This window comes from Pipistrellus kuhlii, unplaced genomic scaffold (assembly GCF_014108245.1).
Source record: "Pipistrellus kuhlii isolate mPipKuh1 unplaced genomic scaffold, mPipKuh1.p scaffold_m20_p_21, whole genome shotgun sequence".
Classification (NCBI taxonomy): Eukaryota; Metazoa; Chordata; class Mammalia; order Chiroptera; family Vespertilionidae; genus Pipistrellus; species Pipistrellus kuhlii.
The window spans coordinates 1,786,332-1,858,420 of record NW_023425520.1 but is presented as its reverse complement, the minus strand read 5'-3'; the positions used below and the strand labels follow the sequence as shown (position 1 = coordinate 1,858,420).

The 72,089-nt window shown below is 41.3% G+C and overlaps 1 long non-coding RNA gene and 2 other non-coding genes across 3 annotated transcripts; 1 reads left to right on the top strand and 2 right to left on the bottom strand.

Annotated features, from left to right (window-relative positions):
• The first annotated feature begins 28,415 nt into the window (after positions 1 to 28,415).
• On the top strand, positions 28,416 to 28,520 carry LOC118726189. Its single transcript, XR_004990223.1, has one exon. It is a non-coding gene; the product is annotated as a U6 spliceosomal RNA (small nuclear RNA).
• Positions 28,521 to 32,227: 3,707 nt separating this feature from the next.
• On the bottom strand, positions 32,228 to 54,022 carry LOC118726105. The gene is made up of 3 exons (XR_004990213.1): positions 53,769 to 54,022; positions 36,278 to 36,286; positions 32,228 to 32,259 (listed from the first exon to the last, which is right to left on the bottom strand). It is a non-coding gene; the product is annotated as an uncharacterized LOC118726105 (long non-coding RNA).
• A 12-nt stretch (positions 54,023 to 54,034) lies between these two features.
• LOC118726201 lies at positions 54,035 to 54,165 on the bottom strand. The gene has a single exon (XR_004990232.1). It is a non-coding gene; the product is annotated as a small nucleolar RNA SNORA70 (small nucleolar RNA).
• Positions 54,166 to 72,089: the final 17,924 nt, after the last annotated feature.

The window sequence follows — 72,089 nt, the reverse complement described above, 5'->3', positions numbered from 1 at the left end:
GTTCAAAAAGAACATCAGGATCACTATGTAAAAGAAGTAAAGCTGTTATTTAAACATTATCCTCATCCTTACTTTCATCTCCTACCAATCAACCCTTTTTGTCTTATAGCACTCGAATGAATTACGAGTATGTGATGAATGCACTAAACTGTATTATGTGCAGAGGTGTCTACCGAAGTGGATTTCTGAGGTGACGTGAGAGTCTGATTAGAAACCCTTCACTCAGGGTCCCCCTTTGTCCCTCTGTACCCAGATGTGTGTTTGGTCTGCCCTGCGAGGAATGTTGTAATCCGGGCACCTTGCAATCAACCAAGAGTCAGAGTGCTTCCTGACATCTTGATGAGAACGAATTTCCAGACTTACTGGTGGTAGCTTGAAGGCTAATCTTGTCACCCCTGAGTGCTCTGTGGCAGTCCAGCCAGCAGGGGGAGGTCTAACCCTCCCCACAGCTCAGAAGAGCCTGGGGCCCAGGCAATCCCTGACTCAGCTCAGAACTGGAGAGGCAGGCTCCTCTCCCCTCCCTGGGTCTGCATTCTTCCACTTTTCTGGATCTCCAATAAGGGGAATTTTCCTAATCTCCACCCGAGGAATCAGAGGGGCAAGCCTGTCACCACGGCGCACTTAGCAATGTCTGGAATTACGATGTTGGCGTCTTTTCAGCGTAATTACACATTCCTCTGGCCCAGCCCCTGAACCGTACCCGGCCTCAGTGTGAGGCCATATTAAGGTGACCACCACAGGAGGAGCAGCCACTCGGGGCCCTGGGTAACATCTGTGGTTGCTCTAGATCAGAGTTTCACACCTGGGCCTCCCAGAGCTCTATAGGATCCATGGAGATCACCCACAAAAATATGGATTAAACAAAGGATTATGCTGCTTGGGGAGCAAAGACGTGAGGTTGGGACTACTGCTCTGGAGGTCTCTGAGCTCTGCTGTGAGCCTCTTAGTCCCATTTCCCCCTCCTCCCCTCCCCCATCCCCACCATAGCCTACTGCCCTCAGGCTGGTGGGGTGAAGCAGTAGGGACGGTCTCATAAATATTCACACTGAGATGCAAGGGTCAGCCAATACCTGCAGGCCTCCTGTGACAAGGCCCCTCACATTTCGATGCCAGAAATTTAGCTTCCTCTTGGATTTCTTGGCAAATTGGCAAGGGAAGTATTGGGAGGGAAAGGGGTACTGAGCAGTGGGGAGCAGGCATTCCTTCCACGAACACCTGTGGGCATCTGCTATGTGCCTGGCATTGTGCCAAGGGCTGGTGCTAACCAGAGAGATTGCTCTGGCCCTTGAGATCTTTTTTTTTTTTTTTTTTTTTTTTTTTTTTTTTTTTTTTTTAAAAGAGAGAGGCTCAAACCTAATCCCAAGAACCTGTGAATGTTCACCTCACGTGGCAAAAGGCACTTGGCAGATGTGATTAAGGTGAAGAACCCTAAAATGGAGAGATTATCCTGGATTTTCTGGGTGGGCCTAACCTAATCGAATAAATCCTTGAAAGAGAACTTATCCAGCTGAAGTCACTGTCAGACTGAAACGTGACAACCGGAGGGTCAGAGAGATTCCATGTTGTTGGCTTAGATGATGGGGGAAAGGGCCACAGGCCAAGGATCGTGGGAGACCCTAGAAGCCAGAAGAGCAAGGAGATGCATCTCTTCTATCCCCACCCAGGAGCCTCCAGCCTCTGAAAGGAACAGAGCCCTGCCAACTCCTTGATTTTAGCCCAGGAAATTCTTTGTTTTTTAACTTCTAACCTGTAAAACTATCCTACATAATAAAAGGCTAATATGCAAATCGACCAAATGGTGGAATGACCAATCACTATGATGTGCACTGACCACCAGGGGGCAGATGCTCAATGCTGGAGCTTGAGTGGACCTAAGCCAGCAGGAAGACATCCTCTTGAAGGGTCCTGGACTGTGAGAGGGCAAAGGCCAGGCTGAGAGGACCCCCTCCTCCAAATGCACGAATGTTGTGCACCAGGCTTCTAGTACATTAATAAGTACATATTAAGCCACTAAATTGTATCAATATAAAACCAATACTGATACAAAAATTGGTGGAAAGTTGAATGATGGGTAAGAGCAGTAGTTGGCAAACTCATTAGTCAACAGAGCCAAATATCAACAGTACAATGATTGAAATTTCTTTTGAGAGCCGAATTTTTTAAATTTCTTAAATTTAAAATTTTTTAAATTTAAACTTCTTCTAATGCCACTTCTTCAAAATAGACTCACCCAGGCCATGGTATTTTGTGGAAGAGCCACACTCAAGGGGCCAAAGAGCCACATGTGGCTTGCGAGCCGCAGTTTGCTGACCACAGGGTAGGAGGGAGAGAATTAGGAAAGGTTTTCCACTCGTCTTATGTAGATCCACCAGGAGGAGCCCTGAGCACACTGTTCAAACCTCATATTCTCCTTTGAAGCACCCAGCTTTTCCATTTTCAGGGAGTTTCCTCCAGGCATAGAAAGCTGTCACTCTACAAACAGGCCGAGGGAGAACTGTGAAGTGGTTGTCCTGCTCAGAATGCACAGAGGCCGGTACTGCTAAGTCTACCTCCAAGGGCCAGGGTCTGCTCACTGCCGTTTCTCCCCTGGCCTGGGGCTCCCAGGCAGCGCCCCACTGCCCAGCTGCCAGCCAGCTTCCTGCCAAATACAACCTACCTGGCCCTTTTGCTTAAACAGCAGGTGATCCAATAAGCTGATTGATGCCACCTTTTCTTTTTCTTTTTTCTTTTTTTAATATATTTTATTGATTTTGTACAGAGAGGAAGGGAGAGAGATAGAGGGCTAGAAACATCAATGAGAGAGAGTCATCGATCAGCTGCCTCTTGCACACCCCCTACTGGGGATATGCCCGCAACCAAGGTACATGCCCTTGACCAGAATCGAACCCGGGTCCCTTCAGTCCCCAAGCCGATGCTCTATCCATTGAGCCAAACCGGTCTCAGCTGATGCCACCTTTTCATTGCCTCTGCTTCCCCTTGGTCTGCTCCATCCCTCTCCTTCCCTGCTCCCTGAAACCCTTGAAGAATAATTTAAATGTGCTAGTTCATTCATTCACTCATATATTTTTCATGATCATCATTACCATTTAAGCTTCTGTGGTGTATCATTAACTGTACTAGAAAAAAACATAGTTAGATAAAACCTGGCTCCTACCTGTCCAGAGACTCAGTGTTAAAGTGGGGTCTGGGGCTGGGATTCTGTTAGCTGAGGATAAACTGCTGTGGGCACAGAAGATACTTAGGTTCAACCATCCTGGAGGGAGGAGTTGGGGGAGAGAGACTTGCCGGAGGAGGCGATGTTGGAGTTGGACCTTGAGGATGGCTGAGTGTTCTTGTCCTGAAGGGGAGGTGAGCAGCAGAGATTGGCCTGTCTGTTCAGGAGCAGCAGGTCCTCCTGTGGCCTGGAGAGCTGGGTGAATGGTGGGCATGGCTAAGGTCACCTGGCAAAGGACAGCAGGGAATCTTCAGAGAGAGGCTTCAAGGCCAAGCCAAGGATTCTGACATTAACTTAGAGTCAGTCAGGATTATTCAGTCAGGTTCTATTCATGTCCTGACATGGCCATGTTTGTACTTTTAAAAGATCTCTTTGACAGCCACGTGGAGGTTCCTCTGAAGTGGGCAGCTGCTATGAGCAGGAACGTGAGCTAGGAGTCTCTTCAGGATAAGTGAGAAAAGAGAAGGATCGGGAAGGGGGCTGCAGCAGAGGTCATGGAGGAGCAGGAGGAGCCCCCAAAAGTAGGATTTATAGGACTTTGGAAAGGTAAAGAGTGGGAAGAGGACTTACTAAAAAATATGGCCTAGTGCTTTGAGTTAGGGAGATGTTTTCTATGATGAAGCCTTTGGCCGAGATTAGGCATAAAGAAGGAGGAGCAAGTAGGGGCCAGCTCTAGACGGTTTTGCTTAGTGTGTAGAGCGTTGGTCCTGGGTTTGATTCTGGCTAAAGGCATGTACCATGGTTGCAGGTTCCCTACCCTGGTTGGGGGCACACAGGAGCAAACAGCCGATGTGTCTCTCTCACATAGATGTTTCTCTCTGTCTCTCCATCTCCCTTCCACTCTCTCTAAAAATCAATGGAAAAACTATCCTCAGGTGAGAATTAAAAATAATAAATATAAGGGGACAGACTTCAATTAGAGGCCTGTAGGATGTATAGATATGGCTGGGGGGAAGAAGCCAGCAAAAAGTAAGCGAGTGACTATAGGTAAACATTTACAATTTAAACAACAAAAGGAAGAACTATAGTGTGAGTTCTCAGTACAGCTGACATCAACTTCACAGAATTCCAAATGCCTGTGCCCCTTAACACCATGCAAGAAAGTGGATTTTAGAAGATTGAAAAAGTCATTTCCTAGAAAGACTTCTCACAGGGCTTGTCTTCGGCTGGGAGAGGCCAAGTAACGGAATTATTCTAGAAAAACTACCCAGCTGGCTTTCTAACCTTGGGGCGGGGAATGAGAGCATCCTGGTGATGTTCTCTGGGCATCCCTTGAATTGGCTATTGCAAAGGTTGAATAGAACACGTATCATGATAACTCAGGTTTTCATGGGGTTGTGGTTTGTTTCTCTTGAGCTCAGCTCAGTGTTGGGCTGCATGTTGGGTGGTAGAATCAGTGGTGGCAACAGAAAAGCTGTGTCATGAAGACAAGAGCATCTGCAGGAGGTACCTGCAGCATGCAGCGGCAAACAGGTCACAGAGTTAAGAAGGAGCCTCCAGTCTGCAGGCTTCTTGGGCGCCCAGAAGCATCCGGTCAGTCAGGGTCCTTAATTTCAGGGATTTCGTCCCTGATTTTATTCCGTGGCCTTGACCAACTGAGAATTTTCAGGAGTATCCTACAAAACCTTTTACTCTGCTAGAGAGAACAGGTTCACTATCTCTCCCAGAGTGTAGGGATATTTCTCTTCAAGGGGATAGAGATTACGTGTTGACTTTCTCAGCTGCTAATTCATTCCTTGGTTAGCATTTGTTTTCACTATTTTGAGCTGCTTTAACTCTTACACATCCCGTAATGTGAGCATGCAAAAGTATGCCATTAAATGTCTTCTAATGACCTAGGGAAAAGTCAGTAGGCCCAAGTCCCATCATGAGGGACAGTGGATCTAGAAGACTCTGGGCTCTCCTTTCTGAAGCCACTTCTGTAGCAAGGTGACCTTCAGTTCAATGAGCATCAATAAGAAAGAGTAGGAGCTCTTATTTCCCTACTGATCTGAGGAAACAGTGCCTACCCACGTGAGAGGCACTGCCTACTGTTAGGTTTGGTCGAGCAAGTGAATTGATACCCCTCCCCCAGGAACTGGCTTTTCAGGTCATTTCACTGTGGACATTCCCTTTGACCACAATTCACTTGCAGTGACCACATTTCATTATCTCCCCTCTGGGTACGCATGAAGATGTCTCTGCCCAGGAAAAAGCCCGCCGAAAGTCCTTTAAAAGTTGCTGACTCCCATCACTGGGTGCCGGAGCCATCCAGGCTCAGCCACCTGGTGTGCGGATGATCAAATGAATTCGTAATCCCTCAGCACTCTGGCCTTTTACATTCCTACTTCGGCAACCTAACACCTACCCCACGTGAGAAGTGAGAGTTACTGCCTGGAGAGAGGGGCTAGTGGAAAGTGCAAATATGAGAAACATTAGGAGCATTGAACCCCATGCCTAGTTCTGTGGAGAGTAAAGTATTGGGGAACCTCATTGTAGGGGAGCCCTTGCTGATCAAATCAGGGAAAATGGGAAGAGGTTCATTTGAAAGAGACACTAAAGGTGAAGATCAAGAGGTGATTGTGAGGAACTGCAATGCTGCCCACCCACACTCCAGCCTCCATAAAATAAAATAGGGCTGCTTTTTAACTGGTATCCTCAGAACTTCAGGAACCTGATTCCCCTCAGTTGCAGTAGAAGAACTTCTAATAAGTTCCATTTCACAACAAAAAACATTGGTGGGAGATTACAGGGAAGGGGCTTAAAATTGTTCATCAAGCCAAGATTATTGAACCAACAACGTCTTGAACAATTATGTATGCCCAGCACTGTGTTAAGCACAGCATGGAATATATATGTATGTGTATATATATATATATATATATATATATATATATATATATACTAATATGCTAAGTGTCCAACCATCTGATCAGTCGCTATGACGTGCACTGACCAGGGGGCTGACGCTCAACACATGAGCTGCTGTGCCGTGCACTGGCCGTTTACAGAGAAATAGCACTGTGAACCTGGCACCGACAAACCAATACTCACAGACCCTGCCACTACCCCAGAACCCCACCAAATCCCAGCCAATGCTCCCAAGATCCAATGGCACAAAATGTGGCCCAGAGCCAGCCCAGCCTAGTAAACAGTTGCTATGGGCTCTGGGTAATGATGTCATGCAGCAACGCCCAGCTTCCTCTCCCTAGCCATGACTAACCTCCTTGGAGTTTCTTCAGCTCAGGAACACGACTTGCTTTATAGCCAGGTAGAAACATTTCACACTTTAACCAAATGTCTGTGAAGGACTTTCTGTGCCTCATCTCATTTGATCCTCACAGAAGTCCTGGAGTAGATAGAGAGGAGACTCAGTAGAATCCTATTTTCTTTTCATTAGCCAGAAAATGGAAAATTTAGAAAGCTTAGAAACTTGACCTGATTGAAAAGAAGTAATAAATGGTGGACCTTGAAAATGACTTCAGGTTTTCTCACTGTACAGAATATAATCAAACACTGCTGCAGTTAAATATTTTACCCTTTGTTCTCCCTGGGAGATCTACAATAATAATCTGCTTCTTGTTGATATTTATTGCTGTATTTCTGACAATTACCTGAAAGAGAAAGGGTGCTTCACTGGGCTGGAAAAAGCTTAGGTAAATAAGAAAGTAGGTCTAATTAAACAGGTTAATTCTATATATATAAAAGGCTAAGTTGACTTGGGCACTGGCAGTAAATGTAAAGCTCTCACTGGCGCCAATTGCACACTTGTCTTTTGATCTGTCATTGTTGATCATGAATTTGGTTGACACTTCTATTATAGAGAAAGGGCAAATAGGGATATTAAAATTTTTTTTCTAATTAATTTCCTTTCAATGTGCATGAATTTGTGCACCAGGCTTCTAGTATAGAGATAAAAAGGGTGTGAATCTTATCACCAAGGAGCCCTCAGTTGGTTAGAGAACAAGAACTATCATCATAACCTGGCAGTTAAGAACAAGATCCAGGCCCAAGCAGCGTGCTGTGAAAGTATGAGAGATAAACAGAGTTCAAGCAGGGAGATCTGCTAAGGATTATTAGAGAAAATAAAATCTAAGCAGAATTCTCAAAATCCCTATTTTGCCAAACTCAGGGTAGGGATTGCAGTAAGATTAATGACACACTTGGCTGGGTGCAAAGTGTAAAGGAGTACTAAAAAGCTCAGCAATCAAAATTAATAAATAGAATTTTAATTAAGCATTTAAAAAATGCAAAAAGCTTATGATAAACAAAACATCAAAATTTCCATAAAGACAAGATGTTTGATTCATGAGCCTGCATTCTTAGATGATGGGAGCAGTCATTTTCAATCAGCTCTTGGTCCCCTAACTGGAGATTTAAGAGGATTGACAGTGACCCACGAACAGATTGGGCAACACACTTTATAGAGTCATGCGCTTTGATTGCAAAACTTTTAACTTTTGCATCTGATTCCACATAGGAGGGCACATCTGACAAGTGTGCAGAGGTGCATGTATTTTTTATTTTGCCTCAACTTCAATATGGCTTGACTCAGCATGGCAGGTTGGTAAAGAGGGAGGGACATGGAGTAGGAAGCATTAGAGTATTTCAGAACCACAGGGGTTATGAATAACATATATGAGAGGTTGTAATAAGTGAGAAGGCTGGAAAGTTTAGAGTAGAAAAAAAGACATGGAGGGCTTTCTATGCTATTCTGAAGACATTTGGAATCAATGCTGTGGACATTTAAGAGACCAGCGAATGTTTCTGAACAAAGTGTGAGCACAATCACTCAGGGCCAACTGTTGCAGAGGCAGGAAGGAGCAGCAGTCAGAGAGGCAGGAAGGAGCAGCAGTCAGAGATAAAGGAAACAGAACCACCGGAGAGCAGCCACCATAAGAGATAGGAGAAGGGAAGGCCATGCCACACCAGGCGAGGTCCTCAATAGACTGAATGTTCCATAACATGCCTCCTGAGGGTAACACCTGCCACACTAACATTCCTGTGAGGACAGGCAACACATGCCATCCTTGTTCCCAATGATGACACAGCAGCCCCACTGAATTGCTGTGACTCTGAGTCACCTGGCCTCCTTAAGTTTCTAAGTGGAGGTGCCATGACTTCCCTGAAGTCAGCCCCTTCCTTCCTGCTGTTCTCAGAACTGTCCCTGGGCACATTTCAATAAAAGTCAGAACCCCACCTCAGATGTGGGAAAGGGGTGGGAAATCAATGCTTTGCTACTTTTCTTTCCCATATAGAGGGAACACTAAGAAAAAATAAATAAAATTTTTGCAAAATGTGGACAGATTAGGGAAAAGAGCTCATTGTGTAAAATGCATCAATTGTTAAACCGCACCAATCCTGATCAGTTACCTGGGAAAGCACAAGGGTTCCAGGGGCCAGAAGGGCAGCCTTCACTTATGTGATTAATCCTCTTGCTGTGAAGAAATCATGTAGACAACATGGCACGGTGGAGGTTCAAACTACATCAGGAGAATGAAAAAAAATTTTTTTTAAGTTTCGTTAAAAATAAGGAATACCCATTAATATCTACTTACTAAGGGAATCAACAAGTAATTTCTATTTGCACTTTAAAGTCTCAAAAGAAGTTCTCTTGAACAATATTTTTAGGAAGCATTATTCTAGTCAGAATATGATCTTGAAGATATAAAATTGAACTTCTTGAATTATTTTTTTAAACATAGTTTCCTTAATATAGACAGCTCTTTCTTCAATTGGCCTGAAATGCTAAGTTGAACTCAAATGAGATCAACTCACATTCTGAATATCAAGCACTGTGGGAGTGCCAAGACCCTGGCTCCCCAAGGAGAGTGAGCTAGCCTATTGGGAAGGTAGGAAGTAAAACAGAGGTAGGAAGTTACCAAGCAAAAAACGTGAACAATTATCTGTCTTAGCTCAGACTGCCATCACAAAATACCAAAAACAGGGTACTTAAACAACAGAAATGTATTTTCTCACAGTTCTGGAGGCTGGAAGTCCAAGATCAGGGTGTCAGCATGACCAGGCCCTGGTGAGAGACCTCTCCCTGCCTAGCAGACAGCCACCATCTCCCCATGTTCTCACGTGGTCCTTCCTTAGTCCTGCACACATACTGTGTGAGGGGGGAAGGGAATGGAGAGGGGGAAGAAGGGTAGGAGAGAGAAAGACAAAGAGAGAGGGGAGGGTGAGAGACGGAGGACTCTGGTGTCTTATCTTATAAAAGATCTAATTTCATCAGGCCAGGGCACCTGTCTTTATGATATCATCTAATCCCAATAATTTCTCCAAGGCCTCATCTCCAAACACCATCACAATACCAGTTATAGCTTCAACATATGATGTTTGAGGGATAGAAGCATTCAGACCATAACATGATTGAAGACCACAGCTGTGGGAGATTAATTGATTAATGGAAATGAAACATACAAACACACACACACACACACACACACACACACACACACACACACACACAAAACAAAAAACAAAACAAAACAAAAAACCAACAATTCTGAAACACAAGATAGAGAGATCACTTTGGATGAAGGAAGGTGCTATGGAAGCCAAAAAGTTTGAGCTACACTCTCAAGAAGGAGCTGACTTTTGGTTGGACAAAGAAGCTCAGAAACATATCTTAGGGAAGCCAGAAATAGACAACTTGAGCAAAGCCCATTTGACAGTGGCCTGGAGGGAGGCAGAGGGCAGGAAAGAAGTTTCATGTTGAGCAGAAATGAGAGCTAAAGAATGAGGGGTGTGTTGAGTCAGGGGTGTGAGGAACTGCAAAGGCCAGGTGTGTGTGTGTGAGGAGTGGGGAGCTGGCTTCACCTACTAGTGGAAGGGAGGGAGCCCAGTGAAAGTGGTGGTCCAGGAAGAAGGTTTTGGCAGGGCTCTTCAGGGTAGATGGAGGAGACAGGTAAACTGGTGATGAGGCTGCAAGAATACCCCTGTTGTAGCTGGCAATTCCTGGCTGCATTTTCTCTCTCAAAATTGAAGAGGTTGCACAACCTAGTAGAGTGTGCAAAAGTCCAAGGGGCTCTTTCAACATCTTTGTCTTGTTCAGGCTAAGGGAATGTGAGAACAACAGGAGGAGAGCCAAGAAGAAGCCCCAAGCCCACAGAGGACATGAGCAAATACCTCATGGTGTTGAAGACAGACAACCCCAATGAAATATATTGATTAGAGAGATTACTCCGGGGCTTATGCACTTACTGATGAAAATATATTTCAGCCCTGGCTGAGAAGTTCAATTGGTTAGGACATTGTCCCAGTATGCCAAGGTTGTGGGTTCGATCCCCAGTCAGGGCACATACAAGAAGCAACCAATGTGTGCATGAATAAGTGGAACATCAAATTGATATTTCTCTCTCCCTCCTTCCTCATCCTCCCCCGCTCATCAATAAATAAAAATAAAAAAGGAAATATATTTTATCCTGCCTATTAGGAAGCAGTAAGACACTCCCAATATATCCACACTTCTCACTATCCACAGGGGAAGTGAACTAGAGAAAACACAGAATTAGCCTGATTTTGTAAGATTCCCTTTTCCACTAAAAAAAAAAAAAAAAAAAAAAAAATCACTTTCTATCCAAACAGGATATCACTAGATGATTCTCTGAAAATCATTTCACAATTCACATTGTTAAGTCAAATGCTCCTGAAATATATGACCATCACTCCCCAAGAGCCCTGATAACAGAATTTCATTATATTTGGCAAGGAAAGTGAGAGACACATCCTTTTAGGTGAAAGAGGACCTGATTAAACTGAATCAACCAAACTCTCCACAATTCTGAAGGCCCAAGACCAGATATAATAGCAAACAGTATCTGCCTTGATTTCCCTCACAAGCTTGTTACTTCAGTGCCTAGATATGGTGGAGATGTGGCCATTTTTTGACACTAAGGCAGGTGGTTCTTGAAGTGTTGTCCACAGTCAAGTCAGCCTTGTTCTGAAGACCCCCAGGATAAGAAGTTGCCTGGCAAGCCACATGACTGGAAACTGTGTCTATTGAAGCAATAACATTATAATATCATGTCCTATCATGTGTCAAGTTATGTTCAGACCAAGACAGAAGGTTCTATTTCTGACAGTCTCTGCTGAAGGGCCTTGAGCCACACAATCACCTATCTCCTCCTTGATCAAAGACAAACTTTAAAACCAGAGAGAAGGGCCCAGCCAATGTGGCTTGATGGTTGAGCATTGATTCATGCACCAAGAGGGCACTGGTTCGATTCCTGTCAGGACACATGTCTTCATTCAGGTTTGGGGGGTGAGGGGGAGGAGCATGCAGGAGGCAGCCAATCGATGTTGATGGGATTTTTCTCTCATGGGTGTTTCTGTCTCTCTCTTCCTCTCCCTTCCTCTCTCGAAAAGTCAATAAAAAATATTTTTAAAGAAAAACAGAGAGAAGATTAACCAGTATGCTGTACACCTGAAACTACTTTAAAATAATATAAACTGTAATGAGAGAGAAAGAAAGAAAGAAAGAAAGAAAGGAAGAAAGAAAGAAAGAAAGAAAGAAAGAAAGAAGAAGGAAGGAAGGAAGGAAGGAAGGAAGGAAGGAAGGAAGGAAGGAAAGAAAGAAAGAAAGAAAGAAAGAAAGAAAGAAGAAAGAAAGAAAGAAGAAAGAAAGAAAGAAAGAAAGAAAGAAAGAAAGAAAGAAAGAAAGAAAGAAAGAAATTCCTTTAATCTTGAGAGAAATGGAAATTTAGTATATGATGTGCAGGTTAAATAGAATTTATTTTCACTGATAATAAACTAGAAGCCCAGTGCACAAATGTGCACCGGTGGGGTTCCTCCGCCTGGCTCATGGGGATTGGGCCAGACCAGCTCTCTGACATCCCTCAAGAGGTCCCGGATTGCAAGAGCGTGGTTCTCATGAGATGCACCTGGAATTAGCCTCCTTCCTCTGTGGTTCCAGGTGCGTCACCCAAGACCCAAAGCTGCCAAGTGACCCCAGCTTGGCAGCTCCTGCATTAAGTGTCTGCCCCCAGGTCATAGCTACCGGTCAGTCACTTAGGCTTTTGTATACACTGAGTGGCCAGATTATTATAATTATCCCATCAATACTTATTGGGCCACCTTTTGCCTTCAATACTGCAGCAATTCTTCTTGGCATTGACTCCATGAGATGTTGAAAGGTGATGTGAGGAATCTGACACCATGCCTGATGACTAGCACTGTCCAGTTCTGTGAGATTTGATGGTTGTGGAACCAGCTGCCTGATGGCTCTTTTACCTTCGTCCCACAAATGCTCAATTGGATTGAGATCTGGTGATTGTGGGGGCCACCTAAGCAAAGTAAAGTCTCCCTCATGTTCTTGAAAACACTTCTGCATAATACGAGCACCGTGGCATGGCGCATTGTCTTGTTGGAAGAAGCCATCTCCATTGGGATATACCATCAGCATGACAGGATGAACTTGATCAGCAATGATACTGAGGTATGTTGTGCTATTCAGATGTTGTTCCACAAGATTAAAGGGACCAAATCATGCCAGGAAAACATACCCCAAACCATAACACTGCCCCCACCAGCTTGAAGGGTTGTACTCATATTTGGGGTGCATGCTTTCATGCTGTTGCTGCCAAATTCTCACTCTGACATCTGCATGATGCAACTGAAAACGTGATTCATTGGACCACATGACTTTTTTCCAATACTCAACTGTCCAATCCTTGTGTTCCTCTGTGAATTGGAGACATTTTATCTTGGTAACTGCAGACAGCAAAGGTGTTTGAACAGGCCTTCAACTTCCATATCCCATATGATGCAGTGTATGGCTAATTTGCCTACAAATGTTAGGTGGTCATAATAATCTGGCCACTCAGTGTACATATAAATGGAAATTATTCACCTAGTGGTAAATAGTCATAATAATGTCTTCTTAGAGTTATATGGCACCTTATAGCACCCAGAAATCCCCTCATTTGGTCCAATAGGAACAAACAGGAATTATTTGCTCCACTTTGTAGATGGAGACACAGATGTTCCATGAGGTCATGCTAAGTGCAATCAGTGGATGGCAGAGTCAGAATGCCCAGCCAGGTCTCCTGACTGCTGTCTACAGTACCTTCGAAACACTGAAAAGGAGGCTCTGTAACTCAAACCTCTTCCTTTTCTGAGTAAATGTTCTGTAAAAATGAGGGTTACAACTATTTATAATAATAATTGTCAACTTGATCCATTGACAATCATCATTTACGATTAGAGTAAAACATCTGATTTTCTGGTCCTTCTAATTCAGGCAGGATAAGAAGGAAAGAGCTCTTTCATTACTCACTGTTCTACTTTCTATCAAGTTATCCTTTGATTTTCACCTCTCTATTCCAAACATTCAAAACCTTTCTGGAGTGGGTTGAGGTCTGAGGAGCAACAGGGCAGGGGAGCTGCCCATTAATCCTGATCAAGATGACATCCTCTCCAAAGCACCAGACTGGAGACTTTGTGGCAGAACCCATGGGGGAAAAGCCAGTGGAGCCTGGCAGGGGTGGTGATGTCCTGGGCAAGAAGCTGGAGGAGGGGGCTTTGACAAGGCCTGTGTGGTCTGTAGAGATGAAGACTTCTTCCAGGAATGGCTAAAGGACACTTGTGGTGCCAATGCCAAGCAGTCCCAGGATTGCTCAGTGCCTTCAAGTGTTATGATGCCCTTTTGCATTGCTCTCTGGAGACCCCAATCCCTAGCCCCAACTTTGAGGTTACAGTGTTTGCAGCGAGCCAGGGCTCCTCTCTTGTCTGCTACAAAGAAAACAATTGCTGTCTACTCACCTCTGATGTCCACCAGGGTCTTTAGGGGAGTTCTCTCCCCTCACCATTTCAAATTTTTGGAATTCTTGCTCTAGCATGCATCTCCCTCCTCCTTCCCCTGCTAGTTTCAGGTCAGTAACTACCGGATTTTCTAAGTGTATTCATGCCTCCTTCTCTCACCCCCCACCCTCACTTCTGGTCTGTTTTATGCCTTTTGGCTTCTCTTTTGTAAGAACAGTCACTGTCCTTGTAAAGTTTTTTAAACCAATAAAGTCAGCAGCCTTCACACACGAACACACACACACACACACACACACACACACACACACACACAACTCTACCATCTACCAGGAACTGTTTCCAAATCATTTACCTAAATGAAAGCTAATTCACATGACCCCTAGTTCCCAGAGTTTGGAATAAGAAGGGGCTGGCAGGCAGAATGTGTCACCATGCACATGATTTAAGTTCAGGTTGTATATTTTGTTTTTAGAGCATATAACAATATTTGTATATTTCATAGAAGTCAATGAAATAACTCAGAGTGTTTGCACATATTAATTGCAAAATACATGCTGGTTGTTGTTCTTCATTCATATTATTAAATTACTCCAAGGAAAATAGCTATATTCTTATGTTCCCCATACTATGCTTCCACTCATCTTTATCCAGTGCCTACTGTCGTATGCGTTATGCTGAGTGTTGTGTCAGAGCCCACTTAGACAAGGGGGAGGCATAACATTTTCAGGGATGTGGTCCCTTACAAGGAAATGCTGTTCATTTTTCTCAAAACCAGAAAAGCCACCCAGATGCATTGAATTATGACCTTTCTAAAATCAACCCAGAATTAGATTGGCCTAATTCTGAGTATTTAAACTCCAAACAAGCTTTTATTTTAGAAGAAATTTTTGCAGCAAGAATTTCTCAAAGCATTTTCTGGATGAAAGGACAGAGGTTTTTCTATGTGTTTGTTTTAATTAACATAGCTAAGTACAAAGTATGCACACCACTAAGTAGCAATCCCTTTGCCAAGAAGGGGCATGAGAGCCAGACCAGGGCCTTCCAGGCCTCACTGGCTCCATCTGCTTTTGCACAGATTCTGGAAGGGAAGATGCCAACTGGAACTACATTAAGGCATGGTCAGAGCCTGCTGTGCCCCCACTGCCCTCTGAAATTGTGTCCTGATTATATCTGTTTGCCTTTCAATCCTGCTCATAAAGGGATTCTCAGTCTTGGCAATGTTGAGATTGTGGTTCGAATAGTTCTTTCTGTGGGCCTGTCCTGTGCATTGTAGGTGGTTAGCAGCAACCATGGTCAATACTCACTAAATGCCAATAGCACTTTCTCCTCTACTAAGACAAACAAAAATATCTCCAAAAGTGTCAAATGACCTCTGGGGACAAAATCACCCCTAGTAGAGAACCACTGATAGCTGATAGCCCTTAGGAATCTTCCAGAAGCAAGTCTTTCACCAGCTTGCTGAAAGGGGTGCTCTTGGACCCACACTCAAGACACTTCCTCTACCTCCCCATCTATCTACTCTCCCTTTGACTCCAAATAATACATTTGGCCAAGGGGTTCTAGAGTGTCTTTCATGGCTCCTCAGTCTTACCACTCTTCTTACATATCCATTTCTCTCTTCTCCAAACACCCAAGGAAATTTTGGATAAGTAGAAAGATATATCCTAGTTTGGGATAAAACACACACACACACACACATACACACACACACACACACACACACACACAAAACCCCTCATATTGTAAAGAGGTTAAGTCTCCTTAAAATAATTTATAATTAATATGATCCAAGTAAAAATACCAAGGGAATAGTTTTAGTTGCTAAACTAGGTTCTTCTAAAATTGTAATATAGAAAATAAACAAGTGAGAATAACTAGAAAAATGTCAAAGAGAATTGAGGTACAAATCCTAACAGTTACTAAACTATAATATAAAGTTATATTAATTGAAACAATTATGGTGTGATGTATAATTGCAGATAATTCAATAAAATAAAATAGATATACCAGAAATGTGGCCAAATGCATGTGTGAATTTAACATATGATAAAGAATGCATTACAAATCATTGGGGAAATGATGGATTATTCAATAAATGGTGTGGAATCAACATGCTAGCCATCTGGAAAAATAAATCCCTACCTTACTTTTTATTTTTATTTTAAATATATATTTTATTGATTTTTTACAAAAAGGAAGAGAGAAGGATAGAGAGTTAGAAACATCAATGAGAGAGAATCATCGATAAGCTACCTCTTGCACACTCCCTCCTGGAGATGTGCCCACATCCAAGGTACATGCCCTTGACTGGAATTGAACCTGGGATCTTTCAGTCCACAGGCCAATGCTCTATCCACTGAGCCAAACTGGTTTTGGCCTACCTTAATTTTAACATTAAACCAGGTAGTTCATAAATGTAAACATAAAAAATAAAACCACAGACAGCTAAGAAAAATAAAATTGTTTTGTTAGGAATGATTCCTAGGAGCCATGGCAGGGAAATATTGATAATTTTATTTATTTATTAAAAATCTGTGCTTCACCAAAAAACACAATGACAAATTATAAGACAAGAAAAGCCAGCAATGATATTGGTAAGACATGTGGTTCAACAATGTGCTAATTCCTTAAAATATAAAGAGTTTATGGTTAAATAAGAATCAAGTCAAATTAAAAACTGACCAATAAGCATGAACAAGAACTACAGAAAACAAGAAAGTAAAAATCTCAGAGAAAAGCAGCCTCATTATAAAAAACATAAATGAAAACGATGAGACTCCATTTTTATCAAAATTTCAAAGAACAAAAAGGCTGTTAATAAACAGATTGTTTATGAGATTAAGAAAATACTACCCAGCTACAATTTAAAAAACAATTTGGCAATATTTTTCAAAACTACATGCATACCAGTTATTTCATTTATAGGAATTTATTCTACAGATAACCCATATGATACCTGCAAAGACATATGTGCAAGGATATTCATTTAAGGTCTGTTTAGTGATTAGCTAACAGCAAAAAATATGAAAGACTTCCAAATTTTCATCAATATGAAGAAGTATAAAGTTAATGATGCTGTAACTGTATGGAACATTACAGATGTGAAATACCATGTAGTTGATTTCTATGCACTAAAGTGAATTGATTTACAAGATACGTTAATGAGGTATCTTTTTTTTAAAAAAATGGATCTCTTAGAGCTGTGCTCATGATATCTGTGTGTGTGTGTGTGTGTGTGTGTGTGTGTACGTGTGTGTTGTATAGACTATTTCTGGGAAATGAGATGCAGAATTTACTAAGTTGATTTCTAAGAAAGAATTATTAAGAATCCCCTAGAGGAGGAGAATTTATTCCCATTGCTCACTGTTGGGTCCTACTGATTCTTAAAATATACATATTTTGTCTTATTTTATTAAAAATAGCCAAAATCAGTTTGGCTCAGTGGTAGAGTGTCCGTCTGCGGATTGAAAGGTCCCAGGTGCGGTTCCAGGCAAGGGCATGTACATTGGTTGCGGGCACATCCCCGGTAGGGAGTGTGCAAGAGGCAGCTGGTCGATGTTTCTCTCTCATCGACGTTTCTAGCTCTCTATCCTTCTCCCTTCCTCTCTGTAAAAAATCAATAAAATATATTTAAAAAATAATAATAAAGCTTTTATCATTAAAACTAAAAAGAAGAAGAAGAAGGTCTTCATGAAGCATTTTGTAGCTGCTCTTGCTCACACTGGTATCTTCCTTTTCTGTCTTCATACGTATTCACTTATATGTCTCTTTTTTAATTATCAAGTATCTTCTTGTTACTTGAAACATATAATTATTCACATATCAGTGAATATCCCACGAGGGATGTGAACAATCCTTTTGCCCAATGTGTGCTCCTTGCCCATTACTCACTTAGTAGCTGCTTCCATTATCATTTTTTAAAAACATATTTTATTGATTTTTTTACAGAAAGGAAGAGAGAGGGATAGAGAGTGAGAAACATCGATGAGAGAAAATCATCGATCAGCCACCTCTTGCACACCCCCTACTGGGGATGTGCCTGCAACCAAGGTACATGCCCTTGACCGGAATCGAACTCAGGACCTTTCAGTCCACAGGCCGACGCTCTATCCACTGAGCCAAACCGGTTTCGGCTCCATTGTCATTTTGACTATCATGGTAGCACTGGGCTTGTGTTCAAGTCACCCTTACTTGACTTTATAATGGCCCCAAAGCACAAGAGTAGTGATGCTGGCAATTCGGATATGCCAAAGAGAAGCTGTAAAGTGCCTTCTGACAGTGAAAAGGCATCCAATATAATAAAACCCTAATATGTAAATCAACAAGACAGCAGAATGAGTTCCTTTAAAGAACTGTTTTGCCAAAACCGGTTTGGCTCAGTTGATAGAGAATTGACCTGCAGACTGAAGGGTCCCAGGTTCGATTCCGGTCAAGGGCGTGTACCGTGGTTATGGGCACATCCCCAGTGGGGGCTGTGCAGGAGGCAGCTGATCAATGTTTCTCTCTCATCAGTGTTTCTAACTCTCTATCCCTCTCCCTTCCTCTCTGTAAAAAATCAATAAAATATATATATATTTTAAAAGAACTGTTTTGTCTAATAGCAATGGCTACTTGGGCTGCAATAAAGACTCTCCGATAGACCCACAACTTCTTATGTCTTTGAAGACTCAGCATCCAAGGAGAGCCAATCCCTGGCAGAGAGACTTGGACCCAAAAGCTAGTATAGTCTAGCAGGATTAAGGAATAAGTACTCCCACAGCACCCTTACAAAATATTGCTCACTCCATCCTCCAATAAGCCTGTAAGATGGATAAAACATATATTCTTTATCTCCTTCAAGAAAATAGAGGCTCCTTGAGTTTATGTGACTTTCCCTTTATCATAGAGTAACATTTCAGAGCTCCAACATTGCTTTTACTATGAATATATTCTTTTTTTTCTTGTTGTCTAACTTATAATAACTACTTTCAGCAATTAGAAACTATTTTATGAATGCTAGGATAGCAACACCCTAATTAAAGTTGTCATTCATAACTTCCTATCATTGGGTGAATGATTTTGGGGGTGGACATAACTCAGAATGTAAATGCTTACTATTCATTCCACCCAACTGTTCCTATTTTAGGATAGAAACAGAATGGAAATGAGAAGGGGGAATTTCACAAGTCACTAAGCTAATCCTGGCCGGCCACTAAGTTGCTGTAGAAATCTTTTGCTTTTTCATCGACAAGGCTTTTTCCAGGACAATGTGGGGTGGGGTGAGGAGGAAGTAAACGCATGAATCATGCTGCCACTGGTCTTAAAAAAGAAAAAGTGAAAAAGAATTTAAAGAGAAAGGAGAAGTAGTGCCTTAAGCTTACACATCCACCAGAAACTGGAGCAGAGGTTCCAGGTAACTTGTTCAGGATCACCTAGGCTGGAGGAAGTCCTCCCCTCGGATCATCTTCCATGACCTTTCTTAATAGAGGAAGAAATATGCGACTAAAGTGGAGCCAAAGTGTTTTGTGCCAATCCATCTCAGCCTATTGATAACCAATGCTGGAAACGTTGAAAAAAAAAAGTTTATTAATCACAAGTCCTAGAAATTACCTAGCACACCAGGGGCCATACAACGAGGTCATGGGAGGGGGGGGGGGGTGAGGAGAGAACCGGGGGCTCTGTTTTTATTAAGGTCCAGGATGGGGGCTTAGGCTTTTGCAGACTCATTTTATTGGTGAATTTAAAGTGCTGGAAGAGCCCTACCTGGTGTGGCTCAGTTGGTTGGGTGTCCTCACATACACCAGGAGCTTGCCGGTTCAATTCCCGGTCAGAACATGGGCTCAATCCCACTGGGGATATGCAGGAGGCAGCCCATCGATGTTTGCTCTCACATCAATGTTTCTCTCTCTCTCTTTCTCTCTCTCTCTCTCAAAAAAAAATATAGATATATAGATATACATACAGATATATAGATATGTAGATATGTAGATATATAGATATATAGATATACAGACATACATATATATAGGTATAAAATAAATATAGGAATTATTTTTTAAAAATAAAATAAAGTGCTGGGAAAGAAAATAAAAACAGTGGCCCAGATGATTAGTTATTGAAATCAACCTCAATTTCTAAAACAAAGGATCCTGGAGCAGAGGGTGGAAGCAGTGGTGGCCTGGCCCTTTATCTAGCTCATGGCTGGCAATGGCAGTTATTAGAGGCAGCCCTGTAGCCCTCTTTGAAGTGGATGTCTCAGCAATCAGAGCTTACATCAGGACTTACACTACACAAAGTCTTAAGAACTTTAACAATTTAGCAAGAAAAAAAATGCTCAGAAGAGAAAAAGGTGCAAATGTTTAGGCTTAGGCCAATTTACTTTTATTCTTTTAAAACATAAATACTACCAACACACTGTAATTATATTTGCAAATAAGCTGAGTAATGGAGTAAATGCAGAGTCCCGAGGTGTGCAAATTTATAAAATACAACTCCTATAGAAATATCTCAAAATAATAGCATCAGTTGAATTATGGAGTTGTTAACTATACACAGCATTTTTGTCAGGAGGTAATTTTGTAACTTACTATGATATCATTTTAGGGCTTTTTTAATCATGATGATTTTTTTTTTAAATCAACACGATTAAAATTTTGTCAAGTTATATCCTAAAAGTACAAATGTGTTCCATGCATCCATGCATTTTGGGTTCTGTTCTATTTTGCTTTGTGTTTAGTCAATTTCCACATTGTGGGTGACCTAGTTTTAAATGCTGAGTCTGCCAACTTAGTTCCAGGAAGAATCCCTATGGAGTTGAACTTCTTTGGTTCTTATGTAAAACATTTTAAAAGCTAACAGACATGTTTTAGAGGATAAACAGAACATATTCTTGATTCGTTGATAAAATATAGTATTTCCCAAAAAAGACTAAATTGTTGCTATATGAGTGCATGTGATGATGTGTGGGTATACAAGTGTGTATGAGTATTTCTCACGTGTGTGTGTGTGAGAATCCTTGTCCCAGGGCACTTTATTTATGATTACTTCCCACTCACCTGACTTTTCCAAATAGAATTCTCCTTTGCAGTGATGTTGTTATAAGCTAATTTAGGAAGAGGACATCTATAGAGGGCCTCAGGGTCTCAGAGTCATCTGAGGCAGTAAGGGTAGAAAAACACAGTAAGTGGGTCCCTCTAAGAGTTATGCTACAGATGAAACTCAGCTCAGATGATAGTTAGGAAAGTTTAAGAGAAAAAAGGCATCACTAGACGGTTATGTGAGAGAAGGTTGACTCACTTATTCAGCTTCTTTTATACTCCTAGGTACTATCCTGGGCACATGGTGACAAGAGAATTTTAAGATGTCCCAATTAAATTACAGTAGGCTGAGAGCGAGAGACAAGAGTAGCCAACCAGTTAAAACTGCAGGCCAGCCGTAACCGGTTTGGCTCAGTGGATAGAGCATCGGCCTGCGAACTAAAGGTTCCCAGGTTCAATTCCGGTCAAAGGCATGTACCTTGGTTGCAGGCACATCCCCAGTAGGGGGTGTGCAGGAAGCAGTTGACCAATGTTTCTCTCTCATCAATGTTTCTAACTCTCTATCCCTCTCCCTCTCTGCAAAAAAATCAATAAAATACATTAAAAAAAAGAAAAAAGAAAGAAAGTATCCTTGGTGTCTTTAAAAAACAACACTGCAGGCCAATAGGAAAAGACAGCTCACATTCTAGAATGTATGCTGGACCTTTGAATCAACTTTGGTTTTGACCACCAGATGCCACCTCACCCTGCATGTGCATGAACTTTTAAGACTGTTTCCTGGTAAATATTTCTTTCTTACAGACTGTGCACCTGTCACAGAACTGCCCCAGCTTTACCTTTCCCAATTCCCCTCATCGGTAATCAACATAAAGTCTTTTCAAAACAAGTCACATCTTTCTTCCCCAGAACACGATGTATAAAAACACCCATGAACTCCAGGATGTCGCCTGCCCTAGCATCTAGCCCTGCTTCTGGTGGTTGAGGTTACACACCCAGGACCTGGTCCTTTTCTAGCAGCATTTGGCTCAGTGAATGCTTTCTTTTAGAAAAGCTTTCACTTGTGCAAGTTTTTGTTTGTTTATTTGTTTTGTTGTTGTTCGTTTGCTTAACAGTGGGAAACATCAAGGAGCACACCTAGAAAGATTCCTATCTCATGAGGTTTACATTCATGCGGGAGGTAGAGGTGAGACCTATGATAAATAAATGAGTTAACCCTATGAAAGTGATAATAAGTGCTTTGAGGAAACACTGGGCTGAGTAAGAGTGACAAGGGAGAGATGCTATTTTACAAAGTGTTGTCAGGGAAGTCCCTTAGATAGAATGGTATTTGAGCAGAGTCCTGTCTACTAGAAGGGAGGAGTCAAGATGATACCCAGAAGAAGGTCATATGGGCAGAGAGGAAATCAAGCACAGGGAGCTTGCTCAGAATGGCCAAGGATTACACTAATGTAATTTCATGCCCTTCCCCCAAATCATATCCAATAAGAACACAACCACAATTATATCTTTTGTAAGCTACCAGCCATAGCGGTTGCTATGGGTAGAGTGGGATGAGCCCGAGGTGGATAAAGAGTAGAATGGGGTTAGCAAGGCAGTCAGGAAAAGGTCATGTAAAGGTCAGTGTAAAGGGCTTTGTATTTTATTCACAATGAGGTAGGGAACCACTGGAGCTTCTTACGTGGAGGAGCAATATCTTATGACTAATGCTTTCTAAATTTTGAATGTTTTTAATGTTTACTCTTGAGCTGTGTGATGAATAAACTTAAGAAGGAAGGTGGGAGCAGAGAGATCATTGTAAAGGGAATTGCAATAATCCAGTGAGAGTTGGTGGTGGCTTATACTGGGATGCAGCAAAGGGAATTGAGAAAATTTTTTGCCTTCTGGTTATATTTAAAGATAGAGCCAACAAGATTTGCTGGTTGAATGGTATGTGGGGAAGGGGAATCAAGCATTAATTCCAAGGGTTTTAGCCTGGGTAGCTGGAAGAATGGAGCTGCTATATCTGAGGTGGGGAAGGTCAGATGGGAAACCGATAATTAGAAAATTATTCCAGAATTCAGTTGTGTAGATATTGTTTTAGATACCTAGACATCCAAATGCAGATGCCAAGTGGAGAGTTTAGTGGAGAGGTCTAGACTAGAGATATAAAGTTGGAAATCACCACTCTGTAGATGGTTTTTGAGTCCATGGGACTGTATAAGATTATATAGGATGTGAGTATAATGAGAAGCCATCTGAGGGCTGAGCTCAGGACCACTCCAAGTCATAGAGGTCTAAAAGATGAAAAGAAACCAAGACAGAGGAGCTACTGAGGTGGAAAGGTAACCCTAATGCAGAGGGAGGGAGGCCAGCGGCAACCGAAGCAGTGTGATGGGGGCAGAGCTGGTTCTCTACCGAGAGGGACGCCAGCACAGGCCAGGCTGCAGCATACGCTCTCTCAGTAGGACATCCCCCTAAAGACTTCCTAATGTGAGAGGGTGCAGGCCAGGCTGAGGGACCCCCACTTTCCCTCCCCCAGTGCACATATTTTCATGCACCAGGCCTCTAGTACATCAAAGTTCAATTCTACTGTCCATTAGCACCCCCTCCCTCAAAGAAGACTCCCAGTGTTAGTGAGGGCCATGGGAAAGCATGCAGTGAGCAGACTCCATTTTCTGGTGAAGGTAGCAGTGTTGACATCCCTCTTTCCAGGGCAGCCCCCCAAAGTAGGGTTCAGCTTTGCTCCTGGCTGCCCAGCAGACCCAGGCAGTGCTCTGGCTCTCCTGGAGACCCAGTATTTATCCTTTAATAAACCCTTTCTGTTTAAACTTTTTTTTTTAATGCCTAAATTCCACCCCCTCCCTCAATTCTGACTTAATTATTGGGAGAGAGGGAATGCATTTAAATGTCTGTAATTTTTTAAATGCATTACAGGCAATTCTAATGTGCAGCCAGGGATAAAACCCACTGCGTTAGACCAAGCAAGTGAAGGTAAAGTTCAGGAACAGGTTAGGACTAAATGGCATTTCCTAATGAATGGAAACAGGCTGCAGAGGGCACTGGGCCAGACTAGGGGGGTAGGAGGGGGTTGGAGGGCCATCTGGGCAAGGGGTCTGGCAGTGAGAAATGATCAGGAGTTGTGCAGCTGACCAGTATGGGGCATGAGGAGATTAGTCCTGGTGCATTTTGGCAGATTGTGACGGGAAGGTTGTGCGTGCTATCGATAGATAGAGGGTGGGGGTTCTGACAGAAGCATGTGGAGCTCCATGGACCTTCTCCGAAACTACTCTAATGGCTGTGGGGCTGGCAAGAGAAGCACAGGGAGCTTTATGGCTGCTCTCTGTCCAGCCAACTAACAGGAGACTTGAGAGGATGCGGGAACATTTTACCTTTTGCTCTAATAATAAAGGGAGAGGGAGTGTGGTTATGGAAATTGACATGATTAAATGCACAGGATGAACACAATAGCACATACAAGTACTTTAAACAGTGCCAAGCACATAGTAAGAGCTCAATAAAGGTTAAGGGGGAAATAAAAAGACAATGTGTCTGAAAACACCCTTTTCTTTCTGTGCATCGGTGTAAGAAATGGCCTTCAACGACAATACACAAGTGACAAAACCAGTTTGTTTACCCATCACATCTATTTCCCTGGCTCTCTGGGGGCCCTGGACAGATTCCGTGATTCGGCACATTCTCAAGATAGCTCTGTTTATAGGGAAAAGTTTCCTACAAATACATTCCAAAGATCCACGATCCAAAAACCATTTCCGGGGTTCTGCATGGCTGACAACAGAAGGAGCGCGCAAAAGAATGTTACACTGAGCTCAGAGCCTTTCAGCTTCTCCAGAGTTTGGGCTTTACTAGTTCAGAGCCTGTCCCTCATGGCCCTCTGTTCATCCTTTGTTCCTTTTCCACAATTGGTCCCAGCAGAATTCTGTGCAAGGATCACTCCATGGGAATGAGGACCAAGGAAAGAATGTATCCACGCTTACTCTAATGGTGACGTTTCTCGTTGAATTCAATAAGGCAAAATAAAGTTTATGTCTGCTATGGAGATAATCTAGGATGTGCACTGAGAAATTAGTCCTTACTGCATTTGCTTTCTTTCTGTCTTTTTAATTTCTTTATTGATTAAGGTATCACATATTTTTCCTCAACCTCTCATTCCAATCCCCCACCCCTCCCTACTTATGCCCCCACCTCCCTATTGTCCTTGACCACTGGTTAGGCTCATGTGTGCACATAAGTCCTTTGGTTGATCTCTCCCTTTTATCCCCACCTTCCCTTTGAGGTCCAACAGTCAGACCCATGGCTCCTTATCTCTGGGTCTGTTCTTGTTCATCAATCTATGTTGTTCACCATTTCTCCTAGATGAGTGAGATCATGTACTACTGGAGATATAAGAATAAAAAAATGAGACAAGCAATAATCATTATGCTGAAAGGCTTATGAATCAGTCTGTAGTGAGTTTCTTTCTTGGCCAACAGTTCTTTTGAGACCCAATTTCAATTCCAAAATTGAGATATCATTGCTGATATGTACACATAAGGAACTGTTTGCATTTGCTTTCTTACCAGTAATATAGTTTTTATAGCAATTCTATGAAAGAGAGCAGGTGAGTAATAAAGATTTCATAGTTGGCCTGGCTGGTGCGATTCAGTGGTTGAGTGTAGGCCTATGAACCAGAAGGTCACAGTTCAGTTCCCAGTCAGGATACATGCCCAGGTTGCAGGCTTGATCCCAGTATGGGGTTACCAGGCATTCGATCAATGATTCTCTCTCATCACTATCTCTATCTCTCTCTCCCTCTCCTTCCTCTCTTAAATCAATACAAATATATATATAAAGAGTTCATAGTTGAGGAAGCTAAGGCTCTGAAATCCACTTGTATCTGGCCACAGAGTTGAGATATAGACTCACCTCCTTACCAACAGATCTTTCGTCTCCCTTAAGTTCTGTGGCCTACTGTCTTGCTCTGAAACACCATGGTCAATAAGTCCTTGTGAGCACTGAATATTTCCAACTATCTGCCTAAGCCCCTTGCTTCCTCTTGGAAGGCAGACTTAGTTAGAACTGCTTTCAGAAGTTCACTCTGCTGCCTCATCTGTTTCCCAGGGCTCATGGGGTCCCAAGGGCTTGGGAACACAAAGATGTGACTCACTACACCCTGCTTCCATTTGTCTCGGGTGCCAGAGTCCCAAACCCTGTTGCTTCTGTGTTTCTCATCTTCCTCTGTGTCAGGGGCAGGACATGGGGAAATCACTGACCTTTGACTTAAAAGGGAACACAGGGAGACATCCAAGATTCCTATGAATCAGATGATCAGGCCATCTCTTTGCAGAGATGTAGTAATTGAGCATGTGGGCCAGGCTCTTTGCTGGGGGCCAGCTTCTCTGTGGCTCTCCGGGGGGTTCCCCTATCTGAGGGTGAGAGGCCACCCTTTGCTAAGATGTTTAGAAATCAGATATGGAATCTTAAAACTGAAAGAGATCATCTTATACAATTCATCAGGAAGCCTAAGGGAATTCACGCATTAAGGAAGATCAGGCTAAGAGGTAGAACCAGGTCTCTCCTTTTTTCATTCAGTGCTTCTACTGATGACAGTATCAAGGGTTATTTTTAGAAATATTATTATATTTTGTCTGGAGAGCAAAGTAAGTTTTTCCAAATAATGGGTATAGAAAGTCATGCTGTGTTAGTAGAAATGGCACTGAGTGTTAGATCTATAGGGTCAGACTGAAACTGGGTTCAGCAACCTCAATACTTGAGTTCTGGCTAGGAAAGAATTCAGCTTAGGCATATATATATATATATATATATATATATATATATATACACATACACACTATAATAAAAGTCACACAAATGTGGTATCTGTCTGTCAAATTATCTTATTGTCCTATACTCCCTTGTTCTTCTTGTGATGATGTCAGATGATACCATGCCTACATGATGAGATAAAGTAAAGTATATGATGCAGGTATTGTGAAGAAGCATTAGACTACTACTCTAAGGGTTACTTGAACACAAACATTGGAACACTGGACAAAGGGCTGTGTTCCCAGGTTGAATGGAGTGGGATTCTTCACCCTACTCAGAACAGCATGCAATTTAAAACTTTTAAGAATTGTTTATTTCTGTAATTTTCCATTTAATGTTTTCAGAACATGGTTGACCACAGATAAGGAGAGGGGCACTGTAATAAATTTTTATACTGATAAACAGAAATAGAAATGGTTTTCAGAGATATGACCTCTTTTATTTCCTTCCTAATTTTTATTAAGTTCTTGCTAAGGAAGAGAGCGCACTTGCAGAGGTGAACACGTCTTTCGAGGGAAGGAATGGGAAGGAATGGGGCTTAGGGTACTCAGCACACACTGATTGGTGGTTTCATACAAGGCACATGATTAGGCACTTAGGTACTTAGGAATTGGGGGCTTAGGATATTTGGTAGGTGCTGATTGGTGGTTCAATGTACAGTCCATTTAAGATGCCTGGTTAGGTGCTCAGGAATGTCCAGGCCGCAGGTGCAGATTACATCATACTCTGTTCCTCAGTTGGGGGAAGGGAGGATCTATGGGATGGAGTTTTTAGAGTTTTTTTATGTACAATATCATGTCATCTTCGAATGATGACCATTTTACTTCTTATTTTGTAATTTGGATGTCTTTAATTTCTTCTTCTTAACTGATTGCTATGGCTAGCACTTTTAATACTATGCCAAACAGGATTGGTGAGAGTGCGCATCCCTGTCTTGTTCCTGTTCTTGGGTGAAATGGTTTTAGTTTTTTCCCATTGAGTATAATGTTGGCTGTAGGTTTGTCACATAAGGCTTTTATTATGTTGAGGTATGATCCTTCTATTCCCACTTCGCTGAGAGTTTTTATCAAGAAAGGGTATTGAATTTTGTCAAATGCTTTTTCTGCATCAACTGATATGATTATGTGATTTTTATCTATCAATTTGTTTATGTGATGTATCATGTATTGATTCGTGGATATTGTACCAGCCTTGCATCCCCATAATAAATCCTACTTGGTCATGGTGTATGATCTTTCTAATGTAATGCTGGATCTGATTTGCTAGAATTTTGCTGAAGATTTTAGCAACTTTGTTCATCAGGATATTGGCCTGTAATTCTCTTTCTTTGTAGTGTCTTTATCTGGTTTTGGGATTAGGGTAATGCTGGCTTCATAGAAGGAGCTTGAAAATTTTCCTTCCTCTTGAATTTTTTGGAATAGGCTGAGGAGGATGGGTTTTAGTTCTTTGAATGTTTGGGTAAAACTCCCCTGTGTAGCCATCTGGCCCAGGGCTTTCTAGCTCTTCTTTTCACAATAGTCACTTTAACATTTCTTGCATTGCTGGCTTAATAATGATAAACTCCTTTTTTCTTCCTTTTCTTTCTTTCTTGTTTTTGTCTGTGAAGCTCCTGATTTCATCTTCAATTTTGAATGATAGTGCTCGCTTCAGCAGCACATATACTAAAATAGGAACGATACAGAGATTAGCATGGCCCCTGCTCAAGGATGACATGCAAATTTTGAATGATAGACCTGTTGAATAGAGTACAAGGTGTACTGGATAATAATGTATTTTTTCAATAGATGGAGTTACACATATGTTGATATAAATGTTATTTGATATGTTGTATTGACAACAAGCTTCAAAACTTCAAATGTCAACTTTCTGAAGCTGTTAACATAATAGATATTGTTACACTTAAGAATGCCTAATTTTGTGCCATGAAAAGAACATTTGCAGGAAGTTTTAATTCATTTATTTTGAAGAAAAGTGCTGCTGAAAGTTATCATATACTTTGGGAAGATTATGGTGAACATGCTCCATCTCAAGATACTTATGCACGCTGATTTTAAATGGTTTAAAAGTGATGATTTTGATGTGAAAGACAAAGAATGTCAAAGTCAATCAGAAAAGTTTGAAGACCAACAATTACAAGCATTATTGAATGAAGATGCATGTTAAATTCAAAAACAACTTTCAGAAAGATTAAACGTTTCTCAGTGAATAATTTGCAATCATTTTCAAGCAATGGGAAAGATTTTAAAGGAAGGAAAATTAGTGCTACACCAATTGAACAAAAGACACATGGAAAACCGAAAAGTCATCGTAAAATGTTGGCTCAGTGGCATGAAAGAAAATCTTTTTTGCATTGAATTGTGACTGGTGATGAAAAGTGGATTTATTTTGAGAATCCCAAATGCACAAAATCATGGGTTGATCCAGGTCAACCATCAACATCAACTGCAAAGCCAAATTGATTCAGAAAGAAGACAATACTCTGCATTTGGTGGGATCAGGAAGGTGTGATATTATGAGCTTCTAAAACCAGGTGAAACCATTAATACTGATTGCTACTGACAACAAATAATCAATTTGAACCACACTTTGATCATGAAATGACCAGAATGTGCCAGAAGCCAAGGCAAAGTAATTTTGCTTCATGATGACACACCATCACACATTTCAAAACCAGTTAAAGACACGTTAAAAGATCTTGCCTGGGAAGTATTAACCCACCCACCATATTCACCAGAACTTGCTCCTTCAGATGACCACCTGTTCAGATCAATGGCACATGCACTTTCTGAGCAGCACTTGAAAACGTACGAAGAAGTGGAAAATTGGGTCTCTGAATGGTTTGTCTCAAAACAAAAAAGTTCTATTGGGATGGTATCCACAAATTACCTGAAACATGAGGAAATGTGTAGGTAGCGATGGACATTACTTTGAATAAAGCACTTTTGATGTTTCTCTTAAAATTATCATGTTTTCTTTGATTACAAAATTTGCATTATTAACCAGTACACCTAGCAAGAAAGAGGAGGAGAATGAGAAGTTTTTCTTAAAAAAAATTTAAAAAAAATAGAGAGCTTTAGGAGAAATATCACAAATATCACAATGCCATACCTTGATTTCAAATTAATGAATTCAGGAATCAGATGCCAAGGATTAAATAATACAATGTAAATTGTGAGGAAAAAGAAAAATTGTCTGACTATCACATTCACAAACATGTCAACCTCACAACAAACAGGAGAATCATCTCTCTCAACAAAATCATTATCTTTCCCATGTAGCCCTAGCTGGTTTGGCTCAGTGGATAGAGCAATTTCATTCTATCTTCTCAGCACCATGAACCCTTCATTTTTAAGATTTATTATAATTATGTTTTTTCTTTTATTTGTGTTATTCCTCTTTCTACCCCACTAGGCAATAAACTCCTTAAGGGAAAGAGTATATATACTTGCTCAAAACTGTATTCCAAGTGTCAAGAATAGTGCCTAACCTATAGTGAGCGTTCATTCTTTTGGTATTATCAGATAGACGAATGAAATAGATTTTCCCAGCATGGTAGAAATCTTTTGTGCTGCCGGGACCGGTTTGGCTCAGTGGATAGAGCGTCGGCCTGCGGACTGAAAGGTCCTGGGCTCGATTCCGGTCAAGGGCATGTACCTTGGTTGCGGGCACATCCCCAGTGGGGTGTGTGCAAGAGGCAGCTGGTCGATGTTTCTCATCGACGTTTCTAACTCTCTGTCCCTCTCAATTCCTCTCTTTGTAAAATCAATAAAATATATTTAAAAAAAGAAAAGAAATCTTTTGTGCTGTCACTATTTCAGTAAACTTGATCCTGACTGTAGAAAGTCTTCTACATGTGATGGAGTCACAAACTCTAACATTCTCAGGATTGGGCAGGAAGTTTACATGAGAGGCTAACCATCATCTAAAGGGAAATAGAAGCTCGATGACTTGCCAAGAGAAACTATTCATGTGAATTGTTTTGTTTCTTATAAGTAGAAAAATATTGAGAAAGTTGACCAGAAAGATGGGGAAAGTGTAGGGAAAGTTTGTTAAATGCTACTAGAAAGAAGTAGTGAATTAAATAGTGCCCAACTTCTCATAATTCACATTCAACCAAGATCTCAGAATGTGACCTTATTTAGGAATAGGCTCTTTGAAAATAATAAATATTAAGATGAGATCATTTTGGATCAAGATGGACCCCAAATCTAAAGACTGGTGTCACCATAAGAAGAAGAAAGAACACAGAGAGTCCAAAAGAAAAAGTCCACCTGAAGACAGAGGCAGAGATTAGAGAGATGTTGCCACAGATCAAGGGACTCCAAAGATTGCTAGCCACCCACCAGAAGGTAAGACAGAGGCACAGAACAGACTCTTCCTCAGAGTCCGCAGAGGAACAACTATGCTGACACCCTGATTTCAGATTTAGGGCCTCATAAACTGTGAAAGAAGAAATGTATTTTATTTTAAGCCACTTGGTATGTGGTATTTTGTCATGGAAGCATCGTAAATTAGCACAACAGGAAAATTAAAATTAGGACTAAGTATTAGTTGGATAAGTTTTGGGTACATGGAGGTCACAAGAAGTATTAGCAGGAAACATTCAAAGGAAAGGTTTGACAAGTGACAGGGAAGTGAGAATGTGAACCTCCTGTGTCACTCTTCTTGTCCTGACTCACCATCACCCCCAGGAATCTATGCTGTGAATAGATGCATGCATTCTCTATGAGGTGCATAGGGAGGAGGAACTTACAGTCCTTGGCCATCTCCAGGGAACACGTGAGATGGCTGGGCACAGCACCAAGAGGAAATTTGGCTCTGCTCATGGTCATTAATGTGACACAAGTGAGAGGAGTGAAGGAACCTGAGAAGAGGAGGACAGCCAGCTGTAGGCAGAGCCCCTCCAGGTGAAAAACCTTGGAACTAGAACAGACAGGGAAATGGATGCGACCACAGAAGCCAGTCCCAGCACAGCAGTCAGAGGGCCACGGGCCTGTCCAGGTAGATGTTAGGCTCAGGTGTAGCTTAGAAAAACACCAGTTCAGTCAGTGAGGAAGCTGGCAAGGGACTCCAAGCCATAGGTGATAAGAAAGCCAGCTGTCATGTGGAAGCACCTGTATTTCTAAGAATGGTGCCCATTCTTGGCCAGACCAGGTAGCTGGAGAACTATGGACCGACTGGGATCCAGTGCCTCAACAGGGGAGAGTAGCAGGGCAGGAGTCTGGGACTAAGGAGGACCACTGAGCTCTTCATTCTGTGGTAGGCAGTTAGACAGACATGAGCAGAGAGCAAGGACAATGGGCCAAATGCTGAAGGTCACCAGGATGGAAAGCCACAGGTGCCTAGTGTTAACGAAAAAACCATTGAAACCTGTAAAGAATTTTTAATGAGTTTATTTGAGCCAAAATTGTCGACAATTGCCGGGAAGCAGAACCTCAAGGGATTGAGATAATGCTCCGAAGAATGGAGAGCTACACTTTTCTATTTATACACTGAAATCAAAGCAGGGACATAGGTGGGTTACATGAAATCCATTGGTGATGGAGTAAGGAGGCGGGAGAAAGCAAAGTGGTGGGAAACTCATGGGATTGGATAAAAAGTAAAATGATGGACGTGTACTCAGGTGAGTGCAGGGACAATTAACATGATAAAGAAGGAATTTGAGGCATCTGTCCTGGCACCCACCACATTTGGTTGTTCCCCAGGGGCTCAGGAAAAAGGGAAGTTACAAGTTACCCAGATATCTCACAGATATGTTATCTTAGAGGCAAAAAGGCAAATGGGCTCAGTAAAAAGATTAAAGTTGATCTTTGTCTGGGAAAATATCTGGGACATGACTACCTACTATAACCTGTTAGATATTTAATTTTCAAACCATCTTTTGTGGTTACTTTAGGTCTCTGGGTTTGCAAGACTGCCACGAAAGCCTTCCCTGAGCTTGTCAGGTTAGCTTGTGGCTCTTTTCTTTCACACTAGCAATGGACAATTGTAGGATGGGACCTCTTTCCCAGGTGGACCTATCCTCCCCATGACCATATAGCTGGTCATGCAGTTTGGACCACCTGATCTTTCATAACTCTGGTCATTCAGTTTAGACCCCCTGACCTTTCCTCCCTAGAGATAACATCTAGGCCTCAGTTGTATTTCAGATCCAGGGCCCAGAAAAGCAACAAAACCAGATCAGCCAAGGCTGACCTCAGGACGAACCTATCAGTGTAGACCTAGTCCCTGAAAGGACACACCTGGAATGCTGCTGAATATTTTATTGAGATCTTCCACTGGGACTTCCCCTAAAATCTCCACTCTCAAAACCTTTAGGATGGAGAACCCCGTTGGCTTTTCCTCCTAGAAGCGCGCCCCTCACTTTTCCCTTCCTCTGCACCTCCTCATCTCCCTCAGGCATGTCACCTTTGACCTTCCTCACTTCTAAGCTCAAGGGCATTTTCTTTGCCTCAATAACTTGTTTCCTAAGTCCATTTCTTTCCTACAAATTATTTCTACCTCTGATTTTCTAAATAAACGTTTTCTTCTAGTTTGAGTCTTAGCTCTGAATTTTTTTCTACCTAGACCTCAAGTACCAAGGTTGCTGAACCCAGGTGTGGTCTGACCCCACCGGTCTGATACCTGATGTCATCCTAGCTGCCCCCAACAATTCCATGATATTGAATACTTTTTATAATCTGGCTCTGAGCAGCTCACCTCTAATTATGTCCTCACTCATGCTTATTGTGTCACTGCACACTCTCTTATGTTTGTTTTCGTTTCTTTATTTGATTATATCATTGTTTATATAGGATAAACACCTTTTTTCTTTTTTTAATATATATTTTATTGATTTTTTACAGAGACGAAGGGAGAAGGATAGAGAGACAGAAACATCGACGAGAAAGGAACATCAACCAGCTGCCTCCTGCACACCCCCCACCGGGGATGTGCCCGCAACTAAGGCACATGCCCCTGACTAGAATCGAACCTGGGACCCTTCAGTCGGCAGGCCGACACTCTATCCACTGAGCCAAACCGGTTTCGGCTAGACACCTTTTTCTTTCTCAACCTTGTACCTACAAATTTAGTAAATGCTCCATAAGTTGTTAATAATGATTTCAACAGGATTAGCCATTACCTAGAACTCAAACCAATAGTCAGAAATGGCCATCTCCCATACCGCTGGGAAGCAGGATGTTAAAGGAATTGTCTTTGTGATTGTTTCTTGCTCAATATTTCCCTAAGAAATTAACTGTAATCCCCATTCCACAGTCTCTTCAACAAGCCCTGTTCTTCTGTTTAAAAAATAAGTAAAAACTACTAAGTATACTTCCATTAAAATTATTATTTTTTAATTACACTCATTGCTCCCTGTACACAGATAGTGCTGTTATGTGAGCTTTAGTTCAGAAATGGGACAGCTGCTGGGGATAATTTGGCAAAACATAAGATGAGCCTAATCAGAAAAACCCTCAACAGATTCATTCATTCACTCACTCACCCATCTATTCCTTCCAACAAGAAGTATTCTGTAAGTGCCTATGGTGTGCCGAGCATGAATCTAGGCACCATTGTGGAGCACAGAAGCTCTTGCCTTCAGGAACACAGACAATGAACATGTATGCCAGCACTGTGTGGCATAAGTGCTCAGAAAGTGTTATAGGGTAGAGAATTAGAGTGTGTGTTGTTTTAGGTAAGGCCTTCAGGGGAGGCTCTGTAAAGAGTTGAGATCTGAGTGAGTAGAGACCTGGATAAGGGGAGAGAAGGAGCCAGGGACAGATATTGAAGAAAAAGAGGCCCCACTGGAGGGGAGGGCACCTGAGGAGGCCAGGGAATATTCCAAGAGAAGAGCCAGCAAACAGAAAGTCATACAGCATAAAAATGGGAGAGGAATCCAGAGGCCAAATGACACAAGCCAGGACAAGAACTTTGTACTTTGTTTTTCTACAAGAGAGGGGAGCCTATTGAGTGTATGAACCAAGTAGTGGCATAATTTGACTTGGGTTTTAAAAAGGTTATCTTGGCTGCGTTTTGGAGAATGTGTGGTTAAGGTGGGTAGGGGAAGAAATTATTTTTCTTCTACCCTTCTAGGTTCTGCGGCTGGTTTAACAGTTGAGATGACATAAAACAGAGTAACAGGAGAAAAACAAATTTAGTTATGTACACACATGGGAGCCCCTTAAAGATAGGAGACTCAGCCAGGCAATCAAGGCTAATCCAGGACCCTGGGCAAAGGAAAGAACAGGGGCCTGGGCTACAAAGGGAAGAAAGGTTCACAGGAAGGTGAGAGGAGGAAATGTTCAGTAGGAAATGTTCGGTGACAAAAGTCACACTGTTAGGCATACACATTTCTTAGGTTAAAAAAAAAATTATCTCCAGTTACAACTTTTTTCCTGCTATAGGCCCCTTTCCAATGTAAATTTCCTTTATAACTGCAGATTTCCTCCACAGATGAGAAATTTGTACTTTTTTAGACAGTTAAAGGGTAAGTAATGAGTTTTTCCTGAGTCTGCTGGGTCTTGATTTCCTTTAGCCTAAAATAGGCCTCATGCCAAAGTGGCATATTTTGGGGATATTTATTCTGAACCCCATCAGGGGCAAGAATAGAGGCAGAGAAGCCAGTAAGATTTTGTCCCTGTACAAGGAGAGATGATGGCATCTGGGACCAAGATGGTAACAGGGGAGATGGTGAGATTTGGTCAGATTTGTGATGTATTTAAAAGGTGTTGAATAGCTCTAACCGATGTGGCTCAGTGGATAGTGTCGGCCTGCAGACTGAAGGGTCCCAGGTTTGATTCCGGTCAAGGGCATGTTGTGGGCATATCCCCAGTAGGGGGTGTGCAGGAGGCAGCTGGTCGATGTCTCTAACTCTGTATCCTTCTCCCTTCCTCTCTGTAAAAATAATCAATAAAATATGTATTTTTTTAAAAAGGTGTTGAATAATAGTCCTTCCAAAAAAAAAAATATATATATATATATCAAATTCCTGGAACCTGTGAGTGTTACCATCTACCTAATAAAAGAGTAACATGCTAATTCGCCATACCTTTGTGACAGCCACCAGCCAATCAGCAGCGAGCATGCAAATTAGCCCAACAAAGATGGTGGGTTAATTTGCATACAAAGGCAAAGAGCAACTGGGGGTGGGGCGGGATGCTTGCATCATTGCCATGGTGATGACACAGGCGTTCTACACCACACCAGCAGCTCCGGGCCTCTGGGCAGCCTGGGAAGGTGGAAAGGCGGCTCCAAGCAGGAGCAGAAAGGTGGCTCCAGCCAGAGCAAAGGTGGTGCCGGCAGCCAAGGAAAGGAAGTCCCATTCTTGCACAAATCTTTGTGCAGCAGGCTTCTAGTATTTATAAAAGTGTCTTTGCAGATTTCATTAATTTAAGAATCTTGAGATGAGATCAACCTGGGTTATCTAGGTAGACCCTAAATTCAATGAAAAATGTCCTTGTAAGAAACATATGGAAACTTGACACACAGCAAAGGCTCTTGCCCATGTTTCCCCGACTCCCTCCACCTTCTGATTGACCCAGGTGCTTCCCACGTGGCCCTCTGTGGCGTAGTTGCCCCTTTTCTTGGGATCTCCGGGTAGAACAAACTATTTCAGTGACAACTGTCTCAGGATCAGTTGGCTTTGTTGTACCTAAATAATAATGAAACCTATATTTAAAACAATTGGTGCAGTGAGCCTCAGACACACTGGTTTGACCTCAGACTTGAGTGGAATATAGGATCCCCCCTTATCCATGGGGGTCATATTCCAAGACCCCCAGTGGATGCCTGAAACTGTATATATTGTAGTATCAAACCCTATATGTACTATGTTTTGCTATACATACACAACTTTTCACTTAAAAGAAGCATTGCTCTTGCATTTTGGGGCTATTATTAAGTAAACTAAGGATTAGTGGAACACAAGCACTGCGATTCTGTGACAGTTGATCTGATAACCTAGAAGGTTCTTTTGTGACTAAGAGGCTGGGAGTATATCCAGGGTGGATATCCAGGACAATGGGATGATTCACCTCCCGGCAGGGATCGAGCCGGACGGCATGTGGTTTCATCGTGCTACTCAGAATGACACACAATTTAAAACTTATGAATTCTTTACTTCTGGAATTTTCCATTTAATATTTTCAGACCACAGTTTGCCGCAGGTAAATGAAACCACAGAAAGTGAATTCCCGACAAGGCAAAACTAGTGTATCACTAGACTGTTCATGCCTTCCTAACTGGTTCCACTAGGTGGCAGGGGCAGGTTGGGAAGTCACCCTCCAGCTGGTATGGGCTTATGCTGTGGCTGCAAACGCTGTTTGTTGTGTTTGTGAGGTGTTGCCCCTAACTCCCACCCTAAATCCAGAACTCAAAAACTGAGTCCTCCCTGAGCTCTGATCTGGGCTGGTCTACTTACCTAGATTCTGGGATGATTCCCAGGGACACCCCTTTTTATACTGCCTAGCGAGGCTTACAGAAGGCTCCTGGAAGGGGAGAGATCTGTGAGGGAAAATGCTGGGGGAAGGGTCTGATCAGTCACCAGTCAGTACTGGTATGTGGAAGGCAGCTGATGGCCATTTTTCCTGCACTTCAGCCTGCGTGGCAAGTAAAGAGAGTGCCTTTGTAGGCACTTCCATTACCAGACACACACAGGATCACTGGGTGGACGGCCACTCAGAAACCATGGCACCTGGCACAAGGTGTTGTTTTGGACTTAAATTTTGTGTTGTTGCAATTTGTTCCCTGGCCCAGTGGGGGACAAACTGCACGTTCTTGGAAACAGGTGGCACAATTCTCAACAAAAAGGAAACGAAGGGGAAGCACTTTATTCTTCATCTCTGCCTAATACCCTTGAGGGGATCATGCAATGGATTCGGGCATCTAAGATGCTGGGGTACTGTGCAGGAACTGCTGCTCATTCCACTCCAGTCACAAACAATCACTCTGGCTGGTAACTTAGGACAGATACGATTTGTGGTCTTGTTTTTGTGGGTATGATTTGGCCACTGTCACTCTCTTTGGAAGAGGATTTAGACTCTTTACTGGATAATGGAACTCCCTAGATCGGGCCAATAGAAGCACCCATTGACAGGGCCCCTGGGATAACCAGGAGTTAAGCTGTAAATAAGTAAAGAAAAAACAACAGTTGAGGACAGGTAGGAGACCAAAAATGAAAGAAAGGAAAACTTCAGGGGCAGTGGGTACCAGTGCTTTGAAGAGGGGGCTGACTGCCATCCAGAGAGATGAGTAATAATTAAAATTGAATTAAATCTTTGGCAGCTACAAATTGCTTGATAAAATGCAACCCTATGGACCCCTACTTAAAATGGCCCACTATAAATTAAAGCAGGGCCTTTAGGAATTAAAAATCTATAATAATAAAAGTGTAATATGCTAATTAGACCAGATCTTCTGGATGAAGCTGGGGCTGTGAGGGAAGCCCAGGTCCCAGGTGCCAGAGGGAAGCTGGTGCTGGCAGCCGGGAGAAGGAAGGCCTGCTCTTGCACAAATTTCATGCATTGGGCCTCTAGTTAATATATAAAGTCTAATTAACAAAGGAATGATTATCCACATTGCTTCTCCATTTACAAGCCAAAAATTTCCAGTTCTTAAACCTGGGGGGAAAAATGAATGGTAAAATGATGGACTACTACAACTTTAATGCTGTGATCTATCCATTAAGTCCCCATACCCAATACTCAATCTTATACTCATTTTCTATTGAAATGACTAACTGCCTCTAATCAACAGCTGGTAAATATTTGCTATTATAGATTGAGCCAATATGTTCTTTCAGTGCCTATTTCAACAGTCTCTCAGCCACAGTCTGTCATCACCTCTCAAGTCACATACTACACCTTTTCTAGGCTTGCCATGAACTTTGTCATCACACTGTCTGGAAACAAGATCTTAACTGCATCTGCCTCTCTCCAGGTATTAAACGGTACTGATGGCAATCACCTCCAAGGAGATCGATTTGATAAACACACAAAGGACATACAAGTCCAACATCTCACAGTCCTTTCTAGATTGTGGTGACAACATATTCCTCGTTTACAAATTTTGCTTCATCTCATGAATGCTGCTACTTAGCAATCAGCCCAACTTACATGGGACTTCCTTCCAACAAAAAGCTTAGTCGTCAGTTGATTTCTAAAATCAGCAGGCACTCCCATTAGTGTCTCCGAGATTCCTTCACTGTAGGGACTTTGACAACCTTTTCTCACTGGAGTCTCTGATAGGAGTCCTCCCTCCTGAACTAGGGACAACCCCTTTTTCCCACTGTTCTGAGGAGAGCTGGGGGAAGGGGGATGAATTCAATGCCTGTAGTTTACTCAGAGCTTCTGTGTCTAGCTTCTCTGTGAATGGACCCACCAAATTAGAGGAAAGAGGACTCTCAGAATTAGGATTTAATCTTAAAAATATGAATATATTTGCACCATATGTCACATCTCTGCCAATTTAGAAAGACCTGGTAACCCTTTGATTATTCTTTTATTTTTGTGGCTAAATTGATTAATAACTTATGCTGACTATAATTTGTCAAATATAACACCTAAATGTGTTTTTTTCCAGTTTTATTGTGAAATCATTGACACGCATTACTGTAGAAGCTTAAGATGTTCAGCATAATGGTCTGCATTCTTTTAATTTTAAAAAGCAGAAACTGACTTTTCTTCTATCCTTACTATTTCTTCATTCATTCCTTTGAGATATCTGATGGCAACATGAAGAAACCACTGCTGACAGGAAGAAATTACCCTTAAAATGGGCAATCAAGACATCTCTCAGAACCTTAAACTTATTTTCTTCACCACTCTCAGGAGGTTAAAGTGTGTGTGTGTGTGTGTGTGTGTGTGTGTGTGTGTGTGTGTGTTACTCATTCATACTTGCCTACAGGCTGATGGGATAAGGAACTTAAGTGTGAATGACTACCACTAGCTCCCCACTACACCAAGAACTAACAATGTAGGCTAGCTGTACCACAGAGGATAAATATCTATCATAGCAGAGTGCTATGGGGACCCGTTTTACCCTGGTCAGACTCCCTGCCCTTGAGATTGAGCTGTGGTCTTTGAAAGTGAGTCAGATTACTTTTTCATCATTTTATTGATACCCTAGATTATCTCTAATTATCTCATCATGAAACTTTAAAAGTTTCCAAATTAAATTCATTCTAGTCCATTGAAGTTTTAATGCAGATTGTACCCCACAGTTCAGCACTGGGTACTTCTATTTTGCACTGTCATCAGAGATGCCTCTGTAGTGGAGCTAACATCTCACCATTTTGATTTCAAGCTCTTTATGTGAAGAAACGTCTATTCTAGTATGAGTAAATATGAAATTCTCATTAAATGCTTAAACAAGCATGTAAGGTATGTAGTGCTGTCTCTTATCAACTCGCATATCTTCAGATTAAAATAATATAGAATAATGTCAGTGGGTCAAGGGTTTCCCGACTCAGTTAAGAAATCAGGTTCAATTGCCAAAAATGTGGGCTTTAGCACGGGATGTAGATGTAAAAACAACACACAAATCAGTGATCCATTGTTCCTTTCACATATCTGTGGCTTTATGAAAGTTATCAGTGTGTTAGGGCTGATCTCCCAATGCCTCTGTTCAGAATGGCCTGTGGGATAAATGGCAAAGGAAACAAGTTGTCCCATTTCTCAACCCACAACTGATGCAAGCTCTGTGTTAGGCAACCAAATTGGAAAACCAGCTATAACCCAAAAGCAAATCCATTAAACCTGAGATAAGTGTGTCCCAAGTTTTCTAATATTTATTTGTCTTACGCTCATATGTGTCACTAACACCCTTACCAGTTGGTCTCTAGGTCTACTCAAAGTATGATCTACGAACCAATAGCCCTGACCTCTAGGAATGCAGAATATTAGATCTCCTAACCCCAGACCTACAGAGTCAAAATCTGCATTTTAATAAGATCCCAACATGAAGTAGATCTACATCAAGTTTGAGAAGCACTGCTCTAGGAGAACTAAAATAAAGACTTCATTTTCATCCTGTGTAGTTTTTGTTGATTGAGGATTTTTTTTCCTCCCACCAAATTTTGAGAAAGGTAGAATAGTTCGGTATAACACTGGAAGAAAGCAATGAAACTTCTAGTCATTTGAGTTGTTGGCTCCAACTAATCTAAATCCATAGTAGCTTTCCCATGTGCAGGTTGCTGTACAATGACTGAGACAAAAAGGATTGAATGTATTTCAATAAATACTAGTGATGTGGGACCAGCAAATGTAAAATCAAGATGACCCAATACCCAATAAATTATAAAACTCTTTGCACAATAATTCATATAGAAGATCCTCTTTTTTTCTAGTGAGTCAGCAAACATTTATTGAGGATTTGCTAAGTTCTGGGTCTATAAGAATGAATAAAATGTCTTGTTGGAATTAAAATAAATAATTATGACCTAAAGTGTGTACCAGCTGTTTAAAAAAAAAAAATAGGAAGAACCTATCGATTTTGTTCAGGGAGGTCTCACACAGGGCCTGACTTGGGCTGCATAGATGTATCCATTATCCAGTTGGAGAGATGATGACACAGGCTACATACAAACCCTCTTAAAGGGTTTCAGTTTTGAGTCCAGAGCTCACACCCTCTTGCTGTAGCATTCTTTTTGCTAGAAGCAGTCAGGTAATGAAGGAGCAGGAAGAAATGAGCGTGAGATAAATTGATGCCTTTCCTTATCAGTGTGTGCAATGAGCACAACTCTATGAATTAGCATTTGACTACTAATGAGGACTTTGGAGCCAGACAAACCTGGTCCCAATTCCATCTGATGTGATAATGTGCTATATAAGATGGTATCCTTGGGGAAAGTTGAGGGAATGGTACACAAAGATAGTCTGTGCTAGTGTTGAAACTTCCTAAAAGTTTTAAACTATTTTAAAATGAAAAATATATGTAAAAGAGTCCCATCTGATATTTAATTGCTTAATCTCCTTATATGTATTGTGGTAAAATGGCTAAAGTAGTGTAAACCATAGTAGTTACAATAATTATAGTAGTATAACTATGTATACCATGATTGTATAGACTATATATACTAGACCATAGACTTTTATATATTTATTTTTGTTGTTTTTTGGTCACTGAGCATGCATCCCCCTTTCTTCAAGGAATCACCCATATTTATTTAGTTTTTATTGAATCATCAGTTAATGTTCTCCGTTCTCTCCTAGGCAAGAGCATGGGATTGGAAGAAGATATGACTCAAAGTTGGCCAATCTAATAGTATCACTTATCCATTTGTATATAATAGACCAATCCTAAATTTAATAATTAAACAGTATTTTGTTATTTCTCATAATTCTGGATTGGACTGCCACAACAAAACTGGGTGGCTTATAAATAGACTGGGTGGCTTATAAACAACAGAAATTTCTTTCTCACAGTCTGGAGACTAGAAGTTCAAGGTCAAGGCACCAGCAGATTCAGTGTCTGGTGAGAGCCCACTTCCTGGTTCATGGATGGCCATCTTCCCAATGTCCTCACATGGCAGAAGAAGGCAAGGGAATTCTCTGGGTCTATCTTATAAGGACACTAATCCCATTCATAAAAGTGTCACTTTTATGACCTAATCATCTCCAAAGACCCATTTCCAAATACCATCAAATTGTATATTAGCCTTTAACATATGAATTTTGGTGGGACACAAACAGCCAGGATCTAAAGCCTAATCTTTAATATGACAATGAATTCTCCCCCAGAGAATGTTCTGAATGCTATAGGTACTTTTGTACTGTGGGAACATTCAAGTCCTACCACTGTTATAACCAACAACTTGGGAAAATAAATTATCCTATATAACAAAAGCCTATTATCCTAAGTGTCCAGTTGTCTGGTGGTTCATTCAACCAATCAAAGTGCAATATACTAAGGTCGCTCAGCCGCTCTTTATGACATGCACCAGGAGGCAGTCAACTGGTGAACCGGTCGCTATGATGGGCATTGACCACAAGGGGTCAGATGCTCTAATGGTAGTTAGCTTGCTGCTAGGGTCCATGTCCCTCCCCTGCCCCAATCATGCACCCTCTCACAATCCGGGACACCTCAGGACATGTCAAAGAGCCAGTTTCAATCTGATCCCATAGGCCAGGCCAAGGGACCCACTGGTGCACAAATTTATGCATCAGGCTTTTAGTGAGTATATATTTTCAGATGCCAAACAGGTGGCCTCTTTCTCAGCTCTCTCCTATTCCCAGCAGATCAGAAACTGACTTTAACCAGATCACAGTGAGGTAATTGTGTCCTTAACATACAAATGTGACCCAAAAGCAAGCCTTTCAAAAGTAATTTAACACCATGTTCTAGGCCAAGAAAAAATAACTCAAAATAAGACCATAACTCTCAAAAAGAAATAGATTTCTTGTTGGCAGAACTCCATATAATACTTCATAGATCCACAGCAACAACAGATTTCTCTAAGTTACTGAGTCTAGACAATGTGTTTGTAAGAAAAACCCAGAGCGAAATCAATGGACTTACTGTTTTTTAACAATAAGCAACATGTATTTCTTGAATGCTTGGGGAACATTCTGTTCTACTGAATGATGCTGCCTGTTTCGTCTCCCTGGTAATACTCAGACAGCCCTTCTTACTTCAGCACAGGCTTTTCTGAAGTATGTTCATATTATTAGTCAGCAAAATGTGGTGACTGACTGTACATTTCCTAATGCTCTTTTCTATGCAACACCAATGGGGATAAATAAAAACTTTAATGAAATGTCCTGTAGCAGAATGGAACCTGAGCAAAAGTCAAGTAGCTAGATAACCAAGAGCTGATACAGATGTAATTTCAATTTAAGTACAAAAGGCATCCTGCTGAGGGGGAGAATATGTGTCTTTGAATGGTTCTTTCCCATTGAGTGCCTACCAATTTTCTAGATTATTTTTGGTTTAGGGTAAAAAACAGATAAAAATCCCTGCCTTTCTGGGGTTTACATTATGGTGGGGGAAAACAGAATATTCATATAATAGCATGTAAATTAAATTTTGTATTAGAGAGTGTTTTGGAGAAAAAAAATTAAATAGGGGGTGGTGTTAAGGAGTACTAGGAAGTAAGCAATTCAAAATAATGTCAGGAAAAACTTCATTGGGAAGTTGACAGTTGAATCAAACCTAAAGGAAGTGAAAGAAAAAGGCAAGCTGATGTCTTGGAGAAGACCTTCCAAACAGAGAAAGAGCAACTGGTAAGGCCCTGGAGTGTCATGGGAAGCTGACACTGGAGAAATAATGAAGGAGTTGGAATAGCTAGAGCAGAGAGAAGGAGTCCAGAGTGGAGGAGGTGAGGCAGGAGAGAGAGGTCTCATGGGGCCTTGCAGACTATTGAAGATATCAGCATCCTGCTTACACCATGACAACAGCATCATGTGTAACCCCTATCCTTGGCAAAGCATCCTAGCTTGTTTACATTCTTCATCAAATTTGAGCTGACCTTGTGAGGTGGAGAAGCACAGTAGGTCTTGTTGAACCCACTTTACTCTGACTCAGAAAATATTGACTAAATCACCAGTGTCTCAGAGAGTAATATGACCTGGATTGGACCCTGTGTCTTCTCATTTCTAGGCCTTTCCTCTTTCTATCATATCTTAATTTTTATCCCAGGATATCTGTGCTATTAAAATAGAGAGCAACAATGGATAGAGCGTCGGCTTGGGGACTGAAGGGTCCCGGGTTTGATTCCAGTCAAGGGCATGTACCTTGGTTGCGGGCATATCCCCAGTAGGGGGTGTGCAAGAGGCAGCTGATCAATGACTCTTTCTCATTGATGTTTCTAACTCTTTATCTCCCTCCCTTCCTCTCTGTATAAAATCAATAAAATATATATTTTTTTAAATAAAATAAAATAGAGAGCAAATCAAAGTGTGGAAACTTTAGCTCATTCTTAGTTTAGATATAATCTCACTTTTGTTTCCTGGTCCAATTCACTATCCACAACTACAAAGGAGTACAGATTACAGAGCTCAGGCCTCTCAGGCACCATTCATATAGACCACAGTGTGAGTGGTGCCACCTGGAGTTGAGCCAAGTATTGGCTTTACTGTTATCTACCATCTTTTCTCATCTTGACTTTGTCTCTTATTTCTAGCCCCACATTTGCCCTCTGACCTCAATGGCAGAACTCCATCTTCCCAGTTTTGAGTCTTGGCATCCCCTAGTTAGAACATGGTTTGCACTGACACTTTGACAAAAAAAAAAAAAAAAAAAAAAAAAAAAAAAAAAAAAAAAAAACCTGACCAAAACCCAGCCAAGCCTTGAGACTCACCAACAATTATTAGTCTGGTAGGCATGTCAGCCATTCTGGACCCTCCTGTCCTTCGTTCCTATGCCTAACAAGAAACATGGCATTTTCCTTTTACATCCATCTATTTAGCCTTGAGAAAATTAGCTCATTCCCTTCAGCAGTTAGAATTTATCTTTGATTCTTGTGTTTATTTCAAACTTCCCCAAGCCCTGGATTGCAAGTTCTTTCTGTATGCTGTCTTTGTGGGGTCTCTAACAGTCTTTGTCATAGGCCACTGGGCCTGAGCCAGTTTGATGAATGGAGTCTTCAAAAATGGACACTCGTTAAACAAACAGATCTGCTAAACTAATAAACTTCATTATGAGCTAAGCAAATTTCCTCTCATGTAATCCCTCATGGTGGGGGGCTGTGCCGGGGAGGAAACTGGCTGCTTTCTCAAAGGTCTTTGTGTCCCTAGTCACTGCTGCCATTTACAGAGAGGTGACCACAGCCAAGTATTTTCTCACGCCCCACCTCCCGACTTCTGGATTTGCTAGTGAATGTGGAATTCTTGAGGTTTCAGAGCTGAGATGTCCAGCAACAGATTACCTCTGTGTCCCCAGTCACCATGAGACCCATTTCTGACACTGCATCCTATTTCCCCACTGAGGAACCCTGTCCTTTCTCAATTAAACCTCTTTTCTCTTCCACCAACCTCCAAACCTGGATCTTTTTTTTTTTTTTTAATCACATTGTTCTTTTAATCTAGAGCTAGTAAGCTTCCTTTAGAGGAAACAGAGGTACACTTTATGTCTTAACATATGAAATAAGGATCTAAAAATGTAATTGCACACAATACCAATATACTACAGCACAAGTACAAGCCATCAGAGGAAGCCCTCATAGTTGGGGCAGGCAGTTTCTTGCTTTGTGTTAAGACTTTCTGTCTCCTGCTTTTTCCCTAAGGACTATTTTCTCCAGTTTTCCAGTGAATTAAACATGGGTGAAATATCTTTCTTTTAATTGACCAAGTGTTGGCTTCTCACTTTGAGATGAGCTTCAAATAAAGTTTTGAAACTACTCTTTTAAAGAAGCATTTAAAAAGCAGGCCAAGCTGACTCTTAAGATATTGCCACAGGACAGAAATTTTAATACTGTATGCAACAGCAACTTTCTCCCTTCTGGGATAAAAGTGTGTAAAATCTAAATTACTCAGATTTTGGTATGGATAAGTGGTTGAACCTTGAGGTCACAATTGGATCCTGGTCATGACACATGCCCAGGTTGCAGGCTTGATCCCTGGTAAGGGGTGTGCAGGAGGCAGCTAATCAATGATTCTCTCTTATCATTTATGTTTCTATCCCCACCACCACCACCATCTCTCTCTAAAGTCAATAAAAACATTTTTTTTAATCTAAGTTATTCAGAATAAGCTCCTTTATTGAGGCTCCTCTCCTATTACTAAAAGATTGTTAAGAGCTACAAATGGCTCATGTGTTAGTTATTTGAGTTTGAAATAATATTAAATGCTATGTCAGAGTATAACAATTAACAATACTCTATTAATAATCTATTAATAATAGTATAATTATAAAGTATTTGTGTATGTAATATATATATATATATATATATATATATATATATATATATATATATATGTCTAAAGACCAAACGTCCTTTTGACTGGTCACCATGATGCACACTGACCACCAGGGGACAGATACTCAATGCAGGAGCTGCCTCCTGGTGGTCAGTGTGCTCCCACAGCCAATCTCCTGCATCCCCTCCCCCTGGCTAACCTCCTGCTTCCCCATTGGCTCCAATCACCAGCCAGGCCAAGAAACCCCACCCCTGCACGAATTCATGCACCTGGCCTCTAGTATATTATATTTGGATATATATATATATATATATATATATATATATATATATATATATATATATTACACCTATCTATCTGTATGCTGATGCTGTGATAGGATGGGAAGAAGGATGGGAGGGGAAGTGTAATACTACAAAACAGTGTCATGGTGCTTCACAATAAAATATATGTTTTTAGCCAAAACCGGTTTGGCTCAGTGGATAGAGCGTCGGCCTGCAGACTGAGAGGTCCCAGGTTTGATTCCAGTCAAGGGCATGTACATTGGTTACAGGCACATCCCCGTAGGGGGCGTGCAGGAGGCAACTGGTTGATGTTCCTCTCTCATCGATGTTTCTAGGATCTCTATCCCTCTCCCTTCCTCTCTGTAAAAAATCAATTTTATATATATATATATATATATATATATATATATATATATATATATATATATGTATGTATATATATATGTTTTTAGTTCCAAAAACATGCAAAAAAAATTCTCCTTAACAGAGGGAATGCTGAACTGGCACAAAACATAGGTGCAATAATGGGGCACAAAGAAAAGCGTTCCTAAGTCAACAAGCATAAAGTTGGCATTTTTGCAAAGAAATTAAAGATAGTTAAGCCTCCATGTATTTTTTATATACTAGTAGAGTGAACTTTGACTATGTGTCTATGAAAAGACCAAGGACATTGCACACATGATTAGAAGGGTCCTGAGAGTAGACCAACCTGGAACAGAATGAGAGGGAGCCTCAGGGAATAGATGTGTTGGGGGAGGGGAGGCATTAGCAGGGTTAAGACAAGATGTGCAGAAGTGGCACCAGAATGAAATGGGCAGAGTTTCTTTAGGAACCTTTCATGAGAACATTTGGAAATTTATGTCAGAATAACACTGAAAAATTTTTGTAATCGCATACAGCTGCTTCTCATTAGTCACAGTAGTTATGTTCTGTAAAGTCATCACAAATTAGTGAATAATGAACCATGCTCTCAGGGGAAATACAGGGCTAAGTTTCTATGAGCCTCTGACCACAATATTTTCACTAACCGATCAGTAAATAATCTTGTTTTTTGTTTAAAGAATCCTTATCCTATATAATAAAAGGGTAACATGCAAATAAACCAAACAGCAAAGCAATTGAACAACCAATCAAAGCATAATATGCTAATGATATGCTAAGGCTGCTCAACTGCTTGCTATGATGGGCACTGATCAACAGGGGGCAGACAGTCAATTGGTAGACCAGTCGCTATGACATACACTGACCACCAGGGGGCACATGCTCTGACCTGTAGGTTAGCTTGCTGGGGTCCAGCAGATCGGGACTGAGCAAGATGGGCCATCCATGCCCTGGAGCCCTCCTATGGTCCCTCTCTGGCCAGATCGTGCACTGGTGGGGTCCCTTAGCCTAGCCTGTGCCCTCTCGCAATCCAGGACCCCTCGGGGGATGTCAGAGAGCCAATTTCAGCCCGATTCCGCAGGCCACTCCCCTTGGGAGAGGGCCAGGTGCAGGGCTCATGGCTGGTGAGCACTGCTGTGCCAGGCGAGCCTCTCCCAATTGGGACTGATTGGGTGCGAGCCCTTAGCAGGCACAGTGGGACTGGGATGAAGGGGAGCAGCAGGTAGGAGCTGCAGGCAGCATTGGACTGTGGGGTTTCGGCCCCATCCCTGCAGGCCACCCAGAGAGACTCCACCTGTGCGCAAATTCATGCTCCGGGCCTCTAGTTTAATATATATTTTGATACATTAATATTGAATTCACCAGCAGCACTGTAACTCAAGCCAGAATGAAACTTACCTAATGTGTATTTTCTCCTTAAGACACATCACAATCTTCTTGTACTTGGGATCACCAAACATTTTAGCATTGTGCTTGTGAGCCATTTTAAACAGTGAAACCATCACCACCAACAACAAAAGTGCAAAAATGCAAAAATCATGGCACCAAATACGCCCAAAAAAGGACCCTTGGTTACAGTATGAGAACTGAAACAAGAATGCAGAGTGTCACCTTGTTTGACCTCAACTGAGAAAGTGTACATCAGATGACTCAAACTTTCCGATGCTCTGCCCATGTCAACAAGAGCTACAAAAGTACCACAACTATTGATTTGGGGTTACAAATACATTTTAGCAAGTAGGTGAATTCACAAATATGGAATCCATGGAGCCTAATGGACTTATGAGGATGGTAATTATTTCTTAATTATTATTAAATACTATGATGAGGATTTACTGTATATTCATATCACAGTCAGTTTACACATAAGTAAATATACCTAGCTCTGATTCCAGAATGTGGTCTTCATTAAGTCGTTCTAGGTATCATATGTGGGTTCCAGAGTTGGGTAATTCATCCTGACTCTTCAAATTAGACTTCAAGTGCCCCAAGGCAGGACTAGGTAAAGAGAATGTGGTCGATAATACTTGCTTAGGCCTGGATACACCACCTATTACCCCTATGCGTTTGTCAGTAGGATGTTAAGACCAAAAAATGTGTGGGTACACAGTGAGACATATGGCAAACTCACCTCCACATAAATTGATACAGTCCCAGGTAGGAGGGATGAGGGCTGCAACCTTCATCACTGGCCTGTGTCCAGGAATTTGAATTGCCTGAGCTCATTTTTTAGTATTACTTCAAAAATCTTCCAGTGCTGAGACCATGTGTGCTGCTGAGACATGGGTGGAGGGCCCCCATCACTGCCTTGGTTCCCACCATTGAGCTATTCTGGCCAAAGACTGCTGCCTCCCAGGGGTTACACAGGTTACATGCTCTGTTGTGCCTCAGTGCCGCACTTCCCAGGACCCTACCTTCTCAGAATTGGTATTCTGAGAAGTAGAAAAAATCTCTGTATTAGTTTATTGAGGCTGCCATAACAAACTACCACAAACATGGTGATTTAAAACAACAAAAAGTATTCTCTCACAGTTCTGGAGGCCAGAAGTCTGAAACCCTGCAGGGCTGCCCTACTTCCAGAGACCCTAGAGGAGAATCTTTCCTTCGCCCCACATTTGGTGGCACAGGTGTTCCTGGACTTGTGGTCTTGTCACTCTAGTCTCAGCCTTCCTCTTTACATCTTGTCTGTGTATCTCTTACTAGAGGCCCAGTGCACAACATTTGTGCACAGGGGAAGGGTGTCCCTCAGGCTTACCTGAGCCCTTGTGCAGTCCGGAACCCCTTAGGGGATGTCCACTAATGGTTTAGGCCCGCTCCTAAGTCGTCAAACATCCTTAGTGCTGCTGCTGAGGCGGTCCCTGCCCTAGCCAGCCATCAGCCCGGCTTGTAGCAGAGCTGCGCTCCCCCTGTGGAAGTGCACTGACCACCAGGAAGCAGCTCCTGCATTGAGCTTCTGCCCCCTGGTGGTCAGTGAGCAACATAGTGACCAGCCCTTCGGACATCCAATCCATTTGCATATTACCCTTTCATTATATAGGATAAGGGCATTTATTTGTCATTGGATTCGGGCTCCATCCTGATAATCCAGTATGATCTTGTCTCAAGATCTTTATCTTAAGTACATCTGCAAAGACCCTTTTCCAATAAAATCATATTTATAGATTCCAAGAAGTGACATGGACATTCTCTTTTAGTGGGGTCAGAGTCACCATTGAGCCACTACACTCTTATTTAACCCATTCTTATCTTTTTTTTTAATCTGAAAATTAAAGTGGTTCCCTGGTCTTAGAGTTAACTGGGGGGAAAATAAAACAAACCAAACAAACAAATAAACAAACAAACAAAAACCTCCCTTAGTTTTAGTCCAAAGGCCTTTACTTCCCAAGGCCCAGATAAGTCCCAAGCTGGAGCAAATGATCAGTCCCTAAGATTGATATCTTCCCAGTTTCCCCACTCATCTCCCCTAGAGCTCCCTCACACCTCTTCCACCAACACTACTGAAGCATCACTTGCGATGTTTCCCACTGTCAGCATCTGCTGGGATGATGGCTTCCCAGGGTGAACACTGCTGGGACAAAACCAGGATCCTCTCCAACCCCCAGCCCCAACCAAAGATGCATCCCTAAACCAAAATCTTAGTAAATGTTTGCATCTAAAATTAAACTACATGAGAGGCTTTATAAAACTAGTACTCAGTAAATATTTATTGAATGAAGAAATAAATAAACTCTAGCCTCTTTCACAATTAAATCTTTATCATTTCCCCCTCAATGAATTACAGTGTACTGCAATTATTGGACAGGTGAAACACTTGTTGAATTCAATTGAATCAAACCTGAAAACAAAAATGAAATAGAATAAAATGAAATAAACCCATGCTGATGGTTAATTTTATGTGTCAACTTGGCTGGGCCATTGCTCTCAGATAGTTGGTCAACCACTATTCTGGATGTTTCTGTGAGTGTGTGTATGGATGAGATTTAAGTCAGAGCACTTCCAGGAAGGCAGATTGCTCTCCATACTATGAGAAGGTGTCATCCAAGCCACTGAAGGTGTGACTACAACAAAAGGCTAACTGACCCATGCAAGGGGAATTCTACCAGCAGATGCCTTCGAATTTCATTTATAATATTGGCTCTTCTTCGTTCGTCAGCCTTTGGACTAAAACCACAACTCTTTTCTGAGTCTCCAGCCTGCTGGCCCCCTCCATCAGATTTTGGGCTTGCCAAGCCTCCACAATTGCATAAATCAATTTCTTAAAATAAATCTCTTTCTACATATACACACATCCCATTGGTTCTTGTTTCTCTGGAGAACTCTCACTGAATTAAGCATGGGTGATGCTATGCCAAGAGCCAAACACAGAACCACTGATTTCAAGTTGATATGGCCCTGCTCACTATTGCACTTAAAGGCCTGGTGTCACCCTGGATGGTTTGGCTCAGTGGATAGAATGTCGGCCTGCAGACTCGAGGGTCCCAGGTTTGATTCCGGTCAAGGGCATGTGCCTTGGTTGAGGGCACATACCCAGTAGAGAGTGTGCAAGAAGTAGCTGATCGATGTTTCTAACTCTCTATCCCTCTCCCTTCCTCTCTGTAAAAATATCAATAAAAAATATATATTTTTAAAAACCCTGGTATCCTTAGAAGTCACACTGTATTGTTTGTTTTTTATATCCCACAATCTTGAAAAATACACTCAGTTCATTTAACCACATATATTCTTTATTTTTATGCTTAGGTTTTTGACATGAAGTTTCCACATGCTGGTGGCTGACATGGCTCTCGAGTGTTATAAGCAGGGACAGAAGAACCCACTTCAACTTTCCTCTCAGTCAAAGGTTCTCTAAGTGTGGTCTCCAAGCTGCAGCATCCATATCACCAAGAACGTGATAAAAGTACATATTCTTAGGCCCAGCCACGATCTACTGAATTGGGAACTCTTCAGGGGGGCCCAGGAATATGGCTTCCCACAAGCTCCCCAGGTGATTTTGATGCAAGCTAAAGTTTGAGGATCACTGCCTTAAATTCAGAAGACTAAGACACTTCCCCAATTTTCTCAATTACAGAAGGTGATGCTATTTCTCCAACTACCTGATTATTTGATAATTTTGAGTGGTAGGGTCATCAACAGAATCCTTCTAGATTGGCTGTTTGTAAATAATAATCTTGCACAACCAAAAATACATGTAGATTTAGAAAACAAGTCCAACCTGACTTTTGTTGCACCTCAGATTGGAAAACAGAAAACAAGCAAATTTTCACCAATGCGTAACTCTTACCCTCCACTTTAGATTCAATTTCTTTTCATTCCTTCTATGCCTTCCATCATATTTCACCATGTCACCTAAATGACCTACCTACTCCCTGATTCATCAATTCATCATTCAAGGCCCAGCTAAGGTCCCATCTTCCTTGTGGTGCCTTTTCAGCTACACTGCTCTCTCCCTTTATCAAATACCTGGTTGGATTATTGAATGTTCTCATTTAATTATTTCTTTTCTTTTTAAAAATATATATTTTATTGATTTTTTACAGAGAGGAAGGAAGATGGATAGAGAGTTAGAAACATCGATGAGAGAGAAACATTGATCCGCTGCCTCCTGCACACCCCCTACTGGGGATGTGCCCACAACCAAGGTATATGCCCTTGACTGGAATCAAACCTGGGACCTTTCAGTTCGCAGGCTGATGCTCTATCCACTGAGCCAAACCGGTTTCGGCTCATTTAATTATTTCAATTCAGCATTGGGTTGCATTGGTTTTATCTGTTCTCCCCTCCCTGTACCCCACAAAATACTGCAAAGCTCTGAAGGGCCGGGTATACAACTGTAGGTAGTTGTATATTTCTGCCTTAGTCAGCTGAAGCTGCTAAAATAAAGTACCATGATGTGGGTGGCTTATCAACAATAGAAAATTATGTCTCACAGTTCAAGAGGCTGGAAGACTGAGATCACATATGGTCTGTTCTGATAAAAGCCTTCTTCTGGGGTACAGATGGCTGGTTTCTGGGTGTGTCTTCACTTGCTGAAAAGAGCTGGCGAGCATTCTGATCTCTAATCCCATCCCGAGGGGTGCCACCTTCATGATCGAATTGCCCCCTGAAGGTTCCACCTTATAACAACATCACACGAAGGGGTCTATTACAACATATGAATTTTTGGGTGGGGGGGAGATAATGGGAACACACAAACAGTCTATAACAATACCCATGGCACCTAGCACCATGTTAACACATAGTAGATAAACAACAGGTACTTGTTGAATTGAACTGAATTATAAAGACTTGGTTACCATAAATTTTATTGGTCTCTGGCAGTTGCTAATAGATTTGCCATATATATATATATATGGTTGATTTATTGGTGGGTGTAAGGTGGGGACAGCACCAAGACTCTCTTGAGTGCAGGGCTCACCATTTGTTCAGGGGAACCATGATTAGGGATGTATTTGACCCCACAGCCATCTGGGATGAGGCAATTCTTGGCCACCAGCTCTTCAAACTCATCCGCATTAAACTTAGTAAAGCCCCACTTGGAGATGTGGATCTTCTGGCAGCCAGGGAACTTGAACTTGGTTCTGTGTAGGGCCTCAATCACATGCTCCTTGTTCTGCAGCTTGGTGCAGATGGACATGATGACTTGGCCAATGTGGACTCTGGCCACTGTGCCTTGGGGCTTTCCAAAGGCACCTTCATACCTGTTTGGAGCCTATATTGAGGGCAGCATGAGTTTGAACACAAGTCTCCACCATAAAGGGCTGTATCCAAGGTCCCTTAAGGCAACCCATGCTTAGCAGCAGGTTGGATATCAAGAATGCTGTTGTTTGCAGTCATTGAAAACCAGGCCCCCATGGGGAAAAGAGCATGGTTGACTTAATTGGCTGCAATGTCTATTTTTTATTATGCTATCATGAAGAAGTCTCCATTCCTTGTCCTGGAGGGAAGGGGAAACAAATATGCATAAATAAATAGTACAAATCAAACTGGGCCATTGCAGAGGTGCAAACAAAGTGCTATATAGTCTCACAGAAGACAGGAGGAATCTATATGTTTAGCACCCAGAGCACTGATAGCACTCAGTAAATATTTCTGATGGATTCAATGACGTTCCTATCTTATAGTTTTTGTAGTAACTAGAACAGAATGTGACACATGCTTAAGAAATGTCTGTGGAATGAATAAGTCAACGCTCAAGATAAACTTTAGTGTCCTCCCAGTCTCACAGGCCAGGAGCATACCCTGCTATGTGGTAGACACTCTTGCTCCTAAAAGTTCTTAGTTGAATCCATAGCAGGAATTTGCCTTTAAAGAGGGTGGGTCAGGACTTTGTTCCTGTGTCCGGAAGTTGGGATTCTGTTGAGTGACTACATCACGTTTCCCTGAAAGAGTAAACAATATGTTCTGTATTATCTGATCATTCCCAGGCATCTGCTCAGCAAACTGCATCTCTAGGGACTGAATTCTTACTTAGTTCCTACTAGAGATTCCAAATTTGATACAGTAGAAGGCAGTAGATGGAGCTTCTCATGCTCCATGCTAACATGACTCTTCAGTCCATCAACACAGCTGCCTTTCTTTGAGCTCTGGGACTGCTGAGAAGCCCTGGGCTGAATAAAGTACCTCATCTTTAATGGGGAAGCGGACTTCCCTTGCCCAAGGGATTGGTGCTCCATAAGAAGAAAATTATTTATTTCTGGTATATTGGGAAAGGACAAAATGATGTGAGACATGAGCATCTAAAAGGCCATAAGAGTGAACATGAGAATGATAGCCAAGAGATAGGTATTCCAAGTGCTGCCATTAACTAACTGCATAACTCTGGGCACATTAGAATGTAGGCTTCAGTTCTTTTTGTAGATCAAACAGATTATCTAGTTTACCTCAGATCCTTCTGGCTTAAATATTCATCTTACTGTGTTTTTTACCTATTTGTTATCAGTTTCTCAAAGTAGAATGCCTATCTGGCCAATATCCTGCTTGCTTATGCTTCTGGCTAATATCTCATCATTTCCCACATCCTCTTAGGAATTCTAGTAAATTCTAATATCAGTCCGGTTTCTAAAACATGTAACTAATCTCTAGTTCACTTTGTTTCAACTGCTGCATTTCAGAATCAGCCCTAGTTATCCAGAATATAAATTCAAGACTCTAAATCATAAACAAAGGCATTTTCATGATGAGAACCATCACATTGCTGGCCTCACTAGAGTTCAGAGAGGTCAGAACTATTGAAAGCCAACTATAGAAGACCTTGAGGCCTTCAAGTTCACTGGCCCAGATGGTTGGTATTTTTAGAAACTGGTATAGAGTTACTAATGAGAAATATGAGAGTGATAAAATTACTTCCAGCAGTATTTGTTGGCTGAATCTTGAAGCCTGTTTTGTGTTGTGATGATAACAAGTAAACAACGTGTATAGTAGCGTGCGATTTGATGCAAAAGCTTCTGGGTGGATGCCGAAACCGGTCTGGCTCAGTGGATAGAGCTTTGGTCTGCAGACTGAAAGGTCCCAGGTTCAATTCCGGTCAAGGGCATGCACATTGGTTGTGGGCACATCCCCAGTGTGGGGGGTGCAAGAGGCAGCTGGTCGATGTTTCTCTCTCATGGATGTTTCTAGCTCTCAATTCCTCTCTGTAAAAAATCAATAAAACATATTTTTTATTTTTTTATTGATTATGGTGTCATATAATTGTCCTCATTCCCCCATTTCCATCCCAAACCCCTCCTCACTTATGCTCCCACCCCCTTGTTGTCCATGGCCACTGGCTAGGCCCATATGCATGAACACAAGTCCTTTGGTTGATCTCTTTCCCTTACCCCCACCCTTCCCTACTTTCCCTCTGAGGTTTGAAAGTCTGATCGCTGCTTCTCTTTCTCTGGGTCTGTTTTTGTTCATCAGTTTATGTTGTTCATTATTTCCTCTAGATGTGTGAGATCATGTGATCCAAGGAATACCCTTGTAAGAACCGAAACTGAGACAAGCCATAATGGTTATGCTGAGAGGCAAATGAATCAGTCTGTAGTGAGTTTCTTCCTGGGCCAACAGTTATTTCAAATCTGGTTGGTGGACAAATGGTGGTGATGCAGGTCCAGCCGTCTCTGGTTTGGTCCTGGGCATCCTTCAGCAACTCGCAGCTGCTGTCTGCTGGTATGGCGAGGCTTCATCGGCATCTTCCATCTCTGAATTGTTTCTCTTCTGTCTTCATGGCTGGAGCATTTCTGTCTATTCCTCTCTGTTACAGGAATCCATAAAACATTAAAGAAAAAAAAAAGTTAGCCCTTTAAACTGAATAAGTCATTTCATTTAAAAAATAAAAAAAAAGCTTCTGGGTGGAGCTGATTTTTTTTTTTTTAATCTTCACCCAAAGATATGTTTTACTGATTTTAGAGAGAGAAGGGAGAGAGAGAGATACATCTATCAGTTGCCTCCCAGGTGTGCCCTGACTGGGGATTGAACCTGCAACATAGGCATGTGTCCCATCTGGAAATTGAAGCCTCAATCTTTTGGAATATAGACAACACCGAGTCACCAAGCCAAGGCTAGATGGAATTGGTCTTAAACATCCAAAGAACATACTCTTTATTGCAGCCTCAGAGGAACAGGGTTCTCAGTCTGGGATCTCAGGAAGACTCTTCCTTAATGAACATAATGGCAGCAGAGATGGCCATGCCAGCAATGAGGAGGAGGCAAGTCCTGGTGTAGCTGCCAGTCTCAGGATAGATAAAAAACACAGAGATGTGGGCATCTGAAAGGCCATCCCTATTAACATATGTTAATATGCCATAAAACCTCAAAGGAAATCTCAGAAAACTTTAAGGACAATTTTTGGTTTGTTGGAGTTATTTTTATTTTTTCTTTGTTTTAGACAATCTTTCAGGAAATCAAAACTTTCCATTATTAATCATATCAGTAACTATCATCAACTGAGATGTCTAATACAAAGACTACATGGGATTATCTAAATGTAAATTAAATAAAATTAAAAATGTAGTTCCTTACTACCTACATTATAAATAATCAGTACTCACATATGACTAGTAACTATCATATAAGGTGGCCAGAATATGGAATTTTTATTACTGCAGAACATTCTATTAGACACTCCTGTAGGCACTCTCTACGTGTCTTGTGGGCATTGTTCTTAACCCTCCTCACACCTCGGTATAGTATAAATACTTTCACCTCACTTTGCTGCTCAGGAAACCCAATCTCAGGAATGATTTGGCTAAGTTCATGAACAGAGCAAGTGGCAGAGTTAGGCACAATTTTAAGTTGGTCTGCTTCCTAAGCCCCCGTACTTCTTTGTACCATGTTTCTTGATCATAGTTTCTCATCATGAAATTTCCTTTTTCAAAAAGTCCTTCCAAAGGAATATTCACCAAAGAACAGAACTATCATTGAGCTATTGAGAATTTAAGTAGACAGTCAGTCAAACTACCAAGGTGAAGGGATAAGTTGTCAGAGAAGTGGCATAGGCGTGTCAGGATGCTTATGTGTAAACACACCCTGTCACAGTTAGGCAAACAAGCTTTGGCAGCTGTCACACTTTACCTGATAGGTCATAACCCAATAATGAAGACATCGTTCTAATGTGCTCCTAATGTCAATAAGCCTTAACCTGTCATTTGATATCACCTATAAACAATGAGAAATAAGCAAAATTTATGATTCCATCTTAATGAAATTCATGTTTCGTCTAGAGCAGGAAGGCTGGGTATATAATCCTAAAATGTACCTCAAGAAAGTGTTTTTAAAAATTTGGATAGAAAGACTCCAGACACGAGAAACTAAGTTCATTGAGGAAATGGGTAGCCTTTAATGAAGGGAGAACAAATGTGAGAGCCTTTGCCAATAGAATGATGAAGGCAGGATTATGACTGGAGTCATTGGTCTCTGTGTTTCTCAAGAACAAGAACAAGAACAAGAACAAGCTTTGCCTTTTTTTTACTTCTACACCATGTGTATGCTGCTGGCATACAGTAGTTGCTCATTAATTATTTCTTGAATTGAACCAATTGTAAGAATTTCCTGTCTCCATAAATTCTGATGAAATAATTCGAATAATGGGATAGGTGATATGATGTGGCATTTTGATCAATTTTTGGATAAGAGCAGCCTTGTTCTTCTCTAATATATGCAACACCCTTGTCTTTGATATTGTGCTCAGGTTACGTGGCTAACACGTATTGTGGTTAACCCTCACAAACTCACTTGGAAGACAAGCTTCACCCCAAGCTCCAGAGGTGCAGAGCCTTCAAAGTCAGGAGAACTCAGCTCCAGTGGAGTCTGTGAACCCCACCTCAGACGTCCATACCATGATCTGAGTACAGGCTGTTAAGGCCCTGAAGTTTGGGTGTCCGCCCTGGAAGGCAGTTTGGACAGAAATTACCTCAGCTGTACTCAGACAGGAGAGAGGACAACATGTTTTTGATACAGGGAATAGGGAACCAAGCCAGAGGGCAGTGGAGGGAATAGAGTAACCAGAGGGAAACACTCTGTCTTGCCAACTTTTTTCTACCTCTAGGCACGCAGTCATCTTCAAAGCCACTTCCTTTCAAGGTTACAATGACAGGAGGCAGCTCCCGCCTTACCCCTGCATGCCATGGATACCCATGCCTTATATTAATAGGACATTATCAGCGCAGGTGCCAGGCTCTGTGACTCACAGGGGAACAAAACTGTGGCACGTGTTTGGTGGTTGTGAGCTTTCCAAGAGATCAAATCCCAGCGCTGAAAACTTCTGCTCTGAGTATGGGTAGGAAAGTTTTTCTCTTTTTCCAGAAGGTCTGCCTAATGTCTCCGCGTCAGGGAACAAGGCCAGTGCCTGGGATTGATCAAAGAGTGATTTTACTGTCCCCCATACCTTGGGTTATCGCAGATATGGATAAAGAAGGATCCATAACAACACAGAAAATGTTACAGGGATAAGAAGAAAGGAAAGTTCCCTTTAGCAGCTCTTAGTTTCTGCTGGTTTTTAAATTTCTCCATAGAGTATTTTTGTGCTAAGTCAATGCATTTATAAAGCTGCCTGGTGCCGAAACCGGTTTGGTTCAGTGGTAGAGCGTCGGTCTGTGGACTGAAAGGTTCCAGGTTCAATTCCAGTCAAGGACATGTACCTTGGTTGCGGGCACATCCCCAGTGGGGGTTGTGCAAGAGGCAGCTGGCGGATGTTTCTCTCTCATCAACGTTTCTGGCTCTCTATCCCTCTCCCTTCCTCTCTGTAAAAAAATCAATAAAATATATTAAAAAAAAAAAAAAAAAAAAAAAAAAGCTGCCTGGTCATGCTGGGAATGTGCTTCAGTTCATTCACTTAACAACCCTCGAACCTCATTCCATAATATCTGGCCATCCAGCTCCTGGCCATCCAGCACACAGGAAGGTTTGTACATTAGCGACACTAACACTGGGGATGGAAAGTGGAGGTTCCCCAGGGAGAGGTGTCTGAAATAAAACAGGCACAATTGTAGCAATTAAATAGAGAAGGGAATTCTATGACATGGGAGTTGCATATGCAAAAGCCTATACATGAGAGCATGAATATTCAGGTCAAAGAAGTTCACAGTGATGAGCGTAAGACATAAAAGTGGGAGCATTATGGATGCTTATGGAGAGATGGGAAGGGCCTCATACACCCAGCAGCTCACATCAGCCGAACACTGGTATGAATCCAACACTTTGTCTATGGTTTCACTTACTATTCACCCCAGGAAGTAGTTACTATTATTTTCTCTAGTTTTAACAATAAGGAAGCCATGGCTTAGTGAATTTATATGACTTGCCTGTGCTCATTGTTCTGGAGTTAATTAATGAGAGCACCAGACATAATTAAGTTAGTTCTGGAATTATCGGTCAAAACCAAATTTTTACCAAGCCCACTGAGCCCCAAGGCCTTATACTTTGGTTAAAAAGATGACTAACTAATATTAGAATTTAATTATATAATTCATTCCTTTATTCCTTCAGTAATGAAGTCACTCTATATTTATTGAGCATCTGTGATTCGTTAATTCTATTGTAGACACTAGGAATAAGCCAGTGAGCAAAACATACATTTTACCTTCGTGGAATCTGCATTTCTAATGAGGAGAGTCAGGTGGTTAAAATTAACAATAAATAGAATAAACAGAATTAGGGTTTTTTTATGAACAAAATTCTTTAATTTTAATTTAGTTAAGTATATCCATCTTTTCATATACTAATCAATTTAAGAATATTTTCCTACCTTAAAGTCTAAAATATATTTATTTCCTATTACAGTTATTTCCCAATATTTTCGAAAACTTTAAATCTACAGATATATTATAAGAATAGTACAAAGGCTAAGACCAGCTAGATTTGTGAATCGTTAATATTTTGCCATATGTAAAAAGTGTTATTACTACTATTATTATTAGTTTTCTGAACCATTTGGAAATAAATAGCAGGCATTAAACACTTTACCCTTAAATTGTTAAGTATATGTTTCCCACATTCTTGTAATAACCACAATGCAACTGCAATACTCAAGAAATGTTACACTGACACTGTTTTATTATCCAATATTCATTTCATATTCTAATTTTTTAGATGTATCAAAATGTTTTATATACAGGGTGGTGCAAAAGCAGATTTACATTTGTGAGTACATGAAACAGAGTATATTCTTGTATTACTATTTATTCCTTATTGTATTATTTTCCATACAAGCAACTGTAAACCTATTTTTGCCCCACCCTGTATATGAATATATTCATATTTGGGTGCAATCAGGGAACACATATTGCATTTACTTGTAATGATCCTTTAGGCTTAACAATCCAGACCAATTGCTTTGCAGAATGTCTCTCTGTATGGATTTTCCTGATTGTTTCCTCTGTTTAGATTCAAGCTAGTATTTGTTCCTGATCTTACTGGCAATCACAGATCCATGCTAAAAGTTCCCATCTCCTATGGGACTTCTATTAAAAACTCAAGTTCTGCCGAATCCGGTTTGGCTCAGTGGATAGATAGTCGGTTTGTGGACTGAAAGGTCCCAGACTCGATTCTAGTCAAGGGCATATATCGGTTGCGGGCACATCCCCGGTAGGGGGTGTGCAGGAGGCAGCTGGTCAATGTTTCTCTCTCATAGACGTTTCTAGCTCTCTATCCCTCTCTTTTCCTCGCTGTGGAAAATCAATAAAATATATATTTTTTTAAATCCCTCAAGTTCTTTTTTTAGTCATGGCACTAATTTGTGCACAGGTTAAGCTCCTGTAACAAAGAGATCACAATTCTGGAGCTGAAACAAGATAGACTTTAATTTATCTCTTACATAGAAGTCCACAGATGAGCAGTCTACAGTCCTAGTAGAGTGACTCTCTCCATAAAGTCATCCAGGGACCCAGGTTCCTTCCATCTTATTGCTCCATCATTGTCACTCTTTGCTTTTGTTTTTCACGGAGGCAAAGCTGCCTCACTAGCACCACATCTGAATTTCAGCACACAGGAAGGGGAACTACATATCTGTCCCCTGGCCTAAGGGTCAAGCAGCACTAACCTCTGTTTTATCACTCGTTCACTTATTTATGCCATCTTTCTTGCTTGCTTGCTTTTTTGTTATTTATTTATTTATTTATTTATTTATTTATTTATTTTTAAAGGTGTTTTATTGATTTTTTTACAGAGAGGAAGGGAGAATAGAGAGAAACATCAGTGAAAGAGAAACATTGATCAGCTGCCTCCGGCACACCTCCTACTAAGGATGTGCTCGCAACCAAGGTACATGCCCTTGACTAGAATCAAACCCAGAATTCTTCAGTCTGTAGGCCAACACTCTATCCATAGAGCCAAACTGGCTAGGGCAGAAACAGATCTTTGATTAGTAATTTGAGGTCTCTTTCTGCCCTAGATTGATATTGGGGGTATGGAAGATAGTGTTACAAAACCAATACCTCGTTGGAAGCTATGAGATAAATAAAAGCAATATGTTACATTTTATGAAATCTAGGTGATGTCACTGATTGAAGGCTGCAGTGCTGCTCTGTGTACCACTTAAGGAAAAGAAAACTTCCAATTAAATCTTGCCATAATGTTTTGTTATCACATATAACTTTATTTTACACTCATCAAAAAGTGTTCTTTGGACATAGATGTCAATTTTTTATTATATACTTGCATGAATTTCGTGCATCAGGCCTCAGCCCTCAAAGCCCCAGCTTCATCCAGATGGTCATCCAGAAGGACGTCTGGAAGTTAGTGAGGTTGTCTGGTCTAATTAGCATATTACCCTTTTATTATTATAGATTACTCTGTAGATGCATAAAAGTCAATGGGTAAATTGTGTCTAGAATGTCTTTGCCCTTTTCAATTCAGACAATAGCGTCCATGTTGTTTCCCATCACATTGTTCTGTGAGTCAATCAGAACATGGGTGATGCAAAATTTCTTAAATTGTCTTCAGGGTTTCCTTCATTCCTCTGACCCTCCTTCTTCAGGCTTTGGTGCTATCTGTCATGGAAACCAACTCACAAACACCTGCTGGCCAACAGCAATGCTGGAAAGCCTTCAAATTTTAGAGATGTTGAAGGTGCAAAAACAAAGTGGTAATTACCAATTTGTATTCCTATTCAAAATACTTAACAGAACCCAAGATATTTTCATGCCCAGTGAAAGGGGAGACACGCTAGAATCTCCACTACTGCTTCAAGGAGAATCCCTGATGCTGAAAAGCAGAGGCTGAACAACTGTTGCTGATCCTTCTGAAACTGGAACCCAAACCAAGTGCCTTTCTCACCGATAGAATGAAACTGAGTTTGATAAAGTGGAGCAGAAATTTTATTCTTTGATGAAGGACTGGAGAAGGGTGAGCTCATGCTCTAGAGTCTAATGGCACCTTCTCCCTGACTAGGAAGGGGCCTTCTGTATGTATGTATGCTGTGACACAGAGTGATTAAATTCTCTCAGGCACGCATAGTTATTCTCCTGCTGCACTTGGCCCTTTTGTACAAGGTCCTTTTTGTGCACATGCCCCGTGATCATCCTGAGTTTTGTGTTCAGCACCTTGGGCTTTGCCCTCAGCCCTCTTCACTTTCTGATCTGGAATCCTTTTCAGTTTCTGTAAGCAATCATACCTTGTGACATAGGTTGGGTATTGAGAAACCTTAGGGTCTTTTAAATAATAGCCTGGTGACCAAACCACTTAGGAGTGCTTATAGCCTTGAATAAATTAAATTTTCTATAGCTCTGTCCTTTTTGCCTATATGGTTATGAAAGAATTAAACCTGTTTACAGAGCAAAATATTGTCAACCCATTGTTGTCAGCTCTGATTCAATGCCAACAGGACTCCCCAACGTAGGGTGCATGAAGAAGGAAATTTTTATTCAGCGCAAGCAGTGTTACAGCATGCACAGCCGTGAAGCAGCTCAACTGTGATGCTGCACACAGCAAGGCTGGGAGGCAGCCCTAGGGAGGATCAGTTAAGTTACGTTAAGCAGCTCTGCTCTGCTGAGATGTCTTCAGAATTTCAGCTTCATCCCAGAAATGCAGTCCTCACTCTTCTTGGAAAAGTGCGCTCCCTGAACCAGAGGGGAACTGGCTTATTATACGTACAGAAGTCCCCACTCCTGGTTCCTGATTAGGCCATCCTCATGCAAATGAGGACACCAAATCCTCGCAGTTTGATTGGTCCAAAAGGCACTGGTGGATTGGCCAGGATAGAACCACTCTGATTGGTCAGAGTGGAGCAGCTCTGATTGAATGAAGAAAGTTCCAATCCTATTGGTTGAAATAGGATCCTAGGAACCCTTTATAAGGGCTCAGGTGGTACAAACAGCGCGCAGGTAGTTCAGTGCAAAGGCAGTTCAGCACAGGCTTCTCCCTGAAGGGCAGTTTCTATGAGAGGCTCCTGTGCAGAAATGGCTGCTAGGCTCTGCTTTTTTTTTTTTTTTTTTTTTTTTTTTTAATTTGAGCCCAATTAACCACCTGGATGGAGCCTTTCTTAGTAGTAGGTGTCTTCTTTTTTCTTTTTGCCCTCAGGGTTTATAGCACTTTGAACAATAATTATTTATGATTTCCCCTCTTCAAAATCCTACATTTTTCTATATAATTGCCCAATTCAAAGTTCTCTTTTGTTTCGAACTTCCTTTCACTGATAGGGAACATTCCCTACTGAAGCCCTAGCTTCCTGCTGAGCTTGGCACTAGGCAACTTCTTCCCCCACCACCGCTCCTCCAGCTCAGATAGGGCTGGTCTTCAGTCAGCTTTTCTGGCAGGATCTTAACTCTGGCCACCGAGTCTGTTTCCGGACCCAGAACCCATCCCTTGAGCTTTATTCACTGCTCAGCTTTTGGTCCATAGAAACGTATGCCTCGTTTCTGCCGAGATGTCTTATATCTTTGGTTTTCTCTTTTAACATTTTACTTGTGGTAGAAGATAGACTAGGGCGCCTAAAACATTTTAGGAGTTTATTTGCACAAAAAAATCTACTCAAATTGGACGACTACAAACCAGAAGTGGGCAGGAGCAATTCGTTGGAAGAAATTAGGGGGGAAAGTTTTATAGAGAAAAATAAGGAAATGTTAGATTGGCCGTGGTTTAAGCATTTGCATTATTTGGGAAAGACTAGTTGGTTGGTTGTGATTGGTAGTCTTTAGAAGTGTTGATTTCTTAACTTTGAGGCATTTACAGGCTTAGGTTTCGCTTTGTTTACTTTGGCTGCTAAGGTATTAGAACTGTCTCTGGTTTCTGTCTCCTTGTTTAACACCAGTAATTGCCATTATCCTTTGACCAGATGGGGTGATTAAAGCATGGATTTCTTGTATCCCCTTGGCTGGAGTTCCTAGTCATGTTTATACACCTCTGTCTCCTTCCCTGGGGCTTCTGTCTTATTCATCTTGGTGTCTAATTCAGCACCTGACTCAGACCTGCCTCATGGTGAAAATCAACAAAAAAGGAAACAATAATTTTTTTTATCTCAAAACTTATCTCAGCACCATTATTTAAGGTTTGGGTTTTTAGTTGCTTGTTTAATTTGGGATTCTAAGTTGCTGTTCTTGTTCTTTCCTGTGAGGTTTGTGGTCCAGGTAAAAATTTTTGTTTTGTTTTGTTTTCTATCACGTGTGTGTGTGTGTGTGTGTGTGTGTGTGTGTGTTTATACATTTTGAAATAGTATGAAATCTGTAGAAAAGTTGCAAGAGCAGTATAAAGAATTCCAGCTTCTGCGGAAACCGGTTTGGCTCAGTGGATAGAGCATCGGCCTGCGGACTGAAAGTTCCCGGGTTCGATTCCGGTCAAGGGCATGTACATTGGTTGCGAGCACATTCCCAGTAGGAGGTGTGCAGGAGGCAGCTGATCTATGATTCTCTCTCATCGATGTTTCTAACTCTCTACTCTGTATTCCTTTCTGTAAAAAATCAACAAAATATATATTTTTTTAAAAAAAAAAAGAATTCCAGCTTCTTCTTCTCTTCACATTCCTGTTTACTACATTATCGCAACACTCCTCTTCCTGCTCATTCTCTATGTATATGTATATGGATACACACACACACACACACACACACTCTGACATATGCCCCATTACCCCTAAATACTAACGTGTAACTCTTGAAAATAAGGACACTCTTTTGCATCACAACTCTATAACCCAATCCGAAAATCAACATTGTGACAACACAAGCATCCAATCTATGGACTCCGTTCAAATTTTTCTAGTTCCAACAACTTTTCTTTTTCTCTCCCTGGTTTAGAACTCTATTCAGAAACTGGCTCTGCCATGTGTCTTAGTCTTTTCGTACTATTATAGCAAAATACCATAGACTGGGAAGCTCGTAAGCAATATTTATTTTTCAGAGTTCCAGAGGCTGAAATTTTGGGATCAGATGCCAGGATGATTGTGTTAGGGACCTCTTTTAGGTAATAGATTTCTTGTTGGATCTTCATATAGAGGAGACCCTTCTGTGTTCCTGGCTAAGACCACTCTATAAGACATTAGAATGTCAACCTATGAACCAAGAGGTCACACATGGTTCAATTCCTGGTCAGGGCACATGCCCAGGTTACAGGTTTGGTCTGCAGTGGGGGGTGTGCAGGAGGCAGCCACTAGGTGATTCTCATCATTGATGTTTCTCTCTCTATTTCCCTCTCAGGAGGAAAAAAACTGTTTTATAGTGGAGGAAAAACTTTCCCCTACATTCTGTTGGCTAGTCTAATAATTAAATTGACATCAAACAGATTAACAGGGAGGGAAAAAACACAAATTTTATTTCATTCTGTTGACTCGAAACAAACAAAAAAAAAAGTTGGCTAAATCTTTCTTAAGAAAGAGTTATTGGGAGAAAAAGAAAGAATTGCAATTTTGTGTCTATAGCCATGGTTTGTTATGTGCAAGGCCCCGAGGGAACAAAGGGTAGTAAAAGTTCTCATATAGAAGGAAAGAGGGACAGGGGAGGGCTGTTATGACCATAGAGTTCTTCTGAAAGGGCTTTTGCAACTGACATTGGCCATTCGAGCTCCTCCTATGAGCTCTCCAGATTGAAACTGTTTTTAATTTTTGTAGTAATAGATTTGAAAAATTTTAAAACAGTATTTTGGCATAGATGAAGCCAATGATGTCACCTCAATGCTTTTTAAAAAAAATATATTTTATTGATTTTTTACAGAGAGGAAGAGAGAGTGATAGAGAGTTTGAAACATTGATGAGAGAGAATCATCGATCAGCCGCCTCCCACATACCCCCCACTGGGGATGTGCCCGTATCCAAGGTACATACCCTTGATCGGAATTGAACCCAGGACCCTTCAGTCTGCAGGCCGACGCTCTATCCACTGAGCCAAACCGGTTTCGGCACCTCAATGCTTTTTAATGTAGCTTTTGTTGAAGGTCTGTAAGATGAACTTGAACAACAGGTTTAAAAAAAAAAAAAAGTACAACTAATTGGGTACAATGCAAACCCATGATTTAGTAAATTATGCTGAGTGATTCTCCTAAACTATCTGAAAAGACACACAAAAAGAGAAAGCTATATACCCTAAGTCCTCAATTTAGGCAACTCAAGTAATAAGCCTACACTTACAGCAATTATCAGCTAAATCCACCCTTCAAGATCCCCAAGGCAAGCCACCATTCAAAGGAGCTAATAATTATCATAAAAAGCCTGAACATTGGAGGGAGAGATGTTTAAAGTTCAAAAAGGCAATTACAAGGCCAACAGCCCATAAAATTTGCAAATCCTTCTCAAGGATTCCAACCTAAATTTTCTCAGCAATAGGACTGCTTCAAAGATCAAAAGGGGATTTTTTTCTATGCTCCTAACTAATTTTTTAAGAGAAATTGATCTAACTATTGGAGATGAGATATTTGCAACCCTCCCCTTCCCCCCCCCCCCCCCCCCCCCCAGCCTCACCTTTCCCTTCCTTGCCGGGGCTGACCAGCAGCCCCTGAATGACAGATGAACAGATTACTCCCATATAGTTTCACTGTGGGGGAGAAGGCTAAGGGTCTCCAGGCTGAAGGAGCCAGAAAGCCTCTATTGCCTCCCTCAATAGGCTTTTATTGGGATTTTTATCTTTAGATACAATCGGTAATCTTGGGAGGACAACTGTGTTTACATTGTCCTCTAGGTCAGAGCATCCAGGGATTAAGCATAAGGATTCCAGTAAACACCTGGGGTCTACACCTGCGCAGACTTGTTTGGAAAGGTCATGGAATAATTAGGGGCCCAGCCTTCAACACTCCCCTGAGTCTCCCCTAAGTCAGAATTCTGATAAACAGGGAAGGTGGCCTTCTACACATTTCCCTTTTCTCAGAATGTCCTCCTTACAACTTTCCAACCAATTCTCTTGTGCTCCCCAACGCTTCCTAAGACCATAAAAAATGGTAGGAGTTCACAATTAACCCATAACTATCTCTAAATCCCCTCCAATTCCTTTTCAACTTGCATCTATTTTTAAAAATCCACTGACTTATTTGGGTTCCCTCAGCCCTTATTGATCTCCTAGGATGAAACTTTCTTGAATCTTACAAATCCCATATTTTTTCTCTAAAAGGGGAAAATATTCTTATATCTTGAGTTTTTAACCAGTTAACTACCACGCTTCAAAAATGGAAATGATCTGCGTACACCAAAATATTTTGAATTAAATTTTAAAAATTAATTTGCAATAAATATTATAAAAAATAAACATATTACTCACTATTCGGGTGTTCTTGAATATTTTCAGTTGAAAATTCTCACAAAAAATGTACGCTTATGGTGTACAAAGGGTTAAAGACTTATCAACAAAGAGACATGGGGTATCTAAAGAAAAACATCAGTTCTATAAAATTCAAGTTAAATATGTAGTTATTGATAACAGTCTCACATTAGATTCTGCTAGAACCCAGGGGATTTTAAATTTTCCTATTGCCAAGACTAAAAGGCAACTCAGGAGATTCCTAGGTTTGGGCTGATATTGTAGAAAATGGATTCCTAATTTTCTGTCTTGGCTCAACATTTACACTCCCTTCTCAAGGCTGAACAGACAGAGGCCCTTCATGTGGACAGAGGAATCCCACAAAGCCTTCAAAGAAATAAAAGGCAGTCTTCAAGATCCTCCTGCTTTGAACCATCCTAATTATCAATTGCCCTTTTCCTTTTTGTTTTAAAAGAGAGAGAAATGCCTTAGGTGACTTAGCTCAGCAACATGAAGCCAACATAGACTCTTGGATACTATAGGCAACAATTAGATCTGGTGGCCAAAGATCTCCCTCCCAGTGTGAGAGCTATTCCAGCCACTGCCAATTTACTACAGCATTTAAAAGAGACAACAATGGACCCTCCAATGACTATGTGCCTCACTCAATGTAAGTCTTACTTTCATCATAATCAGCACCTTTCTGCTAACAGACTAACCTCCTATGGAATTCTTTTATTGTCTTTATCTAATGAGACTTGTTCATTGAAATATTATCTATGACATTTCATTTAGCATAATACCCTCTAGATCACGACCCACAGGTTGAGAACTGCTAGCAGGGTCGCCTAAGACCATCATCAGAAAACACAGATATTTACATTACAATTCATAACAGTAGCAAAATTACAGTTATGAAGTAGCAACAAAAATAATTTTATGGTTGGGGGTCACCACAATATGAAGAACTGTATTAAAGGGTCTCGATCTTAGAATGGTTGAGAACCACTGCTCTAGGGGTATCCATGTTGCTGCAAATGGCAAGGTTTCATTATTTTCTTATGGCTGAGTAATATCCCATTGTGTGTCTGTCCATTTTCTTTATTCTATTGCTTTCATATCTTGTCTAGTGTGTATAATGTTTCAGTGAACATAGGGGTGCACATACGTATTCAAATGAGTGTGTGTATGGTTGTTGTTGTTTTCAGAGAAATACCAAAAAATTATGGTTGCTGAATTATATGGTGGTTCTATTCGTTAATTTTTGGAGGGAATCTTTATATATTGGTATAGTGGCTGCATCAGTTTACAATCAGGTCCATTTTCTATATACAGTCATTCCCCTTCCTGCCTGCTTGTTTGTCCTTAGCTATAATTCCCCTTTTCACTACTCTTGCAGAATTAAATCCTAAATAACACTACAGAGATTTTACCCCAGGTTTAGAAATAATTCACAGACAAATGAAATGACTTACCCAAAGATTCACAGCTAGTAAATAGAAGAGAGGACAAGAATGGAACCCATGTTTCCTGACTCCAACATTCTTATATGCCCTTATTAGCAGCAAGTCTAATACCTACCCCAGAAGACTCCCCCTAGCATCTGAAATTGGGTACAAATCTTAATCAGTTTCCTCCCAGAAGACTTTTGGGCTCCACTAGTACCCGTGTCTAACCAGTTACTGGAGCCAAAACAAACATCTGGGGGTCATTCTTAATTCTTCTTTATCCTTTCTTCACTACCATGCATCTAACCCATCAGAAAGTCCTACTAACTCTACCTCTAAAATATTATCTTAAAAGTTTTTATTCAAGGAATACTATGCTGCCATAAAAAAGAAGGAATTCTCATCATTTGCAGCAACCTGGATGGAATTGGAGAACATCATGCTGAGTGAAATAAGCCAGCCAATGAAAGAGAAACACCACATGACCTCACTCATTTATGGATAATAAAGAACATTATAGACTGATGAACCAAAAGATAGATATAGAGACAGTAAAGCAACAAGCAGACTGTCAAATTACAGCAGGTAGGGTAGGGAGATCAGGGGGAGATAATAGATCAACTGAAGGACTTGTATACATGCATATAAGTACAACCAATGAACATAAAACTCTAGGGAGGGAAGGTATGTATGGGAGGGGGGAGCAAAAAAAATCAATAAAATACAATATATTTTTAAAAATAATAATAATAATAATAATAAAATAAATAAAAATTTTAAAAAAGTTTTTATTCACTCTTCCCCATCACCACCATTACCAAGACACCATCAGCCCTTGCCTGTACAATTGCAATGGCCTATAAGTTTCCTACTTTTACTCTTGCCCATATAAGATTCACTTTCCATGTAGCAGCCCAAATTATATATTTTTAAGGCTCCTTATAACACTCATTTCACTCATGTGCTGAAAACCACTGTTGATGGCAGGGCAAGTACATCATGTAATTGTCCCATTCTTTTGGGACATGGTTCTACACCAGTTGGCCAAGGAATCATTAGAATTGTGCTTTTGGGGCTGGGGGTGGTGGGGGGTTGTGGGGGTGAAGAATAAGAAAGGCTGCACTGGGAAGGGAAGAAAAACAATAGTTTGAGTGAAGAAACACAAATGACAACAAAACCCAAAAACCAAAGCTACTTCCTAATATTGTCTTGGGTCAGTTCTCATCCTAACAGCATCCTCCATGGAGTTGGGGTCAGAGGCTGGAGTGTAGGAGCCAGAGCAATTTTCCATGATTGACCCTGGGAGTCAAGCAGGACAGAATATTAGAGACAGACTTAATTGTCTTTGGGAAAGTTGTGTCTTTTTCTCAAATCCAGTTCCCAGAAAAGGATCTGCTCTTGGTCACTTACACAATCCAAGTCAGCCAATGACCTCCCAGAGGGACCGTGGCATTTCAGCTGTCTTAGGTTTGCTGCAAGACACAGAACTGAATGTTGGCTCACTTTTACTAATCACTAGGACTTCATGTTGTATCTTTCTGTTTACCCCCACTCCCCTGCTTTCATATTGAGATTTGGCCTTAATTTAGTATTTATTATGGATTATTTATGTAAAAACATTTATATTTTAAGGTATGTCAGAACCTTTTTGTTGCTAGACAGAGTAAAATTTATCAAGTTGAGAAATAACTATGTCCCCAGCAACTGAGAAATGCTTATTTTCCTAAGGCACTTTCACCTTTTAGTATTTTTAAAAATATATATATATTTTAATTGAGTTTTTACAGAAAGGAAGAGTTAGAAACATCGATCAGCTGCCTCTCTGGGGATGTGCCCGCAACCAAGGTACATGCCCTTGACCGGAATCGAACCTAAGACCTTTCAGTCCACAGACCGACACTCTATCCACTGAGCCAAACCGGTTTCGGCACTTTCATCTTTTAAATCACACCATTTAGTGATATAGTCCTGGCCCATTCCACTAAGGAAGGACACTGTCTTATGCTCACCACCAGCCCAAAGAGGCTGCAGAAGCCCCTCGCTCATGGGAAGTCTTCTCTGGAGCTCTAAGCAAAGGACAAACACCCAGCCGGTTCACATGCTTGGAAACTTAGAGAAAATCAAGCCAAGAAGCAGGGGAACAAGAAACAAGGCCCTTAAAGAATGTAAAGGTAAACAGAAGTTCTCTCCTTTTCAGTATATCGACAGGGAAAACTGAATCAATCCCAATGTCAA